General features: G+C 42.1%; 1 protein-coding gene across 1 annotated transcript; it reads left to right on the top strand.

Moving 5' to 3' along the window:
- Positions 1-24,279: 24,279 nt before the first annotated feature.
- LOC117557035 lies at positions 24,280-63,228 on the top strand. The gene is made up of 5 exons (XM_034232711.1): positions 24,280-24,607; positions 30,977-31,076; positions 33,639-33,934; positions 61,478-61,947; positions 63,217-63,228. Exons 1-5 carry the CDS (start codon positions 24,379-24,381, stop codon positions 63,226-63,228), a joined length of 1,107 nt encoding a protein of 368 aa, XP_034088602.1. The 5' UTR covers positions 24,280-24,378.
- The last annotated feature ends 8,861 nt before the right edge of the window (positions 63,229-72,089 follow it).

Genomic DNA, 72,089 nt, shown 5'->3' with positions numbered 1-72,089 from the left:
TAAGCGTCACACCACTATGAAGTTTCTTATTGGATGTAACCCACTTGGTGCCAATTGTTTTCTGTCTGATGCCTGGGGTGGGAGGGTGAGCGATGGAAATAGTACATCAAAGCGGATTCTTGACTAAATGTGACCATCACCCGGGTGACCAAGTTCTACCTGGTGTCTTTGTATAAGAGTTTCATGGATTTCACAAAGAATACATGTTGCCAACAATATCGTTTCAATTGTAATTTAATCTTGGTCTATGAAGGACTACAATGATCCACTATATGAGATCACATACGAGCAGAATTACAAGAAAAGCCTTTATTAATCATTAAAATTAATTCATTAATAATCCTTCTCGGATATAAACATTTATTTCGGGCAACTCCAAACATGGCAGAATTGGACATACTACACATACTACATGTTAGTATACATTAATGGCAAGATTACCCCCTTTGCATACAATTGTTCACAACAATAACTGAGCCTATTGAAAACCCCATGTGCCTGCCTATACATAAATCAACATACAAATACAATGAACTACAAGTCCACACTGAGAGGGAAACGTTCACTGTCTCCTTTGTCGCTTTCTCTTGGTGTTGCTGGACTTGCAATTGTCGCAGTACCACGTTTTGGACCTAGGCTCCTTGGTAATGCCAACGCAAGCCCAGTGGAACCATTGGTGTGTGCATTTGTCATCATCACACCCTAGCATGGGTACATTATCTGCGGAGCCACACAAACAATGACCCTGCTTGTTGCCATGTTCAGTTTGCTTAGTACCCAGTTCCAACTTTCTGAACAACAGCTCAGGGCGAATATGTCCCTCCCAAAATGCTGTTAAAACAGGCACAGAAGTTAGGGTGTACTCCTTGTCAGGGAAAACTGTGCATACATGACCCCCAGTGGGCAGCCACACAAGGAAGTAGCTTGCACCAGTCACATACATTAGATGTTGAGTTTGCATATAGTACTGGTGTGACTCCTTGAGCTCGAGATTCTGGTCTAGACAACTGTCTTTCTCCTTGCTCATTTCTTCTACACTCATCTCACTTTATCTCCAACACGCCCATCCCATGACACGAGCATGGCATCTGGAGAGGCAGCGAGAAAAGGCAGCTCCCTCAGTCCACAGTTGTTGACTTTGAGATCACTGTGCACTGAAGAGATGGCCCCCTCAGCATACTGCTGCCTGGCAACTTGTTCATGTTTGTTCCCCCACATAATTGCAGTCGTCTTCAAGTTTGATGGCCTGTCACAACATATGGATTTGATGAGGTACTGTGACGGCTTTGTAGTGCTGGTGCGAAGAACAGAGTGGGAAACGGATGAGGTGATTCGACCAGCCCTCTGCTCGTACCACACCAAAGACTTGGACTGCAGCTTGGTGACATTACCAATATGCTCCACATCTTTGTGGTCAAGTTTCATAGTTTGTGTGGCGGCACTGTACACCTCATCAAGAGAATTGAAACCCTCCACACCTCTGTAAAGGGACCGCAGCCCTGGAGGGACTTTCTGTGAGGGTACAACAGCTTTCTTTGGGGCGAAGTTTGAAGAGGCTGAGCCCAACTGGCATGACTGGGTTGGAGGCAGCAAGAAGGGACACAAGGAAGTCTTCAAATCCATCAGAGGAGACGGGTTGGGGGTCTGCTCGACGAGCTGGCGCGTTGTTGGCAACCACCTTCTCTTTGGGCTTATCACCATAGAAGTTGATGTCGGCCACTCGAGCTGGTTGCACACCTTTCATGCTCGCCTCGTTCCATGTGCAGAGTACATCAGTGCAGGCAGGATCTCTTGCTCCGCCGACTCTGACGATCATCTCCACCTTGTAGAGCAGACCTCCAATATGGAAGCATGACTCACCAAGCCTATAAACACACACATAAATCAACGTAAAATTTCAACAAACTACAAGTCAATATTCTGGCATTGTTTTCTGTGAGAACGACATCCACCAAAGGTCAAATGTTTTCATATTTCCAATGATGCCTATGTAATTGAATTGTTTTCAAAGAACAATATACAACAAGAATATGTTCATAGTAAAAATGTAGTTTCTACATACTGGAATCTACATACCCAGCTTTGCAGTCACAGTGAGCAGCAACCACATCGCCACGCTGGGTAACGGCTGCCCATGGATGATGAGGCGGTTCATTCACACGGAATGACGGTGTCACGTCAGCTCTCAGGACACTAAGGGTTGTGTCATCCGGAATCATATGCCTCACTGTCTGCACCCAACCAGATTCCAGCAGCTTGTAGGAGTCTAGTGCTTTATAGTTCTTCATAGCTTCTCTAGTGTGGACACCTTGTTGAAACACAAAGGTAAAACATACACTGTCACCTTATAATTAAACACCAAACATAGTAGGATATACTACCTTTTGATTTCACAGCTGGTAAGCATCAATGTAAGGCTTAACACAGTGACAATAGCTACAATACTGGTAGTACCAAATTATATCAATGGCCAATGATGAGGTTATGTTTACAGTCAGAATCAGAATCAGAATACCTTTATTAGTCCCACAGAGGGGACATTTGCATCGTCTGTAAGGGCAATCCGACAACCCACACAGCTCTAGTTTATGCTGGTAACGACCTAGAGCACCTAGCTTCAGCTAGCTCCGGAACTTCCAGCTCGGTGGCAGCAGGTCCCGCCTCGGCTCCGCCTCTTTGCCCTTATTTGGAGCAGGCGGGAGCTGAACTCTGACGTCACTGTCGAGCCGTTAGTGGCCGACTCCGCCTACTAAGGGCTTCTCGTCCATTTATATATACAGTCTATGGGTTCAACGCGTCATAGAGCGATCAAGTAATTTCATTGGACGAGAGGCATACTATGAGAGCTGGTCACAGGGATGCGTTCATATTTAGTCAGTAATTTCTGGAACTGTCAAAATGACGAACGCAGATAAAGTTGAGCTCGAAAATCCTCCAGCGTCATTGAAGTCTCCGGTTTAGGAACATTTTGGTTTCGAGTTACGTACAAGGATGACGGACAAAAAAAAGGCAGGTGGACCAAACCAAATCTGATTGTCGGCATTGTTCAACTAACATTGGATATGCGGCTGGCAATACATCGAACTTTCACTAATTTGAAAAGGCATCACCCGAACGTGAATATCACCCGTACCAAAAGAAAAAAGACTGAAGTGCAAACCCAACTCCCACTAGCATTTAAGCCTCCACCACTGGCAACAAGTTCAGACCGAACCAAAGCTATTACAAACGCCAAATATCCTTATGTTGCCATGTTAGCAAAGCGCTACCTGGCTGTATCTGCTACCTCTGTCCCTAGAGAGGGTGTTCTCCACAGCAGGAGACATTGTTAGTGCCAGCAGATCTGCCCTTTCAGCAAGCAATGTGGACAAGTTCATATTTCTTTAGAACAACATGAAAATACAATGACAAGCAAGTCCTAATGTCAAGCTGGCTGCTTAGGTACAGTACAGTTCAAATACAGATTATTTCAGTTCATCGAAATGCTGCACCTTAATGTTTATTTTATTATACTTTGTATTTATTTGAGTGAATATTCACAGTTTAATAATAATTAAAAAACCCCAACAAATGTTTTGTGATAATTTTTTCTGCTGTACCGAAAACGTACCGCATTCTGAAGTGACACCAGCAAAGCCTACCCCCCCCCCCACCCTCACACCTCCTCCTCCATGCTTCACGGTGGGAACCACTCATGCAGAAACCACCCGCTCACCTTCTCTGCGTCTCACAAAGTCACGGAGGTTGGAACCTCTGGTACTTCTACTTTTACTCAAGTACAAGATCTGAGTACTTCTTCCACCTCTGTCTGATTTCAAACTCTTCCACCCTGAGGAAGTTTGCAGCTGTGTGTTTCACTCCACTTTGTTGTAAATTAAACTGCAGCAGCTTGACCACAGAGCGTGAACGTTGTAACGCTGATGTTGCGCAGTTCTCCAGTGTGTGCGCGGGGCACAGAGGGTGCTCAGGGGAGTCTCCCACTGCAGCCAGTTGGCGGAGTTTTGGCACAATTCTGTTGTTCATACCGACGTTAACCCTGTCTGTGCACACGGCACCAACTCTGTCGTCCGGTGATCTAAGCCTCTTCCTTCTGTAAGCTTCACAGGTCCGTCGGTTATGTCCTGCGCGGCTCGGCCAGCTCCAGTTCAGTCAGTCACAGAAAGTCCGAAGAGTTTTTGCAGGGAGCGAAACGGCAACGTAGCTGCTTAATGTCTTTGGGTTTTTTGACATGTCTCGTAGTTTACTCCATTGAGTGTTGACAAGAAACACGTGTAGACGAAATATGTGTTTTTGTTTAGTTGTTTTGAGGTACGCAAAGGCGCGGAGTGACACAAGTGACGTTACGCAATTCAGATTTTTGCCGCGCATGCGTACCTGCGTACCAGTTATGTGCACCCCTATACATATTTGCACTGGTCTAATGTCCAGTCCTTGTGTTTCTGGGCCCAAACTATTCTCTTCTTGTTGTCCATCCTCAGTAGTGGATCTTTGCAGCGATTGGACCATGAAGGCCTGATTCACGCGGTCTCCTCTGAACAGTGCATGTTGAGATTGTCTGCTCCTTGAGCTCTGTGATCATTTATCTGAGGTGCTTTAACTTGCGGTTGCTGAGGCTGGTAACTCTGATGTATTGATCCTCTGAGCAGAGGTAACTCTTGCTCTTCCTTTCCCGGGGGGGGTCCTCATGAGAGCCAGTCTCATCATAGCGTTCGATGGTTTTTGCGACTGCACTTGAGGATACATTCAAAGTTCTTGACATTTTCCGGATCGACTTGCCTTCATTTCTTAAAGTGATGATGGACGGTCGTTTCTCTTCACTGGGTTGAGTGGTTCTTGTCATAATATGGATTACAACAGTGGTCAAATAGGGCTTTCCACTGTGCACTAACCCTACCTCTGCACAACATAACTGATGGTCTCAAACACATTAAGAAGGCAAGTCATTCCACACATTGACTCTTGACGAGGCTCACGTGTTAATTGAAAACCATTCCAGGTGAAGACCTCATGAAGCTGACGGAGAGAAGCCCGGAGTGAGCAAAGCTGTCATCAAGGCAACAGGGGCTACTTTGAAGAATCTAAAATAAAAGTCATATTCTGGATTTTCTTTTACTTTTTTGTTAAAGGTGGGGTAGGTCATTTGGAGAAACCCGCTCGAGTGCGCAGGAATTTGAAAATACACAACCGGAACAAATCTGCCTCTTCCTTACAGAGCCCCTCCTCCAACACACACGAACGCGCACATGACCAATGAGGGCACGAGATAAGTTTGTGCACAGATGGAAGGCTGACAGGCAGGTAGGCCAACCTAAAATGATTGGTCGTGCTTTTTACAGTACTACGGCTTCCACAGATTACGTTTTTTTATGGATTTTTTTGTCAAAGCACTGAAGATATTCATTGCTATCGGGATGTTAAGAGCATTCCATGGAATATAACAAGTGTATTTCGAGCCGGTTTCTCAAACGTACCTACCCCACCTTTAACTAGATAATTCCATATGTGTTCTTTCATAGTTTTGATGTCTTCAGTATTAATCTACAAAGTAGAAACAAATTAAAATAAACAAAAAACATTGCATGAAAAGGTGTCCAAACCTTTGACTGGTACTGTATATAAAAAACACACATTTTAATATTTAGCAGGTTTCCTCATCTATAATCATTTATACAAGCGCAACTTTGAACATGTCCAGCAGTAAAATGCAACATACGAAATAATCAAGAAACCTCAAATCGAACACTGACAGGGAACATTTTACTGCACCGTTATTACTTTTACATAAGAAGGTGCTGTACAATGTTCTGATGATACTTGCATACTTTTACTTAAATGAAGTTTGAATGCAGGATTTTAATTTGTAACAGAGTATTGTAATTCTATACTGTAGGCGTAGTGTATCTGTGAACGATCCCAAATACAATTCCTTGTTTACATTGCGGCTAGTGCTACGCCAGAAGAAAAAACCCTTTTTCATTTTTAACTGGAAGTGGAAAGGGGCTGGGCTACATGAGGTGACTTGAGCCAACAAAAATACACAATAGTTGGGACTAAGAAAGATAATGTGAACATATAAAAACAAAGGCATTAATTAGGGCTGCAAAATGTCTCCCATTGTAATGGTAATGAGATTTTTAAATGCTAGCAGTTTGTTCTGACTGTGTGTTTCCTGTTTCCTGCAGACGTCCAGCAGCTGGTGGTTAAAGAAGAGCTTCTCCCTGACCAGCAGGAGTGGAGCTCCAGTCTGGACCAGGAGGACCCAGAGCCCCCCCCACAAATTAAGCAGGAACAGGAGGAACTCAGGATCAGTCCGGAGGGAGAGCAGCTTCAAGGGCTGGAGGAGGCTGATATCATTGAGTTCATCTTCACTCCTGACCCTGTGAAGAGTGAAGATGATGAAGAGAAACCTCAGTCCTCTCAGCCTCATCAAAGACAAACTGAACACCTGGAAACAGAAGCTGATGGAGATGACTGTGGAGGACCAGAACCAGCCAGGAGCTCAGATCCAGAGAGCAGTTTACAACCTGAGACTGATGACCACACTGGAGACTCTTCTGAAACTGACACTGAAGACTCTTCTGAACCTGACACTGAAGACAGTGCCGATTGGAAGGAGACCAGAGAACCTGCCTCAGGCTCAAACTCATTGAAAAATAGACATGAATCTGTCAGTGATCCACAACGTAGTGCTGAAAATAAACCATTCAGCTGCTCAGTTTGTGAGAAAGCTTTTTCACAGAGTGGACATTTAAAGAAACACATGAGAGTCCACACAGGAGAGAAACTATTCAGCTGCTCAGTCTGTAAGAAAGCTTTTTCACAGAATGGACATTTAAAGGAACACATGAGAGTCCACACAGGAGAGAAACCATTCAGCTGCTCCGTCTGTAAGAAATCTTTTTCACATAGTGGAAGTTTAAAGGAACACATGAGAGTCCACACAGGAGAGAAACCATTCAGCTGCTCAGTCTGTAAGAAAGGTTTTGCACGGAGTGGAAGTTTAAAGCAACACATGAGAGTCCACACAGTAGAGAAACCATTCAGCTGTACAGTCTGTAAGAAAGCTTTTGCACGGAGTGGAAATTTAAAGAAACACATGAGAGTCCACACAGGAGAGAAACCATTCAGCTGCTCAGTCTGTAGGAAAGCTTTTTCACATAGTAGCCATTTAAAGGAACACATGATAATCCACACAGGAGAGAAACCACACAGCTGCTCAGTCTGTAAGAAAGCTTTTTCACAGAGTGGAAGTTTAAAGTCACACATGAGAGTCCACACAGGAGAGAAACCATTCAGCTGCTCAGTCTGTACGAAAGCTTTTTCACGGAGTCGAAGTTTAAAGTCACACATGAGAGTCCACACAGGAGAGGAAAAATAGAGCTGCAATGTTTGTGACAAAAGATTAAAATGGCATAATCGTTTCAAAAGACACAAGTGTGTTGGTCTTCAGCTGCTTCTGTAACTGTAAGGGAATACATTTGTCTATTTTGTGTCCTGATGACCTAATGCCGTTACATGTAATACGTTACTCCCTAAGCCTGATTTCACCCACCTGCAACCGATTCACTAATAATCACAAATGTTCATTTCTTTGACCCCTTGATTAGGCTATTTCTCGTTTAATAATCGTTACATCTCCTCAGGACCAAGTTCCCGTGTCCTGCCTTTCACCTGCTGATCACCCACTGCTCATTTAAGGTGGACTCACCTTAGCAAGGGACCAGCTAGTCTTAGTGTCTTAATGCAAACGTTTTGTAAAGTGATGCTGGACCAACAATGTGCTGTTGGGTTTGTGCTCTCTGCAGGACGGTGTCTGTACTCAAAGATTGTTTATGAAATGAGGGCTTCACTCTGTCTTTGTTGTCTAAACAATGCCAACAGAGCGATACGTCTTCTTTCCAGCAGATGGCATACAGTGGGGCAAAAAAAGTATTTAGTCAGCCACCAATTGTGCAAGTTCTCCCACTTATAAAGATGAGAGAGGCCTGTAATTTTCATCCTAGGTACACTTCAACTATGAGAGACATAATGAGAAAAAACAAATCCAGAAAATCACATTGTCTGATTTTTAAAGAATTTATTTGCAAATTATGGTGGTAAATAAGTATTTGGTCAATAACAAAAGTTCATATCAATACTTTGTTATATACCCTTTGTTGGCAATGACAGAGGTCAAAGGTTTTCTGTAAGTCTTCACAAGGTGTTCACACACTGTTGCTGGTATTTGGCCCATTCCTCCATGCAGATCTCCTCTAGAGCAGTGATGTTTTGGGGCTGTCGCCGGGCAACACGGACTTTCAACTCCCTCCAAAGATTTTCTATGGGGTTGAGATCTGGAGACTGGCTAGGCCACTTCAGGACCTTGAAATGCTTCTTACGAAGCCACTCCTTCGTTGCCCGGGCGGTGTGTTTGGGATCATTTTCATGCTGAAAGACCCAGCCACATTTCATCTTCAATGCCTTTGCTGATGGAAGGAGGTTGTCACTCAAAATCTCACGATACATGGCCCCATTCATTCTTTCCTTTACACGGATCAGTGGTCCTGGTCCCTTTGCAGAAACACAGCCCCAAAGCATGATGTTTCCACCCCCATGTTTCACAGTAGGTGTTCTTTGGATGCAACTCAGCATTCTTTCTCCTCCAAACACGTCTCGTTGAGTTTTTACCAAAAAGTTCTATTTTGGTTTCATCTGACCATATGACATTCTCCCAATCCTCTTCTGAATCATCTAAATGCTCTCTAGCAAACTTCAGACGGGCCTGGACATGTACTGGCTTAAGCAGGGGGACACGTCTGGCACTGCAGGATTTGAGTCCCTGGCAGCGTAGTGTGTTACATATGGTAGCAGGCTTGGAATTTCGTCATTTTAGGGGCAAGGCCATTTGGCCTTCCCGTTCACATTTTTTTTAAGGGCACAAAGGCCACATGACAGGGCACAAAGGCCGTTTGGTTAAATTACGCTGGTCAATCAACATGACTGAAAAGTGTAGCACTAACGTCAACACCAGTCGTTTTACAAATGGCTGAATAGCAATAGTGTTTATTTAACGTATACGTTAAGTTCAGCCATAAACCACATAAGTCAGTCATGTATTATATCAAAACCGCTTAGCAAGAAAAATACTAGATTCAAAGGTGACAGCTATCTGCTAGCTTGTAGAAGCAACACTAGATGTAGACCCCTTGAAGGGAAGACGTTAGCGCTATCCAAACTAGCTAGCTATCGCTAGTTTTCATGACAAAATGTAACGAGTCAACTTTAAATAGGCTAATACAATGGTAATTACCTATCAATAGTACTTTCTATAAACACGTAAATGTTAAGTCCTTTCAAATACTACCACATACTTCAGTTAAATCATATCAAAACAGCTTGGTCCGCTTGCTTACCTGTGCTTGTCTTGCTCCCACGGCTGAGGAGGAGGCTGTCGGGCCCCTACAGGCATTTCTGACGGAACAATCACAGCAGAGCAATCGCTCTGATCCACAGGGCACAGGCATCGCCCGGGACTATCCTACTGCGCGCACTAATATGACTTTACTAGCGTTGTTTACACTGGAACTTTTGACAGGGGCACCAAGGCCACTTTGGCCGTGAATTGCATTTTTTTTCACAGGGCATCACGGCCAAAGTGCGGGGCAACGACGGCCATGGCCGTTGTGGCCGTCGTGAAATTCCCACCCTGTATGGTAGCCTTTGTTACTTTGTTCCCAGCTCTCTGCAGGTCATTGACTAGGTCCCCCCGTGTGGTTCTGGGATTTTTGCTCACCGTTCTTGTGATCATTTTGACCCCACGGGGTGAGATCTTGTGTGGAGCCCCAGATCGAGGGAGATTATCAGTGGTCTTGTATGTCTTCCATTTTCTAATAATTGCTCCCACAGTTGATTTCTTCACACCAAGCTGCTTACCTATTGCAGATTCAGTCTTCCCAGCCTGGTGCAGGTCTACCATTTTGTTTCTGGTGTCCTTTGACAGCTCTTTGGTCTTGGCCATAGTGGAGTTTGGAGTGTGACTGTTTGAGGTTGTGGACAGGTGTCTTTTATACTGATAAGTTAACAGGTGCCATTAATACAGTTAACAAGTGGAGGACAGAGGAGGCTCTTAAAGAAGAAGTTACAGGTCTGTGAGAGCCAGAAATCTTGTTTGTTTGTAGGTGACCAAATACTTATTTTCCCGAGGAATGTACCAATTCATTCATTAAAAATCCTACAATGTGATTTCCTGGATTATTTCCCCCCATTCTGTCTCTCATAGTTGAAGTGTACCTAGGATGAAGATTACAGGCCTCTCTCATCTTTTTCTAATCGCACAGCAATGGGTTTTTCAACAAGTCAAAAGTGGGAGGACATCTGGATTGAAATCCAAGCATTCTGTCAGTCAGTTGGCGTATGCATTGAAGAGAACGACGAGAGACCGCGCAAGAGGCCTGTCAAACAACCGTCTGCTCTCGACTGTGCATTTGTCACCAGCACCCTTGGCCAAAGAGAGTACCAAACAAGCACAGACAAAAACAGCTTGAAAAAGAAATGGGCAATTCAGCTCTACTATCCTGTGCTGGATACACTTCTAGGTGAGTGTTCAACACGGTTTTCACCGCAGTCAATGGCCATTGCAGAAAGTGTGGATGCAGTGTTTAAATGTGACTTCAGAGGAGCAGAGCCTTCTCAGCCAATACGCAAGCCTCCTCTCCATCAACCCACAACTTGCACTGACTGAGATGACAATGGTGACGACAAAACTCCCAAGCGTATCGGTTGAAAATATAAAAAAGGAACTTGCCACTGGACATTATCCTAACTTCAAAAAGCTGTTTTGCCTGGCTCTCTCGTTACCCGTTGGCACAGCAACACGTGAGAGATCGTTCTCAGCAAACTGGCTCAGAACAACGATGCATCAGGAGAGGTTGACAACACTGAGCCTGCTTCACATTGAGAGCAACCTCACAGAGAACATCAAAGCAGAGGACATTATTGACGCCTATGATGCCACGGCGAAGCGTCGCATATTTCTGCAATAAGGTAGGACAATGTTATAAGCTGCCAAGTATTGATATTGACACTGTTTATTGTTTAAAAAAGTTGTTGGACAGATACAAGGAATAAAGCAGCAACCTCTACTGATAAACAATCAAATAATAAATGATGTTCAGGTGTATATCAGTATGTAGTGTCTCTACTTTAAAGAGTCCTCTCCTGCTGATGTTCAGGTGTATATCAGTATGTAGTGTCTCTACTTTAAAGAGTCCTCTCCTGCTGATGTTCAGGTGTATATCAGTATGTAGTGTCTCTACTTTAAAGAGTCCTCTCCTGCTGATGTTCAGGTGTATATCAGTATGTAGTGTCTCTACTTTAAAGAGTCCTCTCCTGCTGATGTTCAGGTGTATATCAGTATGTAGTGTCTACTTTAAAGAGTCCTCTCCCGCTGATGTTCAGGTGTATATCAGTATGTAATGTCTCTACTTTAAAGAGTCCTCTCCTGCTGATGTTCAGGTGTATATCAGTATGTATTGTCTCTACTTTAAAGAGTCCTCTCCTGCTGATGTTCAGGTGTATATCAGTATGTAATGTCTCTACTTTAAAGAGTCCTCTCCCGCTGATGTTCAGGTGTATATCAGTATGTATTGTCTCTACTTTAAAGAGTCCTCTCCTGCTGATGTTCAGGTGTATATCAGTATGTAGTGTCTCTACTTTAAAGAGTCCTCTCCTGCTGATGTTCAGGTGTATATCAGTATGTAGTGTCTCTACTTTAAAGAGTCCTCTCCTGCTGATGTTCAGGTGTATATCAGTATGTAGTGTCTCTACTTTAAAGAGACCCTCTCCTGCTGATGTTCAGGTGTATATCAGTATGTAGTGTCTCTACTTTAAAGAGTCCTCTCCTGCTGATGTTCAGGTGTATATCAGTATGTAGTGTCTCTACTTTAAAGAGCCCTCTCCTGCTGATGGTCAGGTGTATATCAGTATGTAGTGTCTCTACTTTAAAGAGTCCTCTCCTGCTGATGTTCAGGTGTATATCAGTATGTAGTGTCTCTACTTTAAAGAGTCCTCTCCTGCTGATGTTCAGGTGTATATCAGTATGTAGTGTCTCTACTTTAAAGAGTCCTCTCCTGCTGAGGTTCAGGTGTATATCAGTATGTAGTGTCTCTACTTTAAAGAGTCCTCTCCTGCTGATGTTCAGGTGTATATCAGTATGTAGTGTCTACTTTAAAGAGTCCTCTCCCGCTGATGTTCAGGTGTATATCAGTATGTAGTGTCTCTACTTTAAAGAGTCCTCTCCTGCTGATGTTCAGGTGTATATCAGTATGTAGTGTCTCTACTTTAAAGAGCCCTCTCCTGCTGATGGTCAGGTGTATATCAGTATGTAGTGTCTCTACTTTAAAGAGTCCTCTCCTGCTGATGTTCAGGTGTATATCAGTATGTAGTGTCTCTACTTTAAAGAGTCCTCTCCTGCTGATGTTCAGGTGTATATCAGTATGTAGTGTCTCTACTTTAAAGAGTCCTCTCCTGCTGATGTTCAGGTGTATATCAGTATGTAGTGTCTCTACTTTAAAGAGTCCTCTCCTGCTGATGTTCAGGTGTATATCAGTATGTAGTGTTTCTACTTTAAAGAGTCATCTGCTGCTGATGTTCAGGTGTATATCAGTATGTAGTGTCTCTACTTTAAAGAGTCCTCTGCTGCTGATGTTCAGGTGTATATCAGTATGTAGTGTCTCTACTTTAAAGAGTCCTCTGCTGCTGATGTTCAGGTGTATATCAGTATGTAGTGGCTCTACTTTAAAGAGTCCTCTGCTGCTGATGTTCAGGTGTATATCAGTATGTAGTGTCTCTACTTTAAAGAGTCCTCTCCTGCTGATGTTCAGGTGTATATCAGTATGTAGTGTCTCTACTTTAAAGAGTCCTCTGCTGCTGATGTTCAGGTGTATATCAGTATGTAGTGTATCTACTTTAAAGAGTCCTCTCCTGCTGATGTTCAGGTGTATATCAGTATGTAGTGTCTCTACTTTAAAGAGTCCTCTCCTGCTGATGTTCAGGTGTATATCAGTATGTAGTGTCTCTACTTTAAAGAGTCCTCTGCTGCTGATGTTCAGGTGTATATCAGTATGTAGTGTCTCTACTTTAAAGAGTCCTCTCCTGCTGATGTTCAGGTGTATATCAGTATGTAGTGTCTCTACTTTAAAGAGTCCTCTGCTGCTGATGTTCAGGTGTATATCAGTATGTAGTTTCTCTACTTTAAAGAGTCCTCTGCTGCTGATGTTCAGGTGTATATCAGTATGTAGGGTCTCTATTTGCGTTAGAAAGCTTTCTCCCCGTTGAATCACTGGTTCTTTGATACCAAGGGAAGCTGAAGAATACATCTCTCTCTCTGTAAATATCTCTCAGTGACACCTCACCATCTGCAGAGCCAGTTATATCTGTGAGGAAAGAGAGATCCAGGAAACAAGGAGAAACACAGCCGCACGGAGCCGGTGGAAGTTTGTACTTTAAGTGTTGAGGTGGGAGTTTTCTCTGAAAGCACAGCTGTGTCCGCCTCCAGCTGCTCGGTCTTTGTTTCTCTGACAAATTCAAACACAACATTTCATAAAGCATCACAGTCTCAGGCAACACCATAAAAGCAATCTGAATTATTCTTAAATATTATGAGAAGTTACTGAGACATTTTAAGGCTCATACTTTCATTTTGGCTTCGCACTGTTTTCATGCTATCGTGTGCAAAACCCACTATTTTTCTCAGCGCGTTTAGTTATTTATTCAATCTTATTTCTAATCTATCTGTTTTTACATTTGTTTAATTGATGTCCGGTTACCTATGCTAATTTAGATGGGATTATGGGTAATAGAACAGCTGAAGAAGTCACCATTTTGACATTATTTTTTGTAGTTCTGAGAATAAATTCCTCACTATTTTCTCAGAAATGTGACTTTCAGTACTCTGACTTTTGTCTGACTTATTTCCAGAATTCCGACTTTTTTCATTTTGATATTTACAATATCTTTATTTATAGAGCACTTTAAACCTCCAGACCTGATGCAGTCAGATAAACAAAACATACAACAAATAACAAAGCACAGCTCACAGACCATAAAACAAGTAAAAACAATAGACAAAAATAGATTCAGGATTTTTTTTTGTAGATTTTTTTTACATAATTTCCTACAATTTGCAAAAAACACAATTTGTTTCTAACATTCCACTTTTTCAGAATGTTGTTACTTTTTTAGATTTCAACTTTTTTTCATTTTTTAAAATCAGAATCTAAACTCACTCTCTCTCACTCTCCCTCCCCATAATGAGTCATTATGGGTAAAAGAACACCCAGTCAGAGAGCATTGATTGATTGATTGAAAAGTTTATTATTGTATATTGGGTACAGTACAGTACAGCTCAAAACATACAATTGTTAAGGGAAAAGACTTTCGTCTTGTTTACAGCAGGTAGGAAACAAAGAGAAATCACAAGCTCTTATACGCTGCAGCTACATTACTTTATATAACACACATATTTACAGACTAGAGGTTTGATCACCATGTTTGAACAAATCTGAAGCAACGTATTCAACTTATGCTCCATTGCCATTTAATGTCTCAGTAATTCTGGTTCGTCTCCCTTATCAACCGATACTTGCCAAGAGTTTTAAAACTTTTAAATGAACTGTTAGTACGTTTTTGTAGGTGAGAAATTGACCATTTTGATGACCAATAAGTGATTACTTTATTCAAAAATTGTTAGACTAACCATAGGGGGTTAAATAATAATTCATATTTACATTACAAGAGCCACCTATTTAGCATAAGCTAGTTTGATAACTAACATTCTCTAGATAACTTGTTAAATGGGTAGCTATGATAAACTAGCTAACTAGGTAGATAGATAGCTAACGTTCACTGGATAACTTGTTAAATGGGTAGCTATGATAAGCTAGCTAACTAGGTAGGTAGATAGCTAACGTTCATTAGATAACTTGTTAAATGGGTAGCTATGATAAGCTAGCTAACTAGGTAGATAGCTAACGTTCATTAGATAACTTGTTAAATGGGTAGCTATGATAAGCTAGCTAACTAGAAAAGTTTGGGAGCCCCTGTCCTAGAGCACCATTAGCCGCTTTCACACCAAGTACTTTGCCGTACTCAGTTCCCAGCACTTACTTCCCCCATGGAAATAAAGAGCAGATTGTGTTCACACCAGAATAAGTCCCTGGGAGAAGATTAGGCAAATGAAGCCGCTGACTGACTTCTTCTTCTTCTTCTGCTTTGGGTTTACTGGCAGGCCGCAAACCACTTCACGGCGTATACTGCCACCCGAAGTCTCCCGGCCGGAAGTCCCGGAGTTGGGGAAGGCTTCAGTAGAAGCTGCTGGGACTCCCAGCAGCTTCTACTGAAGCCTTCCCCAACTCTAATTTTGCGGATCAATAACTCATGAACATAACGTTGTAAAAATACAAACAACATGACTTTACAATCATAGAATCAGCACTTTGGAAACAGGGCTGAAACAGAGGGGATTATGGGTAATGCTGCAATGATCTGTTTGGTGTTTCAGCCAATCAGAGACAGGCTCTGGATATATCAGTATAATAGGGGACCTTTAACACAAGTGGTTTGCATGCAGGTTAACCTCTATACACGTCATGATATTTCCTGCCGTTATCTTATTCAAAACACTAAATAAAGCTTGTTTTTCATCTCAAACGGGTTGTTCTGCGTGTTGTGAACATAAACCCAGATTGTTTCCTGCAGACGGGTTCACAGGAGCATGTTCAGAGCGTGCACTTTTCTCAATACATCCTACCTTTTTGATGCTTTCAACAACACACAGACTGCACCTTGTTATTCTGCCGGTACTACAAACATATCTCCTGAACAACAGAAATTGGGCCCGTTGATGTGAGGGCACGAAGAATGAGTGTTGGTGCCTCGTGCATTATTCAGCTCCATGCACCGCTCTCTGGTATCCTTTGAACAAGCAGCGTTTTGTTTACATTAGACTCCAGAAAAGAGTCTCATAGCATCAAATAGGGGTCAATGAAGAGACTGGAGGCCGGTCCAGAGACTAGGGGCCGGTCCAGAGACTAGAGGCCGGTCCAGAGACTAGGGGTCGGTCCAGAGACTAGGGGTCAATGAAGAGACTGGAGGCCGGTCCAGAGACTAGGGGTCAATGCAGAGACTAGAGGCAGGTCCAGAGACTAGGGGTCAACGCAGAGACTAGAGGCCGGTCCAGAGACTAGGGGCCGGTCCAGAGACTAGAGGCCGGTCCAGTATGAGTTTCCCCGACTCAGACTGCAAGGAATCTGGGTGTGACCCTAGATAACAACCTGTCCTTCACTTCAAACATCGCTGCTACAACCTGCTGCTGCAGATACACGCTTTACAACATCAGGAGGATGCGTACCCAGCTGACCCAGAAAGCGACGCAGGTTCTGGTCCAGGCTCTCGTAATCTCACGCCTGGACTACTGCAACTCCCTCCTGGCTGGTCTACCTGCATGTGCCATCCGACCTCTGCAGCTCATCCAGAATGCAGCGGCTCGCCTGGTCTTCAACCTTCCTAAATTCTCCCACCCCACTCCGCTCCTCCGCTCCCTCCACTGGCTTCCGGTAACTGCTAGAATCCACTTCAAGACACTGGTACTTGCTTACCATGCTGCGAATGGATCTGGCCCTTCCTACATCCAGGACATGGTATATCAGTATGTAGTGTCTCCGGGCCCGGCGCCACGAGGGGGCAAAAGGGGGCATTTCCCCCTCAGTTGTATTCTTTGCCCCCTCACTTTGAGAATCATTCATCCATCAAAAAGTACAATAAATGTCACAATTATTAAATAACTTTAAATAATGATTTCCCCCAACACACGTTACTATGTTTGGATCAGATATGTGGGCCGGCAGTCAAGCAACGTGTAAAAAAGCCTCAACCCCAAGTGAGCTTGTAGTCTTAATGTTAGCGCGTGTGCTTAGCTGTAAACACAGTGGGATGGGTGACCAAAACGTCCCCGTTTTCCAGGCAGAGTCCCCGTTTTCGGTGGCCTGTACCCGGTTGATACTCCCGAAAATGTTCCTGTTTTTGAACGTGCGTTAAAAAAAATAAAGCAAGGTGAAATCAAATGTTATATGTCAGTAAAAACAGAGTAATAGTGTTGTGCCTGTTTGTAGAGTTAGCGTATTTCTTCTTCTACTACTTCTTCTTCTTTTTTCTTTAATGGCGAATCGCTTCCACTTGGAGCATATATCGCCACCTACTGTTGATTTATTAAATGTTCATATTAAATCCTTGTCCTCAGACCAGTGTTTTTGAGGAACTTGAAGATCAGCTTGTTGACTTCATTTCTTGATTTACTTTCCTATATTGACTTGAAATCCATGTCCTTGATGTTATGTTGTTCCAGTGCAGTTTTCAGAATGAGTCTTTGTTATAATCCGGGCAGCTAAAAAAGACATGATCAATCAATCAATCAATGTTTATTTATATAGCCCAATATCACAAATGTTACATTTGTCTCAGTGGACTTTACAGTTTGTACAAAATATCAGTATGACAATACGACACCCTCTGTCCTTAGACCCTCACATCGTACAAGGAAAAACTTCCGAAGAAAACCCAGAGTTTAAAGGGAAAAATGGGAGAAACCTCAGGGAGAGCAACAGAGGAGGGATCCCTATCCCAGGACGGACAGACGTGCAATAGATGCCGTGTGTAAATTGAAAAGATAATACATTTGCAACATAGGTAGTCCAAATGTTTGGAAATGCATGTGTGTATAATAGGAAGATGAATCCACGAGGATATCCATCCAGGACCTATGATCCAGGACCACAGCCACGACTCAAGATCCAGGGCTCGCGATCCAGGACAGAGGAGCGCAGGATCATCCATGACTCCGGATCCCGGCGTATATAGACACCAAAAAGAAAGACATTTGGGGAAGCTGGGTTAATCGGAACATGAGAGTACACAGGTATAGACAGAGAGAAGGAAGAAGTAAGATGTCCCCCGACAAACTAAGCCTATATCAGCAAAACTAGGGGCTGAATCTAATCAGCCCTAACTATAAGCTTTATCAAAAAGGAAGGTCTTAAGCGCACTCTTAAAAACGGATAGGGTGTCTGCCGCCCGAACACAAACTGGAAGCTGATTCCACAAATGTGGAGCTTGATAAGAAAAGGCTCTGGCTCCCATTGTACTTTTAGAGACTCTAGGAACAACCAACAACTCTGCATTCTTGGAACGCAATGCCCTAGTACAGGGGTGGCCAACCCGCGGCTCTCGAGCCGCATGCGGCTCTTTGCCTAGTTTCATGCGGCTCTTCAGTTCATATCGAATTGTATATGTGTGAATTTGGGGGAGAGACACTGACTCCTGACTAGTGTTGCACGGTGTACCGATACTTGAAAGGTACCGCGATACCCTGCCGTTAAAAACGTTACGATTCCTCCGTTTCATTAGTATCGGTACTTTAAGAATGACGGGGGAAAGTACTCCGGTGAGAAAGCGCCGTTTTAATAAGAGCCGTGTGTGTTCAGCGCTCTGCTTCCACTCCCTGCACTGCAGCCGTGCCTGCAGTCCCTCCCTCTCAAGCACGCTCTAAGTCCCTCCCCTCTCAAGCACGCTCTAAGTCCCGCCCCTCTCAAGCACGCTCTAAGTCCCTCCCCTCTCTCGTGCACGCGCTAGCTGCCAGAGCATGTGAGAAAACGAGAAGCATGGCTGCAAGTGGGAGTGCAACTGCCGCTGCGCCTCGGCTTGTTGACAAAAAAGACGCCAGAAGCGAAATTTGGAAGTATTTGAGCTATATCTCTGACAGTGAGGGCAAGCCTACGGACACCACGAGGCCTGTCTGTAAGACATTTATTAATTTGATTTAATACGAATTCTTGTCATTTATTTTATTTATTGTTCTCATTGTTTAAAAGGTTGTGTTATGGTTATGGTTCTGGTGTGAAATAAAGCACAATAATTACATTTAAGACTGTTTCCCTTTTTTTAAGAAAAGTATCGAAAAAGAATCCGAATCGCAATTCTTGACTTGGTATCGAAACCAAAATGTTGGTATCGTGAAAACACTACTCCTGACAGTTAAACCTGATATTTAGTAGGTCTGTTAAGTATTGAATGCTGATAATTCTGACGTAATTTGGCCGGTCAAAGTTGTTTAGGCTCGGATAAAATCGCTCCGTTACTTTCGTCACGTGTTATGTATGTTGTGTATGTGTGGTGTCAGTATGAGAGGATGACAGCGCGTATCATTTTGATGTGGCCCAAGAGCCAATCACAATAATACCTGCGATGCAGTGAACCAATCACCTTTGAGGGGGGGGAAACCTATCGTTGATTAAACATTATCCAGTGTTTCCCCTACCATTGTCTTGGAGGGGCGCTGCGCCCCGCCAATGGAGCCCCGCCTCCCCCCCTGATATTCAAGGTGTTTTAAAAAAAAATATATATATAATTTTATTTTTAAATATATATATAGCACCAAATTGCAAATAATCTATAACTACTGTCACTTTTCACATTGAACATGTGCTCTTTTATTAAATAAACTAAACGCTTTCATTTTAAGTTGTGAGTTTAGTGTTTTTGACCCTAAGAAACACTGATGCATTAATCAATAACAATAATCCACAGCTCCTCTCTCTGCTCCAGAGGATTTAAAAAATATATATCCCAATGCCACAAAAACGCATCAGTAACGTGGTTGAAATCTTGTCTCCAGAAAACAAAAAACGGAAACAAGCGGTATCAGTGACTGTGTGTTTGATGTGGCTCTTTGCAGTAACATAGAAAAAAATGTGGCTCTTAACCTCTGACTGGTTGGCCACCCCTGCCCTAGTAGGACAGTAGGGTATAATGAGTTCTTTAAGGTAAGATGGCACCTGCCCATTAAGGGCTTTGTAGGCGAGAAGAAGAATTTTAAATTCTATCCTGTGTTCTATAGGGAGCCAGTGTAAGGCAGCCAGAACAGGAGTAATGTGGTCCCTTTTACTAACTCTGGTTAGTACACGAGCTGCAGCATTTTGAATCAGCTGAAGCGACTTGACTGACGTCTTGGTACACCCTGATAATAAAGAGTTACAATAATCCAGCCTTGAAGTAACAAATGCATGGACTAGTTTCTCTGCATCGTTTTGAGGCAAGATATGCCTGATTTTTGCAATGTTACATAGATGGAAGTAGGCGGTCCTTGAAATTGATTTTATGTGGGCGTTAAAGGATAAATCCTGATCAAATATAACACCAAGATTCCTTACAGTCTCACTGGAGGCCAAATTAATGCCATCCATAGTTAGTATATCCTTAGATAATTTGTTTCGTAGATTCTTCGGGCCAAGTACGATAACTTCAGTTTTGGTCGTGTTTAACATCAAAAAGTTTAAGGTCATCCACGTTTTTAAGTCCTTAAGGCAGTCTTGAATTTTATTTAGATGATTAATTTCATCAGGCTTGATTGATAAATATAGTTGAGTATCATCCGCATAACAATGAAAATGTACCGAATGATTCCTTATAATATTACCTAACGGAAGCATATATAATGTGAACAAAATAGTTCAAGAATACAATACATGATGTATTGTTTCTGGTTGTTGGCAACCATCACAATTGCCATTTGGATGTTTTCCAATCAGATGCAGTGTTGAGTTTAATCCAGAGTGACCCAATGTTATCCTGCTGTTAATGCTCTCTTCTCTTCTACTACTCCCCCAAGTGCTTCCCGTTCCTACCTCCCTTTGTATCTGGTATAAATGTCTTCCTTTAGTGTTACTGTCCCATAGTTTTTGCCATTGTTGCTTGATAACAACTTTTGTAACAGATTTGACTTCTGCTCTACTGATGGTACCATAATATCAATCTGCTTTGCTTTCAAACCACATTTTGCCAGTTGATCCACTACCTCATTCCTTCTAATACCCACATGTGCTGGAACCCACACAAATTGAACAACAATTCCCAAATGAACTAACCTAAACATGATGTGTAAAATGTCATGTAAAATATCCTGACGGCATTCTGAAGAGAAGTTGTTTATACTCTCCAGAGCTGCGCTGGAGTCAGAGCAAATGCCCACTCGCATTGGCTGTGTTTCCTCTACCCACTGAAGTGCTAGAGAGATAGCCATCATCTCTACTGTATATACTGCGATGTGATCACTCGTTCGCTTTCCCACTTTGACCTTTAACTCAGGAACATAAAATGCACAACTAGTTTGACCATTTTCTGGATTTTTGGATCCATCAGTAAATATGTGTATAAAGTGCCCATATTGTTCATGTAGAACAGTGTTCACGTAAGCCTGCACATTGATTTGACTTTTCATTGAATGTAACCGTTTCAATAAGGATAAATCTACTACAGGTTGAGGTAGCAACCATGGTGGAACAGCTGATAACAACACCGTCAGACTAATATTCCATTCTTTAACTTTGAATTCCTTACATAATTCCCGAAACACAAACACTTTCTTTTTTAATTGTGTTACTTTCCCAACTTGTTTTTCCAGTTTGTTTAGTAGGGTGAGTATCTTTATGGCCCTGTAGATTTGCCCAGTAATTAACAATTAACGGTATTTCTCCAACCTCTACCTGAAGTGCCGACACTGGTGTAGATCTGACTGCCCCACAGCATATCCTTAGTGCTTGTGCCTGGACTCTGTCTCTTTGTGAAGAGAAGAGTATGCAGCTGAACCATATTAGTCCGTATTCTATGACTGATCTAATTAAGGCTGTGTATACATTCCTCAAAGCAGCTTTATCAGCCCCCCACTTAGTGCCTGCCAAGCACCTCATAACATTTAAAACCTTTTTACATTCATCTACTACTTTATCAATGTGAGTACTCCATGTGACTCTCGTCCAACCATATTCCCAGAAATGTAAATGTCTTCACTTTCTTTAGTTCTTGTAACTTCTTCTTCTACCTCTACTTCTTCTTCTTCTACTTCTAATTCAATGTACCTGCCCGCGAAATATTGGAGTAAAGAAACTCGGCTAGTAGTGTCAACTAAATCCATAGTATTACAACAAAAGTGCTTTAAACAAGGTAAGTTACGAATTTATGTTCTCAATCGCTAAGTGTGGGATTGAATATAAAATTAGTTTAGATTAGATGTATTTTCCCCAGGGGGAAATTCATTTTACAGCACTGTGAAAACAATATGACATCAACAAAAAATAAGACAGACAACTACAGATAGCACCACACGTGATGGTTACTTGTTATTATTTAGGGCTGCCTGTATGGCTCAGGTTTTTGCCAAAGCGAGCCCTTTTACTAGAATAATATGTTATGTATTATATCAACCGTATTGGTACAATGAGCGACATCTAGTGACGGATTTTGGAACATTAAATTCGTTTTTCTCATGGCAGTTAGACTCTAGAGACAAACTAGGGGACTTTATTTTAATATTTGATCTGTGTCTGTCCATTTGGTGTAGTGTTTGATATTACATTTGGTTTATATATTAGTCACTTTCTTATGAAATGCCAGGTTTTAGGCCTTGATTTGAACATTCAATCCTGAAAATAAAAAATCAACCAGATTAATGTTTCTTTAATCCTGACTAGATGTAAGTAAATCTGTATAGGAAGACGAGTTAAGGGATAGAGGAGAACAGGTTATGCTATAATTACAGAGCCTGTCTATTTATAAATTGAGGAAATCAATGTTAGTCTGTTAACCAAAGTGCAGCCATCTAATAATGTACTATCTATTATTAAAGATCAGAGGAAAATAACAGAATGAGAGAGGTCAATCCGGAATCAAAATAAAGAAGCAAAGAGATTGTAGAGCAGTGAGAAGGAAAAAAGCTTGGTGTGTCAATTCATTACATTGCCAATATTTTTCGTTGTTGTGAAAAAGAAATAGCCCCCTCGGATTTTTTAACAGCCCCCTCAGTCATTTCATCCTGGAGCCGGGCCTGCATCACATGTACCTTAGCTTGATTTAAATGTATTAAACATAATTAAGTGATATCAAAATATAAATAACTAATGTCAAGCAAACATATTAATAGTTGCTTGATTCCAGTGTTGAATTTAGCACAATTGCATACAAACGTTAAGGGATTTTAAGATTCTGAAGTATTATGCTAAAAACTCAATAACTCAGATTATTATTTATAGGTTTGCTGAATAGTTTCATGTCCGCTGACCTTAGAAACGTAAAATGCGACGGCAGTGTGCAGATTCTTTCACACACACATACGGGTATTGGGCCGAGGGCGACACCGTAGTCCATGTGTCAGTATACACCACAGAGTTGTTGGCATTGGTGTTGTCATTGAAATGGATAGAGGAGAAAGAAATAGATAATAGTGTAATTGCATCTGACAGCTTTTCAGCATTATCGAGTATACGATCAGGCAGATCTTCATCTAGAATGGACATAATAAAAGAAATATTTCTAATTTGATATAAAATGCAAATCAAAGGCATAGCAACTCGTTTCATCTGGGTTCCTGCTCATGTTGGTGTGGAGGTAATGAACAGGTGGATATTCTGGCCAAACAAACACTCAGAAGTATGAACATAGACATAGAAGTTCCACTCAGCAAAGCGGAGGTTCAAACATTCATTCAGAAATATGCAGAAACAACATGGCAAGATCATTGGGACCTTAGTGATACAGGAAGACATCTTTATAACATTCAAAGGTATGTGGGGGATGGAAGGAAGGTGGGGTTTAAAAGAAGGGAGGAAAATGTCATTTCTCGGATGCGAATAGGTCATACAGGTCTCAATCATACATTAAGTATAATACAGGTCTCAATCATACTTTAAGTATAAAACAGGTCTCAATCATACTTTAAGTATAATACAGGTCTCAATCATACATTAAGTATAATACAGGTCTCAATCATACATTAAGTATAATACAGGTCTCAATCATACATTAAGTATAATACAGGTCTCAATCATACATTTAAGTATAATAACAGGTCTCAATCATACTTTAAGTATAAATACAGGTCTCAATCATACATTAAGTATAATACAGGTCTCAATCATACATTAAGTATAACAGGTCTCAATCATACTTTAAGTATAATACAGGTCTCAATCATACATTAAGTATAATACAGGTCTCAATCATACATTAAGTATAATACAGGATTATTACGTTTCTAAGAGAAATTGATACATTTAAAATAATCTAGAGTTTTGGTTCTTTGTTTTGTTTATTTTGTTTATTGTTTTCTGCATAGTCTCTTGTTCACACTCCAGTCCAGTTGGTGGCGGTAATGCACCTAAAAGTTGGTTTGCCAATAAACACTAAAGAAGAAGAAGAAGAGGACACCGTACTTTCGGTATCCGCCATTTTACGTGAGGTGCAAGAAGGCAGAGGGTTTATCCGTGTTACTTACTTGTTAGATACAATACTTTGAAGATGGTGAAGTGGTGTAGTGCTGGGACTTGTAGAAATCATCATTCGATGATAGATAGTGATGGAAAATCCAAGTTTTCTTTCTTCAAGTTCCCCAGTCACGAAAAACAGCCAGGACGGAGGGCCCAGTGGGCGAGAGCTTGCGCTCGCGTCGATGCCATCACTCACAAGCCGTGGAAACCCAAGGACACCGTGCAATATGTGTACATCTGCTCGGAACACTTCATTTCTGGTGAGTTGAAGTTGTATTTCAGAACAACTACTATGTTTATGATTAATCTGATGTCCGCCCCTAGCCCGGACTGGACCAAACTACTGTTTACCTTCCTCTACAGCAGAATCATAGCATGGTAGCATAGCATCATGGTTGGTCTAGTCAGCCCCAAAATGGTAGTTCCTATCTACCAATGACAATGTACATACTCCCTGCTACTTGTCCATCTTTCACAGAGTAAACTGAGCCACACATCAGCTATGACAAGTCATTAATGTGTGAATGTGGAGCTAAAGCGATGTCCAGACATTAACCAGTTCAAGAGGAAATACAGAGCCATTATTTTCTCGAGGTACAGGGATAGGGAAGGTGTTTGACTATGTGTTTATGTGTGAGTATGTAGGCGTGCATATGTATGTGGACATATATATATATATATATGTCAGTGTATGTGTATATGTATATCAATCAACAGGTAAAGCAGATCAATAATGATAATGACAAGAATAATGAATAATAATTATAATTATTGCAGATAATAGATTATAAATAAATCATCAGGGATAGGGAAGGTGTTTGATTGATTGATTGAAAAGTGTATTAACAGCTTGTATATTGGGTACAGTTCAGTACAGCTCAAAACATACAATTGTTAAGGGGATGCAGACCAGAGAAAGACTTTCGTCTTGTTTACATCAGGGTCCCCCATTTCCAATTCATCATGTCATATAAGACATATAAGACATACAGATGGCTTATTTACAATTTACATACAGGTGGTTTTTTACATACAGATTGCTTATTTACAATTTTCATTTTAGATTTCGTTCTAATACATCCTAACCGGACATTTAAGACATACCAAGTCTACAGATATACAGTTAGTAACAGAGTCTAAAATGCGAGTATATACATAGATTGGGGGGGGAAGCTGTCCATTGAACGACAGGTTGAGATTTGTACCATTACCGGGGCCAGTTTTGCAATGCTCTCCCTTTTTGACTATGTGTTTATGTGTGAGTATGTAGGTGTGCATATGTATGTGTACATATATAGGCCTATATATATATATATATATATATATATAGGCCTATATATTAGGGCTGTCAAACGATTAAACATTTTTAATCAGATTAATCACAGCTTAAAAATGAATTAATCAGATTAATCACCATTCGAACTATGTCCAAAATATGCCATTTATTTATGTATATTGTTGTGGGAATGGAAAGATAAATGAAAGAAGGCGGATATATCCATTTAACATACAGTATCTATGTTTATTATAACATTTGTCTGCGTGTCAAAATGAAAGACAGCCCACACACCTATCAATCATCAAACCGTGGGGTCTTAATTCATTACGTGTTGATTTCTATCAACGGGGGAGTACTTCAGGAAAGTCGACAGAGGGCGGCAGCTAGTGGAGTACTTCGTGACCACTGAGTGTGAACGTTGTGATCCTCCACTTGTTAACTGTATTAATGGCACCTGTTTGAACTCGTTATCAGTATAAAAGACACCTGTCCACTAGGGCTGTCCCGAATACCATTTTTCGGGCTCTGGATATTCGGTAGTAATCAGCAGCGAATATTCGAATATTCGGTGCGGAGAGTTTTTTTTTTTTTTTTAATAATAATTTTGTTTCCAACATTTTTCATAACACGCTCCGAATCCGAGACACCTGACAACACGTTGTTAAGCAGAAGCGCAGAAAGAGCATACTATTACGATTTATATTTATTTATTGTCTCAGTACTCGCATACATTAAAACTAAATGTGTCCTCTGCATTTAACCCAGCCGCAGTGCAGCGCCCGGGGACCAAATCTGGTTCCAAATTCCGTATACGTTTTACAACCTGAAGATACAAAACACATATTTCTGTTATAACAACACTACTTTTAATAACATAGCCGTAACAGTAGGCCTAACAGTGTAACTCTTGTTACCGATACAGTAAACAGTATTTAAATGAAGAACGAAAAATAAATGAACGAACTGTATGCCAATAATTGCCTTAGCCCCAGATGTTCCCACATTGCTCCTATTATTTTCACTATTCGGATCAAATTGAAAAACTAATATAAAAAAACAATTCGGTTGCTTGCAACGATTTTCCAAGCAAAGTAAGTGCACGATTTGATCATGTAACGTTACTGTTTAAACGGCGGATAAAGCAGCTTCATCATGGCAACTTGACAACAGCTAAGCTAAGCTAGGCTAGTACTTACAGCATCCAGTGACTTTTCAGAGTTGTTGTGCCAGCGTGGTAGGCCAGGTTATTGTCGCATATTTGGCACACTGCCTTCTTCTTACCGTCGTCCAATTTAAAATGGTCCCACACAGCTGAAGTCTTCGGCATTTTGTGTTCAGGTGTGTGAAACGAGGTGAAGCGAGGTGAAGCGTGCCGTTTGCGTTTGGACTGTGAACGCGATGTCAGGAGCACAGGCTGAGATTGTATATATTTCCGCATTTTAACAGTGCAATTCAAAAGTATAAATATAGTATAAGAATATGGCAATTCGCCTTTATGATAGCATAGATTTAGAAGAAAAAAAAAAAAAATTTGAAAAAAAATAAAAAAACGAATATCCGAATAATGAAATTGAAACCCGAATAGTTGGCCAACGAACGAATATTCGAATAGTCGAATATTCGGGTACAGCCCTACTGTCCACAACCTCAAACAGTCACACTCCAAACTCCACTATGGCCAAGACCAAAGAGCTGTCAAAGGACACCAGAAACAAAATTGTAGACCTGCACCAGGCTGGGAAGACTGAATCTGCAATAGGTAAGCAGCTTGGTGTGAAGAAATCAACTGTGGGAGCAATTATTAGAAAATGGAAGACATACAAGACCACTGATAATCTCCCTCGATCTGGGGCTCCACGCAAGATCTCACCCTGTGGGGTCAAAATGATCACAAGAACGGTGAGCAAAAATCCCAGGACCACACGGGGGGACCGAGTCAATGACCTGCAGAGAGCTGGGACCAAAGTAACAAAGGCTACCATCAGTAACACACTACGCTGCCAGGGACTCAAATCCTGCAGTGCCAGACGTGTCCCCCTGCTTAAGCCAGTACATGTCCAGGCCCGTCTGAAGTTTTATAGAGAGCATTTAGATGATCCAGAAGAGGATTGGGAGAATGTCTTATGGTCAGATGAAACCAAAATAGAACTTTTTGGTAAAAACTCAACTAGACGTGTTTGGAGGAGAAAGAATGCTGAGTTGCATCCAAAGAACACCTACTGTGAAACATGGGGGTGGAAACATCATGCTTTGGGGCTGTTTTTCTGCAAAGGGACCAGGACGACTGATCCGTGTAAAGGAAAGAATGAATGGGGCCATGTATCGTGAGATTTTGAGTGACAACCTCCTCCCATCAGCAAGGGCATTGAAGATGAAACGTGGCTGGGTGTTTCAGCATGACAATGATCCCAAACACACCGCCCGGGCAACAAAGGAATGGCTTCGTAAGAAGCATTTCAAGGTCCTGGAGTGGCCTAGCCAGTCTCCAGATCTCAACCCCATAGAAAATCTTTGGAGGGAGTTGAAAGTCTGTGTTGCCCAGCGACAGCCCCAAAACATCACTGCTCTAGAGGAGATCTGCATGGAGGAATGGGCCAAAATACCAGCAACAGTGTGTGAACACCTTGTGAAGACTTACAGAAAACGTTTGACCTCTGTCATTGCCAACAAAGGGTATATAACAAAGTATTGAGATGAACTTCTGTTATTGACCAAATACTTATTTTCCACCATCATTTGCAAATAAATTCTTTAAAAATCAGACAATGTGATTTTATGGATTTTTTTTTTCTCATTCTGTCTCTCATAGTTGAGGTAAATCTAGGATGAAAATTACAGGCCTCTCATCTTTTTAAGTGGGATAACTTGCACAATTGGTGGCTGACTAAATACTTTTTTGCCCCACTGTGTATATATATATATATATATATTAAGGATTTCCCGTTCTCATTTTTTAGCTTCCGATCCGATTCCGATATTTTCATATAGGTTCCGATCCGATCCCGATATTTCCCGATACCGATTTCCGATATCACTTTTTGTGTTGGCAAACAGCATTTAATTTCGTATACATTAAGAAATAGACCCAAATAATTTATTAGACGACAAAAACAACTGGAGTTTTCCACAAGTGAAATTGGCTGGTCGTCCCCTGCTATGCACTCCACAATCAGCTCAGTAATCTTGCGAAATCTCTCAGAGTCTCGAGGGAGTAAAGCCTTTCGTTTCAAGCTGTCCCGCAGTGTTTGTTGATGGAGTCCATCAGTCGCAGACTCTGTCGATTTACAGTAGGCGACGTGTTCGTCGGGGTGGTGCTTTTTAAGATGTTTTATTAGGTTTGTGGTGTTGTAGGAGACCCTGTTAGCACCACCTCGTGAGACTTCCACACCACAGACTTTGCATGTCGCAGTCGGCAACTCACTTGTAGTTATTTTAAAATGATGCCAAACTGCAGACATTTTAACTAGCTAACGATATGTGTCCGTTCCACTTTCCCAACTCGATAATGGCGGCTGATGCAATTGAACAACAACGACAAACAACGTAACAATGGAATCATGGGAAATATTAACTATGGATCGGCCATGACATTTAATTGGATCTGCCGATCCCGATCCACCTTAAAACCCAGTATCGGGGGCCGATCCGACATCTCTAATATATATATATATATATATATATATATATATATATATTAGGGCCGGGACTCGATTAAAACAATTAATCTAATTAATTAGAGGTTTTGTAATTAATTAATCGAAATTAATCGCATTTTTAATCACATATAAATATTTGACCTAAGAACAGTGAGAAGCAATTTTGTTCACATGGATTTTAGTATACCATTAGGCGCATTCACACCGCAGTACTTTTCCCACAAAGGTTCATGAGAACTTAGTTCATGAGAACTCTTTGAACCTGGGGGAGGATTAGGCAAATGAAGCCGCTGACGTCACTTCTTCTTCTTCTGCTTTGGGTTTACTGGCAGGCTGCAAACCACTTCACGGCGTATACTGCCGCCCAAAGTCCCCGGCCGGAAGTCCCCGGAGTTAGGGACTGGCTTCAGTAGAAGCTGCTGGGAGTCCCAGCAGCTTCTACTGAAGCCTTCCGAGTAAATCGCCAGAACGCCGACACCTCCTCATCTCCACCGCTCCCATGTTTTATTTTGTGTTGCCATAAGTTAGTCTCTCTGCGTTTCTGCGCTGGGCTAATGCTAATAATGCTAATGCTAGGATAATAAAATGGCGGCTTCACAAAACTTTTTGGGAGTTTTACGGGGCGTGGTTTGCAATCCGCCCAGTCAATCAGAAATATAGCTCTTTTCTCACAAGAGAGCCGCACGAAAGTCCCTGCTCTCTAGCAGCTCTCTGCTCTCTAGCAGGGACTTTCGTGGGGGTAAAAAGGTTCTCATGAACTAATTTTAGTACCAGGCTCTTTTTGGTGTGAACGCGATAAAAGAGGCTAACGTCCACGCTAGCTTCCACGCTAGCTGCTATATGTTTTGCATTGAGGTGATACTTGAGGCTTGATGTGCTGCGGTGATATGCGAATTCCTTTTTGCATAATTTGCACACAACCGTGCTCTTATCGACGCTTCCATCCGTCCGTTTTTTAAAACAACATTTCCCACTGTTGTTCACTGCGGTTTGTTGTTGTCTGAAGTCATGAACGTTAGTTGGTGCTCCAGTATAATCGGTACGCCTGAAACTCATCCAGTGAGAAACGTTCCGCGGTGCAAAAATAAGTGCGATTAAAATGCGTTAATTTTTTTAACGCGTTAATTTTTGTGTAATTAATTAATCTTAATTAACGCGTTAAAGTCCCGGCTCTAATATATATATATATATATATATATATATGTCAGTGTATATCAATCAACAGGTAAAGCAGATAAATAATGATAATGACAAGAATAATGAATAATAATGATAATTATTGCAGATCATAGATTATAAATAAATCATTTAGGGACAAGGGGGTGAGATTAAATAAGTTATACTTCTTCTCACTCCTTTTCGAACACTAGACATGGCACTGTTTATGTTGCAAATGCTGTTGTTGTAAATGTAATTTTTTGTTTTGTTTTAATTTCTCTTGCATGACTATGCACTACAACATTTGTTCTGTTTTGTAAATTATTTATTTTACTTGTTCGAAATAAATGTATCAATCAATCAATTATAATACTTGAGTTAGCTGTCGGGATACTAGGATCAGGGAATGTGTACCACCTCATTGATGACATCAGGGAGGTGATATATCTGTATATATCACCTCCCTGATGACACTTATCTTACTTTAGACTAGAGGATGATATGCATGACTCCAAGTTCTCTTATCTGTTTTTCAGGGCAGCCTTCCAAGGAGCCCGGCCATCCAGATTACATCCCGACCAAATTTGCTACGCTTGGGAAACTTCCAACAGCTGACAAGTGCCAGAAACTGAGAAGGTTTGCGAAAATTCATGTATATACTGATGATATGCCTGGCCTAAATCGAACACTGTAATACTGTTGTGATAGATGTGAAGTACAATTTTACAATAACATACCAGCTGTGGGTAGGTGTTAGTTATCACCCCTGGTAGGGCTGTGCAATTAATCGTATTTTAATATAAATGATATATATAAACTAGGGCTGTCAAACGATTACAATTTTTAATCAGATTAATCACAGTTTAAAAATGAATTAATCAGATTAATCACCATTCGAACTATGTCCAAAATATGCCATTTCTTTATGTATATTGTTGTGGGAATGGAAAGATAAATGAAAGAAGGCGGATATATCCATTTCACATATAGTATGTATGTTTATTATAACATTTTTCTGTGTGTCAAAATGAAAGACAGCCCACACACCTATCAATCATCAAACCGTGGGGTCTTATTTCATTACGTGTTGATTTCTATCAACGGGGGAGTACTTCAGGAAAGTCGACGGGGGGGGCTAGTGGAGTACTTCGTGACCACAGAGTGTGAACGTTGTGATCAGCTGTTTTAGCGCAGTTCTCCAGTGAAGGGGGGGAGTCTCCCTCCGCAGCCGGTTGGCGTAGTTTTGGCACAATTCCGTTGTACAGACCGACGTTAACAGCAGCCCTGTCTGTGCACACGGAGACCGACTCTGTCGTCCGGTGATCTAACCGCCTTCTGGAAAAGCTTCACAAGTACGTCGGTACGCAAATGCGCTTTGTGACACAAGTGACGGTAAGCATTTCAGATTGTTGCCACGCATGCGTACCTGCGTACCAGTTATGTGCACCTACTACAGCAAAAGTATTCTCCGTCGGGACTTCCTGCAACAACACCACGCCGTTATCTTGATTCTGATTGGCCAGAAGACATTATCAAAGATGTTCTATTGAGAAAAGTTTTCAAAACCGTTTCTGGTCTTCGGTATTTCCAGACAAGTGGCTGAAATCAATCTGACTAACTGCTGTCTGTGCAATTTACTCCGCGAGTTGTCGGACTTTATTTTGCTTACTTTAACATCATTTTTCATGGTGGGGCTAAGCCATTTCTTGGTATGGCTGTAGCCTACCCCAGCCATACCCCTGGCGCTGCCACTGATGGGATGTATGGGGCGGGCCATTCTGCACATGCGTTAAATGCGTTAAATATTTTAACGCAATTAATTAAAAAGATTAATTACCGCCGTTAACGCGATAATTTTGACAGCATTAATAAATATAAATGTATCATTTATTTAATTTATGTTTGTATTGGTTTTTCAGTTGAATTATACGTTCAGGGTAAACAACAGTTAAAAAGATACTGTTCAAATTATTATTTGTTTTTGTTTTAAAGTTCAATAAATGGATTTTTTCAAAGTCAATGTATAATCGTATTTAATAATCGTGATATCAATTATTGACCCAAATAATCGTGATTATGATTTTTGCCATAATCGCACAGCCCGAACTATGGATGTAACGATACCAAAAACTCACGGTTCGATAATATCGCGATATTGAATATCAAAAACAAAGTGACAGTAACAGACTGGAACAAGAAAACCAGTGTTTTTGTACCTTTTATAGTACTACCAAACAAAGTAGGCATTTTCTTTGTGCCACTGCATCTCACAAATAAACAAGGACATTTAATAATCAGACCCTGCAATAAAATAAATCAAGTTTCACTTTAGTTTTTCAAGTAACTCAACTCAAACTCACTAGTCACTCACTCAGCATCATCAGACAGGTTTTTAGGAATATGAGAATGTCCACATTTCCAGGTATTTATAAGCTGGGATTTTTGGGCATTTACAATATCCCCTGCTCTGGAAACAACTCTCTCGCTTGGTACTGATGTTGCTGGGACAGCAGTGGTCGCGTTAACCGAATATTTTATTTAACAATGACGGAAAAATCTGAAAGCAGTCTGTCATTTTGACAGATTAGAACAAACTAGCGCCAACGTTTCCCCGCAGCGAGGCTCTGGTGTTATGCCGTGTTATGCATGCCCTCCAAAAGGAAATGATATAGTTTCCAAACCGTACTTTGCCGTACAGATCAATACATGTCTGGGAGGTTTTGCTTTAGGCTGTGCATGCTCCCGCGAGGTGCATGCACACACGGCATGACAGCAGTGGGTCAAACTGTGCATTGTCTCTCCACCACTTCAAAAACAATACAGTTGTTGCCAAGAAGGTGAGGCTTATTGACAGAGATATAAATATACTGTTGGTACTTGTCAATGTCTCTTGGTATGAACATGTAGCACTGTAAATACGATGTCCTTTTGTGTTCTGTTGTTTTATGTTCATGTTGTAACCTACTTGCTGCCATGTTGGACAGGTCTCTCTTGAAAAAGAGATCGATGATCTCAATGGGACCACCTGGTTAAATAAAGGTTTAAAACAAAAACAAGTGTTTTAAAAAAATAAAAATAAAAAACCGTTGATTTTGTCAGTCTCACGACGGTATTGGGACGTTTATTTACCGCGATATTCGGTATATCGTTACATCCCTAGCCCTAACCCCTGGTATATGTAATGTTTGTGTGTATTAGGTTCTCCAATGCTATGTCTCGTCATGGCAAGAAGATGCTTGGCAAAGAAAATGGGCCCTCAACAAAGAAGTGCAGAGTGGCCTTCGAACCTCCACAGCATCAACCTACTCCTGATTCGCCTCAACCGTCGACCAGTTCAGTGTCTCCACCTTCCGTGTCTCAACAGATGCTCTTTGATGAGATCTCTGCACTCAGGGCGGAAAGAGATGCTGCTCTTGCTGAGAGGGACCATGCTAGGGCCACCCTCAACTCTATCCGGCTGTCTTCGAACACTGTTACTGACAACAATGAGAAGTGTGAGTATTACACGGGACTAACTTGGCCCATTTTTCTATCCACTTTTAAATTCTTGCTAGTTTCGATGACATGCAAAGGTACCCCATCCATCCCCTACATTGATCAGTTTTTTAATATGATAGTTAAGTTGAAACATGGCATGAAGTTTGAGTATTTGGCAGACCAGGTAGGCATCCCTTAGAGCACGCTCATAGATCATTTTTGGAAGTGGATGGATGTAGCCTTTGTGAAACTGAAGCATGTTGTTAGTTGGCCAGAGAGGGAGCGCATATTTTCTAATATGCCACCTGCATTCAAGGCGCTGTACTAGGGCTGAACGATATACCGTGTCATGGCGATAACCGCGGTATGCACATGCGCGGTATTCACACCGCTGGGACGTGCGGTTTTATTCATTTTTTTTTTTTAAATGCTAACGCACTTTAGCACAGAATTCAAAATAAAGATACCCTTATTACTTATTGAAACTGCACATACAATATATCCGATTAAAGCTGAGACTCCACCGATTATTTAAGTATAGTATCTAAGCGATCCGATCTCGCAACAGGGGAAGCAAACAGACATCACAACACGTACCTTTTACGGAGCTTTTAAGGGAGATCGTCTCACCGTAGCTGTCAATCTGATCAAAAGACGTGTTCAATGGCATTAAAACGAGAAAGAAAAAACGCGGCTGAATCGGTTGATGCATAGGTTGATAATGTATCTGTGGCTTTGAAGCAATTGTTTATAATCCATAATTCCATTTTTATGTAATAATCGGAGCACAAAAGTTAGCTAATGAAGATTTACTTCCAAGAAGAAAAGCAACATCTGCCATCTGGAACTATTTTGGATACAAAAAGCTTGATGACAAAGGTACTTTGTAGACAGTGCCATGCAATTGTTTCGGCAAGCCGAGGCAACACGTCGAATTTACTCCACCATTTGAATAGACACCACAAATCTCTGCATGACGAGTGCAGAGTCAGATCTGGTTGCCATCCACAGCCAAAGCAAAACACTATTTCAGATGCCTTTGCCGGTGTTACACCATATGAGAAAGGTTCAAAACGGCATAAAGACATCACAGATGCCATAACATTTCACCTGGCAAAAGACATGGTACCAATTTACACTGTTACCAAAGAGGGTTTTAAGAAAATGATCCACTCACTTGATAAGCGGTACGTAATACCGTCACGCACCTATTTTTCTCAAGTCGCCATCCCCGACCTGTACGAGAAATGCAGGGCAAACGTTGAAACAGAGCTGTCTAAAGTGGAATACTATGCTGTTACAACGGACTTGTGGTCCAGCCGGACAACGGAGCCGTACATAAGCCTGACGGTGCACTTTATTGATGAGGACTTCACACTGAAAAGTCGCTGTTTGCAAAGGGCATTTTTCCCAGAAAATCACACAAGTGAGAACATCGCAGCGGGGCTGAGAGAAGCGGTGGCTGCTTGGGGCCTGGATGAGACACGTCAAGTCTGTATAACAACAGACAATGCTGCAAATATGGTGAAGGCTGCCTCCCTGAACGAGTGGACCAGGCTGCAGTGCTTTGGCCACAGACTTCATCTTGCAGTTGGTAAGTTACCCCGCCCACGCTTTATTTACTAAGCTGTGTCTGTGTCGAGTGTGTGTGTTTTTTTTAATAACCTTTATTCAGGGAAGTGTAACAGAGAGAGTAATGCTATATTTTCCAGGAGTGCTTAACAACCTGTCCTGAAATGCAACAGTTTTCTTAATTTTAATGAGTTTCATAAATGTTACGTTTTACAAGCAATATATATATATATATATATATATAATATTTATAATTCATTGTTGAAGGCAGCTAATTTCAAACTGGAGGACACACACACACACACACACACACACACACACACACACACACACACACACACACACACACACACACACACACACACACACACACACACACACACACACACACACACACACACACACACACACACACACACACACACACACACACACACACACACACACACACACACACACACACACACACACACACACACACTCACACACTCACACACACACACACACTTGTAAATGTATAGTTAATATATATGTGTATAATATTTAATCTTTACTTTTTATTTATTTATTCCCCCTTAGAAAATGCAGTGAAAAAGGATGGCTGCATCAACCGTACTGCGGGTGTGTGCAAGAAGCTGGTGGGTCACTTCTCTCACAGCTGGAAGGCCAGAAGTGCTCTTGAAAAAGCCCAAGAAGGAACTCAATCTGCCATCACATTCCCTCATAACAGAATGCCAAACAAGATGGGGTTCCAGGCAGATGATGATCAGCAGGATACTGGAGCAGCAGAAAGCTTTAAGTCAGGTCCTGTCTGTGGACAAGAAGCTGCAGCATCTAATTCCAAACTGGCAAGATATAGATGTCCTGGAATCTGTCAGCAAGTCCCTGGCCCATTGCTGGAGTTCACCGACGCACTTTCAGGGGAAGACTACGTTAGTGTCTCCTATGTGAAGCCAGTTCTTCATCTCTTCAACTCGTCAATGCTGCTAATGCGAGAAGAAGACACAGACCTGAGCAAGAAGTTGAAGAAAGAGATGAGGGATTACCTGAATGAGAAATATGAAGATGAAGATACTCAGAAGCTGCTAGATATGGCATCTTGTTTGGCCCCCCGGTTCAAGATGGACTTCATCACTGCAGACAGCAAGCCCCAAGTCAAGGCCAGAGTGACATCGGAGATGATGACGACAATCATGACATGCCAGGAGACTGCAGCTGCAAGCTGCAGCACTGAAGTGGCTGGCACGTCCCAGGCAAAGAAAGGCAAGAGGACTTTAGGAAGTTTCTTTAAACAGAGCGAACCGGCAGCAAAGACTGATTCGTCTCAGTCCCTAAAGCAGGGGTGGGGAACCTCCGGCCCCCGGGCCGTATACGGCCCGCGAGGTAATTTATAAACACACGCAAAAAAGAAAAAAAATTAAGAAATCTAGACCGCAAAAGAATTAAACAAGCGAGTGCCTGTTTTTCCTGGCCAAGGTCAGGGTCCTTGAACACAACACGAGCCTAACGTGTCATCACGTGGTATATGTCTCGTCTGACAGGGGTGTAGTTCTGACGGAGAGCACCAGAATGCGGCTCCAGTACTTCAAAAATTGCAGAACCCATAAGGAGCCGTACACATGCTGCAGTTTTTGCGTAGTTGAAATCCCAGTGGCGATCTGCTCATCTGTCATACTGATCATACAGTCAATAACTTTGTTGTTATTAGCATCTGGTTAGCTAGCTATGCTAACGAATATAAGAAGCTTTTTCTCCAACCAGTGAGGTAAAGGCACATCTTTATATGATCATTATAGTTATAAAAAAATAAGAGAATAAAGTAAACTACTATATAAAATGCTATATGACAGTAAAATAAAAAATAAAAATAATACAGTTTAAAAGGGGAGTGATTTATAAAATATCCATAAAGAAAAAGAAATCTGCTTGCAGTTCTGTTTCATCTGGCCTGTTGAGAGATGTATCCATAGATCTCTTAATGTTGCTCTAAAAGTGCACCAGATTGATGCTTTTAACTTCAACATTTAAAAAAAAAAACCTTCCGGAACCCCCTAGAGGAGGTTAGGTCCACCACCACTTAAATCATTTCCACATGGATATGAAACTAAATACATTTGCACACATCTTGTGTCCATATCTTTCTGTTTTGGTGGTCATTCCACAACCATGCACGTGCATGCGTGAGTCATGGTAAGATATCTGGATTAAGAGGTTGCTTTTTCTTTGCACAGCATGAAAGAAAGGCGAAATGAATGGGCTGTGATTTTAGTTTTTTAAGCAGAGGTCAATAATTTGTGCGGCCCTCGGAGGATGTTGGAAAAATTGAAATGGCCCTTGAGAGGAAAAAGGTTCCCCACCCCTGACCTAAAGGATGCTGTTGAAGCAGAGTTAAACAGCTACCTGCTAACACCTTCAATAGACAAAGAGGAAGATCCACTTGCATGGTGGAAAACGCACAAAGTAATCTTTCCACAACTCGCCAAGCTTGCCCGCAAGTACCTATGCATACCTGCTACAAGTGCCCCCTCAGAGAGGCTTTTCAGTGCAAGTGGCAACATCGTCACTTGCCAACGTTCTTGTCTCAAGCCTGCATTAGTGGATAGACTAGTATTCTTGGCCAAAAACCTCTAAGCCTGATTGAGCAATGCATACAGATGCTTTATTGGTATTACATTATAGTGTGTATTATGACTAGTCATAATCAGAATACCTTTATTAGTCCCACAGAGGGGACATTTGCATCGTGATAGCAGGAAAGAGCCACAGACAGCTGAATGTTACCTATGATAAGATAAAAGTACTAAGTTATGATATAATAAAATTAGGGCCGGGACTCGATTAAAAAAATTAATCTAATTAATTAGAGGCTTTGTAATTAATTAATCGAAATTAATCGCATTTTTAATCGCATATAAATATTTGACCTAAGAACAGTGAGAAGCAATTTTTTTCACATGGATTTTAGTATACCATTAGGCGCATTCACACTGCAGTACTTTTCCCACAAAGGTTCATGTGAACTTAGTTCATGTGAACTCTTTAGTTCGCATGAACTAAATACAGATCGCGTTCACACTGGAATAAATCCCTGAGGGAGGATTAGGCAAATGAAGCTGCTGACGTCACTTGTTCTTCTTCTGCTTTGGGTTTACTGGCAGGCCGCAAACCACTTCACGGCGTATACTGCCACTCGGAGTCCCCGGCCGGAAGTCCCCGGAGTTGGGGACTGGCTTCAGTAGAAGCTGCTGGGAGTCCCAGCAGCTTCTACTGAAGCCTTCCGAGTAAATCGCCAGAACGCCGACACCTCCTCATCTCCACCGCTCCCATGTTTTATTTTGTGTTGCCATAAATTAGTCTCTCTGCGTTTCTGCGCTGGGCTAATGCTAATAATGCTAATGCGAGGATAATAAAATGGCGGCTTCACAAAACTTTTTGGGAGTTTTACGGGAAGTGGTTTGCAATCCGCCCAGCCAATCAGAAATATAGCTCTTTTCTCACAAGAGAGCCGTACGAAAGTCCCTGCTCTCTAGCAGCTCTCTGCTCTCTAGCAGGGACTTTCGTGGGGGTAAAAAGGTTCTCATGAACTAATTTTAGTACCGGCTCTTTTTGGTGTGAACGCGATAAAAGAGGCTAACGTCCACGCTAGCTGCTATATGTTTTGCATTGAGGTGATACTTGAGGCTTGATGTGCTGCGGTGATATGCGAATTCCTTTTTGCATAATTTGCACACAACCGTGCTCTTATCGACGCTTCCATCCGTCCGTTTTTTAAAACAACATTTCCCACTGTTGTTCACTGTGGTTTGTTGTTGTCTGAAGTCATGAACGTTAGTTGGTGCTCCAGTATAATCGGTACGCCTGAAACTCATCCAGTGAGAAACGTTCCGCGGTGCAAAAATAAGTGCGATTAAAATGCGTTAATTTTTTTAACGCGTTAATTTTTGTGTAATTAATTAATCTTAATTAACGCGTTAAAGTCCCGGCCCTAAATAAAATATAATAAAAAACGTGAGAAGTAAGAAAAAAAAATACTTTCCAAAATAAAAATCCTGTAACAGTCTAGGTGTTGCTAAGCTTCCTGTACTGAATATCATAGTCTATTGCCTTAATCAATATCTAGTCAACTCTAAAATACCACATATATGCAATGGCATGATAATATCATTGTGACAAGTGGGGTATTCACCTGGTGTTTCCAGAAGATAGACGTAGATGCTACCAAAATCGACCGAAGGCCACTTTCGAGGGTCGTTTTTCCATACATCTGCAGGCAGTCTGTAAGGGCAATCCGACAACCCACACAGCTCTAGTTTACGCTGGTAACGCCCCTCAAGTCCAGAGATGTAATCCGAAGACATGCAGCGATTTCTTCAGTCGTTAATTCCGAAAAAAAAACTAGTGCGCTCTGCCTGGATACGTTAGCTAGCTGTTTATATTTGCACCTCCAGGATATTTGCACCTCCAGGAAAATGTCGTATTTCGTGCGTTGCATTGTGGGTAGCTCGTGACGTCACTGTGTGAAAGAATGGGGAGCATGTTAGCTTAGCTTGGTAGCTTCAGCTAGCTCTGGATCTTCCAGCTCGGTGGCAGGAGGTCCCGCCTCGGCTCCGCCTCTTTGCCCTTATTTTGAGCAGGCGGGAGCTGAACTCTGACGTCACTGTCGAGCCGTTAGTGGCCGACTCCGCCTACTAAGGGCTTCTCGTCCATTTATATATACAGTCTATGGGTTCAACGCGTCATAGTCAAGTAATCAAGTAATTTCATTGGACGAGAGGCATACTATGAGAGCTGGTCACAGGGATGCGTTCATATTTAGTCAGTAATTTGAGGAACTGTCGAAATGGCGAACGCAGATAAAGTTGAGCTCGAAAATCCTCCAGCGTCATTGAAGTCTCCGGTTTAGGAACATTTTGGTTTCGAGTTACGTACAAGGATGACGGACAAAAAAAAGACAGGTGGACCGAACCAAATCTGATTGTCGGCATTGTTCAACTAACATTGGTTATGCGGCTGGAAATACATCGAACTTTCACTCATTTGAAAAGGCATCACCCGAACGTGAATATCACCGGTACCAAAAGAAAAAAGACTGAAGTGCAAACCCAACTCCCGCTAGCATTTAAGCCTCCACCACTCGCAACAAGTTCAGACCAAACCAAAGCTATTACAAATGCCAAATATCCTTATGTTGCCATGTTAGCAAAGCGCTACTAGATTTCCAAACCCCCCTTGCTACAGTGTAGCCCTCACCCTGCCCTCCTATGATGAGAGGAGCAGGGTGGTGGGTCCTCCCTCCCCTTCAAAGCCTGATAGGGATGTGTGTGTACAAAACGCTGGCATGTCCTTTACCCCCACTCCTCAATGCCCACCAAAATCACCGCAGAGACGCGCACCATCTCCCCCGTCTTCATCACCGCGCCTACGTCAACCACCTCCCCCCCCTAACTGATATGTGCTGGGTCCAGGCTCAAGGGCGTATGGCACTCTCAACTCTTTCCAGGACATGTCAGGGCCATGCCTGCCAGTAGCTTTGCCGATATCTGTGTTGATAGGTAATAGATTAAGAGCGGTGAATCATAGAAACAGGAAGTGCTCAAACGTTTGTGTGAGTTTATCTAATTTAGCATTGATTCCATGTCAGCCACAGCTTGTTACAAAAAACATGACTGATAGTGTGTTTAACAAACTTAAACTAGCTTTATTAAATGTCAGGTCTTTGGCAGGAAAAACATTTTTAATCAATGATTTTATCACTGAGCACAATCTCGATTTTATGTTTTTAACCGAAACTTGGATTGAACAAAATAACAGTGCAGCTGTTCTTATCGAATCAACCCCTCCCAACTTTAGTTATATGAGTCAGCAAAGAATGCATAAGAAAGGGGGTGGAGTTGCTATTCTGTTCAATGATTCCCTTCAATGCAGGAAGACATCGTATGGAAACTTTGATTATTTTGAATATGTGGCCCTTCAGCTGAAATGCTCCTCTCGAGCTCTGTTCCTAAATATCTATAGACCACCCAAATACTGTGCAAGCTTTTTTGATGACTTTACTGAACTGCTGCCTATATTGTGTATTTACTTTGACCGTCTAGTCATTGTTGGAGATTTTAACATCCATGTTGACAACCCCCAGGACAGAGGGGCTAAAGAACTGTTTTGTGTTCTTGATAGCTATGGACTGACTCAGCATGTGACGGAGCCCACGCACAATAAGGGGCACACTCTGGACTTAATTATCTCAAAGGGTCTGAATATCTCTAAGGTTGTGGTGACTGATGTTGCACTCTCTGACCATTCCTGTGTTTTCTTTGAGAGCTCTATTTCTGTTCACAAAAATGTTCAAAAAGAGGTAACCACAAAGCGATATTTAACTGAAAACACTACGGAAATGTTTACTCAGAATTTTTCTTCCACACTTGCCCCTGCTAACATCTCAGTAAATGAGCTAGTAGATCATTTTAATTCAAAAATTTAAAATGTTATAGATGCCATTGCTCCAACTAAGGTAAAGGAAGTGTCTGGCAAGAAAATATCTCCATGGAGAAAGGCCATGACCGTGAAAACAGAAAAAAGAGAATGTCGAAAAGCTGAACGCAGGTGGCGAAAAACAAAACTCCAGGTTCACTTTGACATTTATAAAGAGAGACTTGGCCTTTATAATTTGGAATTGAAAAACGCACGACAATCGTTCTTCTCTGACATCATTACCAAAAACAAAAACAACGCACGTGCCTTGTTTGCTACCGTCGACAGACTAACTAACCCCCCAGTGTCAGTAGCCTCTGAATTTCTATCCACCAAGGCGTGCAATGATTTAGCCTTCTTCACTGACAACATTCAGAAAATCAGACAAGCAGTCAGTGCCTCTGCATCAGGAAGAGCAAATGTGTTGTCTCTGTGTCCACCTAACATCAATTCAAACATCATGACACAATTCCATCAGATTAATGATAAAAACCTAGAGGACATTATACAACTTCTGAAATCCTCCTCCTGCTGCCTTGATATTATTCCAACAGGATTTTTCAAAGATGTTTTGCCTTGCATGGCCTCAGATCTACTTCATATAGTAAACAAATCTCTTCACTCAGGTATTTTTCCACAGGCCCTGAAAACTGCAGTCATTAAACCGCTCTTAAAAAAGAATAATCTAGATGCTTCAGTAATGAACAATTACAGGCCCATATCAAACCTCCCATTTCCAGGTAAAATCATTGAAAAAGTTATTTTTCAACAGTTGAGTAATTTCTTGCATTTAAATAACTGTTTGGATGTGTTCCAGTCAGGCTTTCGTCCAAACCACAGCACTGAGACTGCTCTTGTAAAGGTCTTTAATGACATCCACTTAAACACAGACAGTGGCAGAGCTTCAGTGTTAGTATTATTAGATCTCAGTGCTGCGTTTGACACTGTTGACCACAACATATTACTAGACCGACTGGAAAACTGGGTGGGACTTTCGGAAACAGTTCTGAATTGGTTTGAATCCTACTTAAAGGACAGAAACAACTTTGTTTATATAGGTAAATACACATCTGAGTTGACAAATATGACATGTGGGGTACCTCAAGGCTCCATCTTGGGGCCTCTTCTCTTTAACATCTACATGCTACCACTGGCTCAGATAATGAAGAACAACAAAATAAGTTACCATAGCTATGCAGATGACACACACATTTACGTAACAATTTCACCAGGAGACTATGCTCCAATTCAAACACTGAGTAAGTGCATTGAACAAATCAATGACTGGATGTGTCAGAACTTTCTCCAATTAAACAAAGATAAAACTGAGGTAATGGTTTTTGGAGCCAAGGCAGAACGTATAAAAGTTAGCGCTGAGCTTCAGTGTGCAATGTTCAAAACAACAGATAAAGCCAGAAATCTAGGTGTAGTCATGGACTCTGACCTGAGTTTCAACAGTCACATTAAAACAGTTACTAAATCAGCCTACTATCAACTAAATAACATATCTAGGATTAAAAGACTAATGTCACAGCAGGATTTGGAAAAACTTGTCCATGCTTTTATCTTCAGTAGACTCGACTACTGTAATGGTGTCTTCACAGGTCTCACTAAAAAATCTATTAGGAAGCTGCAGCTGATTCAGAACGCTGCTGCTCGAGTCCTCACTAACACTAAGAAAGTGGATCACATCACTACGGTTCTGAAGTCTTTACACTGGCTTCCTGTGTGTCAAAGAATAGATTTCAAAATACTGCTGCTGGTTTATAAAGCACTGAATGGTTTAGGCCCAAAATACATTTCTGACCTCCTGCTAAATGATGAACCATCCAGATCTCTCAGGTCTTCAGGGACTGGTCAGCTTTCTGTCCCCAGAGTCAGAACTAAACATGGTAAAGCAGCGTTCAGCTATTATGCTCCAAATATCTGGAACAAACTCCCAGAAACCTGCAGGTCCGCTGCAACTCTGACTACTTTTAAATCCAGGCTGAAGACTTTTCTTTTTGTTGCTGCTTTTAATTGAACTATTCATATCTTAGACTGCACTGTAACTTTTATCAATTTATTTTTTTCTTGTAATGTTTATTTTATTAGCTTTTCTTTTTAATGACTGATTTTTAATGCCATTTTCTTAATGTCTTTCATTTTTTGTAAAGCACTTTGAATTGCCTTGTGTTGAAAAGTGCTATATAAATAAACTTGCTGTGAAGATAAACTTCTGTTGTTGCAATGTTGAGGTAGAATGAAGGAGTCTGGAACGTCGTTAGCCAAAGCACTGAGAGTTTATTGAACACAGTACAGAATACAGCCGGAGAGGTCATCTTAGTTTCCCACTGTCCTGTGGTCCACCACAATCATCTCTGAACCCAAAAGCCCCAAATCACGCAGCAACACGAGGAGAGGCGGGCCCACAGAAGCCCGCGTTTACCTAATCAATAGCAGATGGGAGACAATAATCTACTTGTCTCAAGGAAATGCAGACAGGCCTGAAACCCTTCCCCCACAGGATATGGGAGAAGCGTTTGACCTGTGACCTCAACTTACAGAGGAGTTTTTACTGAACACCACAAGCAGATGTTTGCAGTATCACAGATTCTAAGAAACCATAAGAAACTCTATAAACAGATCAGATGAAAATATTCTCTTACAGATTCACTCTTTTTATCAATCTATTGATAACCAATTAACATTAGTCTAAGAATATTTTAGTCAATACGTAAAATCAATAAGCGTCTTCAGAGTTGGGTGGGCTCAGATACATTCATTACATCAAAAATAGAACAAGATTGAAAACACTTCAATCACCATGATTGAACACAGTCAATCATAATAAAAATCATCTCTCTTCAGTGCTTGGCATCTTTTGTCAAAAGGCACAATAATAAACACAAGGAATACAAAATATTACAGCAAAATATATGTTTCAAAAATAAGATCTTTTATCATTTATCACTCAGTTAATCTCATTCATCAAACACAAATTCTAAATCAGCTTACATCTCAAAGATTTACTTTAAGGCAATTACTTATTAAAAACACAATTTAGAATTTAGGATTATAAGAAATCAATTGAGGTATAATTTAGGATTATGAGAAATCCAATTGAGGTTCCCAGTTAAGGTATACATTCACAGTGATGAATCGATCAATCTGTAAAGTTACAGTGTCCTCAATCTTTAACATTACTTTACGTTTACTTCATTACGCTTTATTCAAGAGTAAGGCACTTAGTAATACATATATTTCATTCAAATACATTTGTTCAAAATCTGAAAAGGAAAATCAGACATTTTATTTGTATAACAACCTGAAAAGGAAAAATCAGACATTTGTCCTTTAATCCAGTGTATCAACTGTAATCAATTATCAAAACTTCTGTTCTTTATTCAGAATATCAACTTTAAACAACATCTCAATCGCTGAACGGGGGTACCCACGGGTCAGAGATCACGATGGAGACCCAGGGGTCCGGAAGCTCGGCATTGTACATTAATATTGTGTCCTTTACAGTCGAATGCCCCACTAGCCTCCAGGCCCCACTGTGGGGCCTGGAGGGCGGTCTTGGCAACCCTTCGTATGGCTAATTTAACTACAGTGATCAAACAGATCACTAGGATTAGCACAACCAAGATAAACACTGAAACAGTAACAACAAATTTAACCAGCCCCGCTCCCCAAGATCCAAAAGTTCCACTTAATTCCCCAAATGTAAACCCATGAGTTTCATGCAATTATTTTATTCCCCTGGCAGTATCATGAGCCATGTCCATAACTTCAGGTGTGGCATCAGAAATAAAAGAACAGCACTCACTTCCTATCACCTTGCATGTTCCTCCTTGGGCAGCTAAGAGGAGGTCAAGCGCCATACGATTCTGTAGTGCTACTGTCCTAACTTCCTGCAATTCTTTGTGTTCAGCTAACATCGCTGTGTTGGATACATTTAAATGATGTTCTACCACTTTTGAAAGTGCCACAATTTCCTGCTGAGTAACATAAATACCGTACCAAGGCAAGAATAGGCTAGCTATCTGTTGTCCTTGTGTAATTGACCTGCTGTTCCTGTGTAGAGAGGGAAGTATTGCTGCAATCTCATTAGCCTCTACTTTACGGATTAAAGGGATTAGGTAGGCTAGATAACAGGTACCATAAAAAACGTCAAATGGCACACAGCCATAGGCCCAGTCCCCACAAACTAAGTAAACTATCTGTGGGAGGGGAATTCTGGCTAAATGTACTCTCACTATGGTGTTACAGTCGCTGTGTCCCACATCTGGAGAGGTGTGAGATCCTACTTCATTCTGGAAGCAGATGGACACATTCTTCCATTCATGTACTACAATTGGGGGAACATATACTGAGCAGTCACGTGTAGGGGGCTTGCCTAAGGGTATTGGCTGCGTACAGTCATGTATTTTAACCTCAACGGAGTCCACTGTTCTAGAGCCAAACCAGGGCACAACTGTTACCAAAGCTTCAACTAACAAAGCGGGTGTGTGTGGTTGCATTATGCATGGACTTGTGATGTTAGCCGAACAATTAGTCTGAGCGAGAGCTAACTGGAATCTATATTCAAAAGCTAGGTTAACGTATTTCTTCATATATATTAGTTTTAAAAACATCAAACGTTTGAAACCGTCAGGCAGATAGTCTTTATTTACTGTATCAACAATGAGAGAGACTAAGCCCTTGTACTGTAAAGGTTGTTCAGAGTCTATGGGGTAGGAAGGAGTGTAACAATCCTCCGCCTCGTCGCTAATTCTGGATGCTATGTCATTCCAGTTTACTAAATCGTAATCAGCTTTTGTGAAAGGAATTGGGCTAAACATAGGAGAATGCATTGATTCTGGCATATTTTGGCACAACCAACAGTTGCTAACATTACGTTCATGTGCGTAGTCTAACATTAAACTTACTGCAGAATTAGTTTTAGTTTGTTTAAAAGGAGTAATTAAGGCCTTTTTTGAAGAATCTACCTCACCTCCTGATTGTTTAAGTGGAGTAGATGGAACATTTGTTTTGCTATTTGGTCCAGTAAATGTGCATGCAATATCACCTGGATTGGGAACCCGGTAATCTGGCTTCCTCATTGTGCATTTTACCTCATTCCTTATCAGTGTCTCGAACTGTTCTACAGTGCTACACCACAGTTCTGGGGGCATTTATTCGATGGTGTTAAGAGCCATCCTTACCCCCTCTGGTGCGACTCTGAACCAAGAGTACTGGCTTTTTGGATATATCTCCCATGTTGGGTAAACTGAGGACACAGGAAACACAATAATACAGTTAGATGAGTCACATATTGAAATTGGGCAGTTAAAGGCAATAGTCTCTGACTTATGATCAGGGAGGGAGACAATCCTCCTTATTCTCCCTCCTTTTCTCTCTCTTTGTGTCTCTTGCACCATACTGAATGTCTGTGTGGTGTTTGGATACAACCTGTCCTTGTCGCTAGGCACTGCTTTGCCCGTTGGTGTTGTTTTGCCCTCAGGGTCTGGACCCTGAGTGGTCCAGTCGTCTGCGCTCTTAGATACGAGCACCTTATTTTCTCCCTCAGACGGGCGAGGTCCCTCGCCACCTGTCGTTGGGATTTTCACAGCTTCATCTAGCAGGGCGTTCTTGGCCAGGTACAGTAACCCTAGAACGACGATGATGATGACTGCCTTCACACGCCAGCATCCGGTAGAGGAGAGAGACGACATCTTGAAGCGTGAATCCACTCCGCTCTACCTTGTACTCTCAGGGCTGTTCTGGTTACTATTAACACCTGGAAAGGACCTTTATACCTGGGAGACAAAGAATCTTTTTCAAGCGATTTGATTAGTACATTATCACCAATCTGAAAAGGGTGGGTGGGCTCCTCACCAGGCTGAGGGAGCCTGTCAGCCACCTGCCTGTGAAACTTTCTCAACATGTCAGTTAGATATTTGACATAGTTAGTCATGTAATCCTCTGTCCACAAAAGAGTGAGTCTGTGGGGCATTACTGGAGGACTAGATCCTGTGAACATTGGCCTTCCCATCAATACTTCGTGTGGGCTGAGCCCTGTCGTTGCATTTGGTGAGTTTCTGATTGAGCACAGAACTAGCGGCAGCGCGTCTACCCATTTTAGTCCTGTGGTCAACATTGTTTTAGTGAGTTTTTTCCTTTATAGTCAAGTTCATTCTCTCAACCTGGCCTGAGCTCTGTGGATGATAGGGAACATGCAATTGCCATTTGAACCCTAACACTGTAGCTAGACTCTGGGTTATCTTAGAAATGAATGCTGGACCTCTGTCACTGTTAATCCCTGCTGGAACACCAAATCTAGGGACAACATCTTTGAGAAGACACTTTACAACTGTTCTGGCGTCTTCTTTTCTGGTAGGGTAGGCCTCTACCCATTTGGAGAACTGGCACACTATTACCAAAAGATATTTGAATCCTTGGCATGGTGGCATGTGCGAAAAGTCAATTTGCATTTTTACAAAGGGCCCCGAGGGGGGCGGTAAATGTTCATGCTGAACTGGACCTTTTCTTCTTCTTGTCTGCTGGCATATCATGCATCTATCTACGAGTGTCTGTGTAGCTAGTGTAATGCCTGGAGCAAACCATTGTGACTTTATAATCCCATTCATCCCTCCTTTTCCTACATGTGTAGAGCCATGTGCAACATGTGCCAAAACATGGAGGAACGAACGGGGACAGACCATCCGGCCGTCTGGGTGGAGCCACAAGCTGGACTCAGCGTCAAGTGTACAACCTCGTCTTAGCCATAAATCTTTCTCCCTAACATCAGCGCGGGCTTGCATGTCCGCGACATCATTAAAGGAAGGCAAACAAATAGTTTCTGCGGGTTGTGTCGAGGGGCATTGGAGTACCATAGAAGAGGAGGAAACTGCTGCTTGTTTAGCCGCGGTGTCGGCTAACGCATTTCCATGCGAAATAGGATCATTAGAATTTGTGTGAGCAGCACATTTAACTACTGCTAGCTGTGCAGGGAGCAGGATAGCGTCTAATAGCTCAGCTACTAACGCATGATGTTGAATAGGCTTACCAGCCGATGTTAAGAAACCGCGCATTTTCCACAAGACACCAAAATCATGGCACACACCAAATGCATACCTGGAGTCTGTGAAAATGGTTGCAACTCTACCGTCAGCCAAAATACACGCCCTGAGCAGAGCGTACAACTCTGCAGCCTGAGCTGACGTGCCATTTGGCAAGGCCCGGCTTTCTAAAACTTCCCAGTCATTCACAACAGCGTAGCCTGCTAAGTGAACTGTGTCAGACGGCCTGCTCGCAGACCCGTCTGTGTATAGAATCATATCTGAATTAGGGATAGGAGTTTGCAACATATCAGCTCTGGGGGAGGAAGACATGTCAATCGTTGTGACGCAGTCATGTGTTATTTCAAAATCTGGAATTGGCACCAGCGTAGCTGGGTTTAGGGGGGGGGGGAACGTTTAAGAGTGATGTGTGGACTTGAAAGAATTACCGCTTCATAACCAGATCGCCTTGCTGCCGTCATATGCTGAGTAGCAGAGGTGTTCAGAATATGCAAAACTGCATGTGGGACATGTACTACACAGTCACTGGCCAGTACAATGGGAGAGGATTGTTTTACAACTATCGCAACTGCGGCCACAGCACGCAGGCATGAAGGCATACCAAACACCACAGGGGAGAGTCGAGATGAGTAGTATGCAACAGGCTGGAAATGAGAGCCATGCTTCTGCACCAAGATGCCCGTTGCAAAGCCCCCCTTCTCATGGACGTGCAGGTGAAACGGCTGATGGTAATCAGGTAGACCCAGGGCGGGAGCCGATGTGAGGGCTCGCTTTAAGTCCTGAAAGGCAGTGTGCATGTCCTCAGACCATTGAACAATGTTAGGGGCAGCCTGCAGAGTGGCAGCACGCAGGACAGAATCCATCGCAGCATACTCAAAAATCCAGTGTCTGCAATAATTTGCCATGCCCAAGAAGGAAAGCATGTCCTTCTTTGTGCGAGGTGGTGGGACTTTGTTCAACAGACAAATCCTTGCTGGCGAGAGGAGACGGTGTCCATCCCTCAGAATGTGACCCAAATACGTGACCTCAGTCTGGCAGTATTGCAACTTGGCCAGGGATGCTCTGTGTCCGCATTCAGAAAGTCTTTTCATGAGCAGAATGGAGTCGATGCGACAGGCGTCTTTATTGGGAGAAGCTAACAACAGGTCATCTGCGTACCGAAGCAAGGTACTACCTCCTGTCAGGACCAAAGTGTCCAGATCTCTCCTCACACTGTCGGAGATTCAACAAACCCCTGTGGGAGGCGTGTGTATGTGATTTGTTTACCTTTAAAGGTAAATGCAAACAGATACTGGCTGTCTGGATGCAGAGGAACAGAGAAAAATGCTGAACATAAATCAATCACTGTGTAGTACTTAGAGTCCGGGGGCAGAGAAGCTAAAATCGAATTGGTGTCCGGCACAATTGGAGCTGTCGGAATGACAATAGCATTAATAGCTTGCAAATCTTGGACAAAGCGCCACTCATCAGGGCGATTGTGTTTAGGTATGGGTAGAATTGGAGTATTACAGGGACTAGTTGTGTAAATTAACACGCCCTGATCAAGCAAAGATTGGATGACTTCTTCAATCCCCAAAATGGCTCTATGGGGCAAATTGTACTGTCTGATAGCTGGCAATCTGGCGTTGGCTTTAAGTGTTACTCGATGTGGAGGCGCTGAGGCAACAAAACCAACATGGTTCTTGTGTTTGGCCCATAATGTAGCCGGGACTTCTGAAAAATCTGAGGGGGGGCCATACTCTGTGGGGGGTTTGGTTGTAAATGAAGGAATGTGCTTTGGGGAAGAGCAATTGGCTCCGCGAGACGCAGCAGGAAATGCTCCCCTCCAAAGTTAATTACGTTAGGTGCGTGTGTGTGTGAGAGAGGGGAAAGTGTGGCTTCCAGCTGGGCCTGGCAGCGGGCTGCCATGGCCCCCATCTCCTTTGGGTTACTGCCTGGCGTAACAGCCACTATGATGTAGGGGAGGGTTTCTTCAACATGGAGAACCTGCTGGGGTGTTGTGAGTCTGATGGGTAAAGCACAGCCGTGATTTACCCATTTCCCAGAAATAGGAACTGCTCACATTTTAACAAATCTGAACTCTTGCAAAAACCTCTTACTGATCGCGCATAGTCATCTGACGGGTTAAAAGCAGCTGTGCAGTGACAATTCAACACAGGTCGCATAAGAGACATTAAAGACGCACAAACCGGAGAAATGCTAGCAATCTTCTGAATCCCTGTTGTGGAGAAAACAGAAATCATGTTGAAATCTGGAAATGACCAACAATAAAGGTTGTCTCGCGATGATTGAATGAATTGGACAGCCTGATAGACCTTACTGTCAGGAATTGTCAAAAACAATCCGTCTGAAGTGCAATGTATTGTTGCCTGTAACTTACATAGTAAGTCCCTGCCCATTAAATTAATAGGACTTCCATCTAAAATAATGAAAGAGTGTTCCACGTTTGATCCATTAATTGAAACATTAGTGCTCTCTGAAATGGGTTCGGACATAGAAATTCCAGCAACACCGATAGTTGTGACAAACGTATTGGTTGCTTCACACACTTTCTCCTTAGTACGCACGGCAGACAAAGTGGCTCCGCTGTCAATCAAAATATCTACAGCCGTACCACTAAAATCAACGGGCATAATCGGATCTTCACGCGGGTTATTGGAAAGGCGAATTGTTGCTGCTTGAATGGGGAAATGCTGTGAATCTGATCCTATTTCTTCCTGGCACCACTATCTTCTATTAAATCCACTTTGTTGACCGTTTTGCTCCTGGATCTGTCTGTCATACCGTGGAGGCTGTGTTAATGCCAGATGTCCGGACTGCTGGGGAAGGGGGGGGGGGAAGGGCGGGCTGGGAAAAGGGGGGCTGTGTAAGGGGGGGCTGTGTGTGCTGCTCGACCCCCCACCGCTTATCACACTGTCCTGCCCAGTGATCCGTTGCTCCGCAAACATGACATGGCATCAACTTTTTGGGATTTTTGTTCTGCTGCTGTCTGCTCTTATTATGATAATCCTGTGATCTTCCCTGATTTTGATACTGCTGGGTGTGGTTCTGTCCTTGAGTTTGATAAGCCTGGGTGTTTTGAGGAAATTGTTGAAGCAGTTGTGAAATTCTGGGGGTATGGAATATTTGGCTCCTATGCGATGCACGCATTGTGGCGATAGTCATTTTCCAAGATTTAATTTGCCAGTCGGGATTCGACATCATGTACGCCTGAGCTGTCTCTGGGATTAAATTATGCAACACGGTCTGTATTGCTAACAAATCATTACCCTCTCTTTTAATGCCCGCATTATTATCCCACACTGTCATGAAACGCTGGATAAATTCTGGGACATTTTCTGCTGGGTCTTGTACACAAGCCGTCACTTGGGAGAAATCTGTGAGTTTTAGCGCATGCTCTGATAGCCAATGCAGCGACGTTTTGTATCCACATGTCTCGCGTCTGTGTCAGAGGCCAATCTCCTGCAGGCGTACACTCAGGAAATGTAAACTCGTCTCTGCACGTGGGCCAATCTGCTTTGTATGTTAAGATTATCAGCTGTTTAACATCATGAACCAAACAGTTATAAACTGAGCAGACATTAGTCAACCATGACAGATACTCATCTGGACTTTTAGTGGGACTGGGAGCGTGGTTAGTGACATCAATGACCTCAGCGGGTGTCCAGGGCTTAAAAACTGGAACATCTCCTATCAGAATTTTCGGGGCGGTCACACTTTCAGCAGAATTATTATTCTGAGATGTTTGCATTGTCGTGAACATTTTACGCTGGACATGTTTTGGAAAACTGCTGCCGTACGGCGAACCTGGGTAATCTTGTAAGAGGAGTGGCGGAGTGCGAGGAGTGGGGGTCTGTAACGGACTGCCGTGTGAACGATTCCCTTCCCCCGCTGCTGCACTCTGCTCGGTGGGTGCCGATTCTAATTCTCTATATTGTCCTGTCTGATATCTCAACCCATTTTCATTCATGATAGCGGCAGTTGTCATTAACAGATCATCATCGGAGTTTCTCGCAACAGGATTTGAGAGTTCTGTCGCGGGAATTATTTCCGTACAGAGAGATACAGCCTGCTTTCCGTCCAACAGCCCCGCGTCTGTCAAAATACAAATGAGCTGAGATGGGGTTGGAGATTTACCTCGTCTTTTAATCCAATCATAAATTACTGATTTTGCAATGTCTGGAACATTTTCACCGTGTCTTTCCCTGAATCTGGACATGTTTTCTGATCTTACATCAAAAGCAGCCTCTAGGCTAAGCAAATGACAACTTTTTGCACATTGAGAAACTTTATCAATCAGCGCCTTGAGCTCAATGGAGCCTCGCTCGCTGCCAACAGATTTTGCATTCTTCCGCTCCTCATAACCTCTTTTCTCTGCAATAGCCATCCAAGCTTTCACACATTCTGTCATGTATCCTTGATCCCATGAACAATTTGAATTATCTTCCACCAGTTTAAATGCCTGCCACAACACGGCCATATCAAAACTACCTGTAAGAGGCCAGTCAAATTGAATCAATCCTTTCTGATTAATCTGTTGTGAGTGTTCGCAAAGTAACGATGTAAACGGCATAACTTTAGACCAATCCAAAGTTCTTCCGACAATTCCAGACGGCATATTTGGAGAAAACAAATGCGTGTACTGGGTTTCTGCAATTGGATTTTTTGTAAGTGTCTTTGTGTGTGAAATCGCTTTCCTCTTACCAACTGAATCGTTTGTGGATGCAGTATTACCCATGTTTAACGGTTAGTACAATAAAACAAACACTGCAATTAGACAAACAAACATGTACTCGCAACAAAATCAGCGCCCTGGCCAAAAATCATCCAGTTTAATTTAATCCGAAATTACGGAAACCTCAACGGGAGCACTGAAATATCTGTTTAATATGGGCTCTTCTCAGCCATATTTACTAGTAATCTGTTGATGAGCAATAAACTACCTTATTCTCAATCAAAACCACTATGCAAATTTAGTGGTAAAACTGCTCTACTGACCGAGAGCAGAGACTTTTAATTAATTCAGTACTTTTTTTTGTTTCTTTTTTTTTAAAACAACAGCCAATTCAATAATCCGTTAGTTTATTAAACACAGTGTGAATGTAATATTCTGGTATCACCCTTCCCATTTAATAGCTACATTTAGTTCTAAAGCGTGTGATTAACAAAAGTACAAGTCTGTGTTCTACATTCCTCGTGTGCCGTTCACCACAGGGGGGAGGGGAATTCGCCCTTCCTCCTGCAGACTGAGCAGACACCCGAAAACGGATTGGTCTGATTTAACCCGTTGAAATCTCCAGAATTCGGAAATTTGTTTCAATTACAAATCCTCACATTGCTTTTTGAAACAGAGGTTCCACCTTGCTGATGCTTTCCTTAAAGTCTCTCCGAATATTTGCAGTGTGTGATTGTCCAGTAATTTAATTCTAGGAACCACACACAGCGGAAATCGTTAAAAGTCGATATTCCGAGGTTATTTATTAGCCCCAAATATTCTTATTGTTTTATACATGAGCTGTGCTTGCTTTTGTGGGCACTTGCCCCAGCAGCAATCACAGGAAAAACCGGCCAGGATGGAATCCCCTTAGACACCGATTTCTCAGGTTATAATTAAGCCTTCAAATGTACAGAGTGGAGAGACCAAAACAAATTGCACTCGCGCAGTTTCACAGGTAATTTTGATACCGTCAATCACAGAGTCTGGTAAGGCAGTTGTTCAAATAGATTTGAAATAGCACTTACCAGTCTCTGAAGAAATCTTGGTACTGTTCAGTGACGCAAATTGTGAAGATAAACTTCTGTTGTTGCAATGTTGAGGTAGAATGAAGGAGTCTGGAACGTCGTTAGCCAAAGCACTGAGAGTTTATTGAACACAGTACAGAATACAGCCGGAGAGGTCATCTTAGTTTCCCACTGTCCTGTGGTCCACCACAATCATCTCTGAACCCAAAAGCCCCAAAGCACGCAGCAACACGAGGAGAGGCGGGCCCACAGAAGCCCGCGTTTACCTAATCAATAGCAGATGGGAGACAATAATCTACTTGTCTCAAGGAAATGCAGACAGGCCTGAAACCCTTCCCCCACAGGATATGGGAGAAGCGTTTGACCTGTGACCTCAACTTACAGAGGAGTTTTTACTAAACACCACAAGCAGATGTTTGCAGTATCACAGATTCTAAGAAACCATAAGAAACTCTATAAACAGATCAGATTAAAATATTCTCTTACACTTGCCTTGCCTTACCTGGCTGTATCTGCTACCTCTGTCCCTAGAGAGGGTGTTCTCCACAGCAGGAGACATTGTTAGTGCCAGCAGATCTGCCCTTTCGGCAAGCAATGTGGACGAGTTCATCTTTCTTTAAACGACATGAAAATACAATGACAAGCAAGTCCTAATGTCAAGCTGGCTGCTTAGGTACAGTACAGTTCAAATACAGATTATTTCAGTTCATCAAGTGCTGCACCTTAATGTTTATTTTATTATACTTTGTATTTATTTGAGTGAATACATTATTCACAATTTAATAATAATTAAAAACCCCCAACAAATATTTTATGTTTTGTGATAATTGTTTCTACTGTACCGAAAACGTACCAAATTCTGAAGTGACACCAGCAAAGCCCCCCCCCCCACACCCTCACATCTACTCCTCCATGCTTCACGGTGGGAACCACTCATGCAGAAACCACCCGCTCACCTTCTCTGCGTCTCACAAAGTCACGGAGGTTGGAACCAGAAATCTCTCATTTGGACCCATCAGACCAAAGTCCAGATTCAGGGGTGCACATAACTTACTCAGATGAGTACCAGGAGACAGCGTTTGGTACTCACCCCACACGAAGCGTGGTCCTCCTCAGTGTCTCCTTAACTGTCCTCTATTTACACTTATTGCATGCTAGATGATGAAGATGAAGAAGATAAACCTCCCCGTCTCTTTTTAAGCCTCTGATTTGCTTTCTCCAAAACTTGTTGCCAAAACTGTGAAGTCCTTGCATTTCCTGAGGCCAAGTTGAAGGATCAAATACTAAGAAATGATCACATGACTTGAAGTCATATCTGATTTCAGATGTGGGAAGTTACGAAGTACACTTCTTCAAGTACTCTACTTATATGATATTTGTACTTTACTTGACTTTGATCTAATTTGTAAAACTAGGTGCACCTTTACCAGCTTTGAGAACACTTTCATGATCAATCATTATAAAACACATCATATATATTATTCTGAAATGGACCAATCTGCACAATGACTACTTTTACTGTCGCTACTTTCACTATATTTTGATGAGTCTACTTTTACTTGAGGAACATTTTTAATGCAGGACTTATACTGGAACAGAGTATTCCTACACTCTGGTACTTCTACTTTTACTCAAGAACAAGATCCGAGTACTTCTAATTTGACTCAAGTACAAGCTCCGAGTACTTCTACTTTTACTCAAGTACAAGATCTGAGTACTTCTTCCACCTCTGTCTGATTTCAAACTCTTCCACCCTGAGGAAGTTTGCAGCTGTGTGTTTCACTCCACTTTGTTGTAAATCAAACTGCAGCAGCTTGACCACAGAGCGTGAACGTTGTGATCAGCTGATGTTGCGCAGTGCTCCAGTGTGTGCGCGGGGCACAGAGGGTGCTCAGGGGAGTCTCCCACTGCAGCCAGTTGGCGGAGTTTTGGCACAATTCTGTTGTTCATACCGACGTTAACCCTGTCTGTGCACACGGCACCAACTCTGTCGTCCGGTGATCTAAGCCTCTGCCTTCTGTAAGCTTCACAGGTCCGTCGGTTATGTCCTGCGCGGCTCGGCCAGCTCCAGTTCAGTCAGTCACAGAAAGTCCGAAGAGTTTTTGCAGGGAGCGAAACGGCAACGTAGCTGCTTAATGTCTTTGGTTTTTTTGACATGTCTCGTAGTTTACTCCATTGACTGTTGACAAGAAACACGTGTAGACTAAATATGTGTTTTGTTTAGATGTTTTGAGGTACGCAAAGGCGCGTAGTGACACAAGTGACGTTACGCAATTCAGATTTTTGCCGCGCATGCGTACCTGCGTACCAGTTATCAATCAATCAATCAATGTTTATTTATATAGCCCAATATCACAAATGTTACATTTGTCTCAGTGGACTTTACAGTTTGTACAAAATATCAGTATGACAATACGACACCCTCTGTCCTTAGACCCTCTGTCCTTAGACCCTCACATCGTACAAGGAAAAACTTCCGGAGAAAACCCACAGTTTAAAGGGAAAAATGGGAGAAACCTCAGGGAGAGCAACAGAGGAGGGATCCCTCTCCCAGGACGGACAGACGTGCAATAGATGCCGTGTGTAAATTGAAAAGATAATACATTTGCAACATAGGTAGTCCAAATGTTTGGAAATGCATGTGTGTATAATAGGAAGATGAATCCACGAGGATATCCATCCAGGACCTATGATCCAGGACCACAGCCACGACTCAAGATCCAGGGCTCGCGATCCAGGACAGAGGAGCGCAGGATCATCCATGACTCCGGATCCCGGCGTATATAGACACCAAAAAGAAAGACATTTGGGGAAGCTGGGTTAATCGGAACATGAGAGTACACAGGTATAGACAGAGAGAAGGAAGAAGTAAGATGTCCCCCGACAAACTAAGCCTATATCAGCAAAACTAGGGGCTGAATCTAATCAGCCCTAACTATAAGCTTTATCAAAAAGGAAGGTCTTAAGCGCACTCTTAAAAACGGATAGGGTGTCTGCCGCCCGAACACAAACTGGAAGCTGATTCCACAAATGTGGAGCTTGATAAGAAAAGGCTCTGGCTCCCATTGTACTTTTAGAGACTCTAGGAACAACCAACAACCCTGCATTCTTGGAACGCAATGCCCTAGTAGGACAGTAGGGTATAATGAGTTCTTTAAGGTAAGATGGCGCCTGCCCATTAAGGGCTTTGTAGGCGAGAAGAAGAATTTTAAATTCTATCCTGTGTTCTATAGGGAGCCAGTGTAAGGCAGCCAGAACAGGAGTAATGTGGTCCCTTTTCCTAACTCTGGTTAGTACACGAGCTGCAGCATTTTGAATCAGCTGAAGCGACTTGACTGACTTCTTGGTACACCCTGATAATAAAGAGTTACAATAATCCAGCCTTGAAGTAACAAATGCATGGACTAGTTTCTCTGCATCGTTTTGAGGCAAGATATGCCTGATTTTTGCAATGTTACGTAGATGGAAGTAGGCGGTCCTTGAAATTGATTTTATGTGGGCGTTAAAGGATAAATCCTGATCAAATATAACACCAAGATTCCTTACAGTCTCACTGGAGGCCAAATTAATGCCATCCATAGTTAGTATATCCTTAGATAATTTGTTTCGTAGATTCTTCGGGCCAAGTACAATAACTTCAGTTTTGGTCGTGTTTAACATCAAAAAGTTTAAGGTCATCCACGTTTTTAAGTCCTTAAGGCAGTCTTGAATTTTATTTAGATGATTAATTTCATCAGGCTTGATTGATAAATATAGTTGAGTATCATCCGCATAACAATGAAAGTTTACAGAATGATTCCTTATAATATTGCCTAACGGAAGCATATATAATGTGAACAAAATAGGTCCGAGCACTGAGCCCTGTGGCACTCCATGGCTAACTTTGGTTTGCGTGGAAGATTCATCATTGACACGTACAAACTGAGAGCGTTCAGATAGATAGGACCTAAACCAGCCTAAAGCAGTTCCCTGTATGCCAACTAAGTGCTCTAGTCTTTGCAATAAGATATCATGGTCGATAGTATCAAATGCAGCACTGAGATCGAGCAAAACAAGAATAGAGACACGTCCCTTGTCAGAGCCTTGTTAGAATGTCATTTGTGACTTTAACCAGAGCTGTCTCTGTGCTATGATGTGTTCTAAAGCCAGACTGAAAAGCTTCAAATAAATCATTGTTTTTTAAGTAATCACACAACTGTTTTGCGACCGCTTTCTCAAGAATTTTTGAGAGGAACGGAAGATTAGAAATAGGTCTATAGTTGGCTAAAACCTCTGGATCGAGGTTGTGCTTTTTAAGAAGCGGTTTTATCACTGCTACTTTGAATGATTGTGGAACATAGCCTGATAATAAAGACATATTCATAATATTTAATAAATAAGTGCTAATTAATGGAAAAACTTCCTTCAACAGCTTAGTTGGAATTGGGTCTAACATGCACGTTGATGGTTTAGAAGAGAGAATCATTGAATTTAATTGTTCAAGGTTTATGGCTGAAAAGTTATGTGCACCCCTATACATATTTGCACTGGTCTAATGTCCAGTCCTTGTGTTTCTGGGCCCAAACTATTCTCTTCTCCTTGTTGTCCATCCTCAGTAGTGGATCTTTGCAGCGATTGGACCATGAAGGCCTGATTCACGCGGTCTCCTCTGAACAGTGCATGTTGAGATTGTCTGCTCCTTGAGCTCTGTGATCATTTATCTGAGGTGCTTTAACTTGCGGTTGCTGAGGCTGGTAACTCTGATGTATTGATCCTCTGAGCAGAGGTAACTCTTGCTCTTCCTTTCCCGGGGGGGTCCTCATGAGAGCCAGTCTCATCATAGCGTTCGATGGTTTTTGCGACTGCACTTGAGGATACATTCAAAGTTCTTGACATTTTCCGGATCGATTGGCCTTCATTTCTTAAAGTGATGATAGGCGGTCGTTTCTCTTCACTGGGTTGAGTGGTTCTTGCCATAATATGGATTACAGCAGTGGTCAACTAGGGCTTTCCACTGTGCACTAACCCTACCTCTGCACAACACAACTGATGGTCTCAAACACATTAAGAAGGCAAGTCATTCCACACATTGACTCTTGACGAGGCTCACGTGTTAATTGAAACCATTCCAGGTGAAGACCTCATGAAGCTGACGGAGAGAAGCCCAGAGTGAGCAAAGCTGTCATCAAGGCAACTGGGGCTACTTTGAAGAATCTAAAATAAGTCATATTCTGGATTTTTTTAAACTTTTTTGTTAAAGGTGGGGTAGGTCATTTAATAATAATAATAATTCCTTACATTTATTATAGCGCTTTTTCAATGACTCAAAGCGCTTTACATATACACACATTACACATATATCATACATGCAATGGTCAGATACTGTGGACAATACCCACAGGAGCAAGTTCAGGTGAAGTGTCTTGCCCAAGGACCCACCGGCTTTACAGACGCAGCAGCGGCGGGTTTCACCCCTTGATCTGATGATCATTGCACAGCGCACTGCGCCACACCGTCCATCTTCACGCCTCGAGGTCATCGAGCCGCTTTTACAAGTACACATTGATACCATACATGTACTGTGGACAATACCCACAGGGTACGGCCTGACGCAGTGGCGGCAGGAGCGGGTTTCGAACTGGAGTTCCCCAGCACTCCCCCTTGATCTGATGATCGGATGCACAGACCACTGCGCCACCCTTTTCCCAATTTGGAGAAACCCGCTCGAGTGCGCAGGAATTTAAAAATACACAACCGGAACAAATCTGCCACTTCCTTACAGAGCCCCTCCTCCAACACACACGAACGCGCACATGACCAATGAGGGCACGAGATAAGTTTGTGCACAGATGGAAGGCTGACAGGCAGGTAGGCCAACCTAAAATGATTGGTCGTGCTTTTTACAGTACTACGGCTTCCACAGATTACGTTTTTTTATGGATTTTTTTTGTCAAAGCACTGAAGATATTCATTGCTATCGGGATGTTAAGAGCATTCCATGGAATATAACAAGTGTATTTCGAGCCGGTTTCTCAAACGTACCTACCCCACCTTTAACTAGATAATTCCATATGTGTTATTTCATAGTTTTGATGTCTTCAGTATTAATCTACAAAGTAGAAACAAATTAAAATAAACAAAAAACATTGAATGAGAAGGTGTCTCAACCTTTGACTGGTGCTGTATATAAAAAACACACATTTTAATATTTAGCAGGTTCCCTCATCTATAATCATTTATACAAGCGCAACTTTGAACATGTACAGCAGTAAAATGCAACATACGAAATAATCAAGAAACCTCAAATCGAACACTGACAGGGAACATTTTACTGCACCGTCATTACTTTTACATAAGAAGGTGCCGTACAATGATCTGATGATACTTGCATACTTTTACTTAAATGAGGTTTGAATGCAGGATTTTAATTTGTAACAGAGTATTGTAATTCTATACTGTAGGCGTAATGTATCTGTGAACGATCCCAAATACAATTCCTTGTTTACATTGCGGCTAGTGCTACGCCAGAAGAAAAAACCCTTTTTCATTTTTAACTGGAAGTGGAAAGGGGCTGGGCTACATGAGGTGACTTGAGCCAACACAAATACACAATAAGTGGGACTAAGAAAGATAATGTGAACATATAAAAACAAAGGCATTAATTAGGGCTGCAAAATGTCTCCCATTGTAATGGTGATGAGGTTTTTAAATGCTAGCAGTTTGTTCTGACTGTGTGTTTCCTGTTTCCTGCAGACGTCCAGCAGCTGGTGGTGGTTAAAGAAGAGCTTCTCCCTGTCCAGCAGGAGTGGAGCTCCAGTCTGGACCAGGAGGACCCAGAGCCCCCCCCACACATTAAGCAGGAACAGGAGGAACTCAGGATCAGTCCGGAGGGAGAGCAGCTTCAAGGGCTGGAGGAGGCTGATATCATTGAGTTCATCTTCACTCCTGTCCCTGTGAAGAGTGAAGATGATGAAGAGAAACCTCAGTCCTCTCAGCCTCATCAAAGACAAACTGAACACCTGGAAACAGAAGCTGATGGAGAGGACTGTGGAGGACCAGAACCAGCCAGGAGCTCAGATCCAGAGAGCAGTTTACAACCTGAGACTGAGGACCACACTGGAGACTCTTCTGAACCTGACGCTGGAGACTCTTCTGAACCTGACACTGGAGACTCTTCTGAACCTGACGCTGGAGACTCTTCTGAACCTGACACTGAAGACAGTGCCGATTTGAAGGAGACCAGAGAACCTGCATCAGGCTCAAACTCATTGAAAAATAGACATGAATCTGTCAGTGATCCACAACGTAGTGCTGAAAATAAACCATTCAGCTGCTCAGTCTGTAAGAAAGCTTTTTCACAGAGTGGAAGTTTAAAGTCACACATGAGAGTCCACACAGGAGATAAACCATTCAGCTGTACAGTCTGTAAGAAAGCTTTTTCACAGAGTGGAAGTTTAAAGTCACACATGAGAGTCCACACAGGAGATAAACCATTCAGCTGTACAGTCTGTAAGAAAGCTTTTTCACAGAGTGGAAGTTTAAAGTCACACATGAGAGTCCACACAGGAGATAAACCATTCAGCTGTACAGTCTGTAAGAAAACTTTTTCAGAGAGTGAAAGTTTAAAGAAACACATGAGTGTCCACACAGGAGAGAAACCATTCAGCTGTACAGTCTGTAAGAAAGCTTTTGCACATAGTGAAAGTTTAAAGAAACACATGAGTGTCCACACAGGAGAAAAACGATTCAGCTGTACAGTCTGTAAGAAAGCTTTTTCAGAGAGTGGACGTTTAAAGACACACATGAGTGTCCACACAGGAGAGAAACCATTCAGCTGTACAGTCTGTAAGAAAGCTTTTTCACAGAAGGGACGTTTAAAGATACACATGAGAGTCCACACAGGAGAGAAACCATTCAGCTGTACAGTCTGTAAGAAAGCTTTTGCACATAGTGAAAGTTTAAAGACACACATGAGTGGCCACACAGGAGAGAAACCATTCAGCTGTACAGTCTGTAATAAAGCTTTTTCAGAGAGTGGAAGTTTAAAGAAACACATGAGAGTCCACACAGGAGAGAAACCATTCAGCTGTACAGTCTGTAAGAAAGCTTTTGCACATAGTGAAAATTTAAAGAAACACATGAGTGTCCACACAGGAGAGAAACCATTCAGCTGTACAGTCTGTAAGAAAGCTTTTTCAGAGAGTGGACGTTTAAAGACACACATGAGAGTCCACACAGGAGAGAAACCATTCAGCTGTACAGTCTGTAAGAAAGCTTTTTCACAGAAGGGACGTTTAAAGACACACATGAGAGTCCACACAGGAGAGAAACCATTCAGCTGTACAGTCTGTAAGAAAGCTTTTTCAGAGAGTGGAAGTTTAAAGTCACACATGAGAGTCCACACAGGAGAGGAAAAATAGAGCTGCAATGTTTGTGACAAAAGATTAAAATGGCATAATCGTTTCAAAAAACACAAGTGTGTTGGTCTTCAGCTGCTTCTGTAACTGTAAGGGAATACATTTGTCTATTTTGTATCCTGATGACCTAATGCCGTTACATGTAATACGTTACTCCCTAAGCCTGATTTCACCCACCTGCAAGCGATTCACTCATAGTCACAAATGTTCATTTCTTTGACCCCTTGATTAGGCTATTTCTCGTTTAATAATCGTTACATCTCCTCAGGACCAAGTTCCCGTGTCCTGCCTTTCACCTGCTGATCACCCACTGCTCATTTAAGGTGGACTCACCTTTGCAAGGGACCAGCTAGTCTTAGTGTCTTAATGCAAACGTTTTGTAAAGTGATGCTGGACCAACAACGTGCTGTTGGGTTGTGTGCTCTCTGCAGGACGGTGTCTCTACTCAAAGATTGTTTATGAAATGAGGGCTTCACTCTGTCTTTGTTGTCTAAACAACGCCAACAGAGCGATACCTCTTCTTTCCAGCAGATGGCATACAGTGGGGCAAAAAAGTATTTAGTCAGCCACCAATTGTGCAAGTTCTCCCACTTAAAAAGATGAGAGAGGCCTGTAATTTTCATCCTAGGTACACATCAACTATGAGAGACAAAATGAGAAAAACACTCCAGAAAATCACATTGTCTGATTTTTAAAGAATTTATTTGCAAATTATGGTGGAAAATAAGTATTTGGTCAATAACAGAAGTTCATCTCAATACTTTGTTATATAATAATAATAATAATATATTAATTTTATATAGCGCTTTTCTGGACCCAAAGACGCTTTACATTTGGGAGGGGGGGTATACAAACAAAACAAAACAAAAAAATTAAAATAAAAAACACAACAGAAAAGCAGTCAGGAGGAAGTTGATTAAGAGGGGGCGGGGCTTTATAGATAAAGAGTTGAAAAGGTGGGTTTTGAGGCGGGACTGGAACAGGGTGAGGGACTCAGACTCACGGAGGTCTTGGGGGAGTGAGTTCCAGAGCTTCGGGGCTGCCACAGAGAAGGCTCTGTCCCCGAAGCTCCGGAGTTTGGCCTTGGGGATTGAAAGCAAACCGGCTGAGGTGGATCTGAGGGACCGGGGTGGTTGGTAGAGGGTGAGGAGGTCAGTGAGGTAGGGGGGGGCCAGATGGTGGAGGGCTTTATAAGTGAGGACCAGGAGTTTGTAATTGATGAGGTGTGTAACGGGGAGCCAGTGGAGTTCTTTGAGGACAGGGGTGATATGATGCCATGATTTGGTGTGGGTGAGGAGTCTGGTGACTGCGTTCTGGACACGCTGGAGTCTACTGAGGGAGGTGGAACTGATGCCGTAGAGGAGGGAGTTGCAATAGTCAAGGCGGGAGGAGATGAAGGCGTGAATGAGTCGCTCAGCTGCAGGGCGGGTGAGAGAGGGACGGAGTTTGGCAATATTGCGGAGGTGGAAAAATGAGATTTTGACAACATGACGGATGTGGGGCTCGAGGGAGAGGGTGGGGTCAAATATCACGCCAAGGTTGCGTGCCTGGGTGGAGGGGGAAACAGGGGTGCCATCAATGGTGATTGTCAGGTTGGGGGTTTTGCTGAGGGTGGATTTTGATCCGATGAGGAGGAGTTCAGTTTTATTGCTGTTGAGTTTGAGGAAGTTGTGTTGCATCCAGGATTTTAGTGCAGTCAGACAGGATTCGATGTGGGTGAGGGGGGGGGTTGTTGGGGGATTTGGTGCTGAGGTAAATCTGGGTGTCGTCGGCATAGCAGTGAAAGTCCAGGTTGTATTTGCGGAGAATCTGACCAAGGGGGAGGATGTAGATGATGAAGAGGAGGGGGCCGAGTACTGAACCTTGGGGAACACCTTGGGTGACTGAAGCTGTGGAAGAGGAGTGGTTGTTGAGGGAGATGAAGTGGGATCTGTCGGAGAGGTAGGACTGGAGCCACCTGAGTGCAGTACCATCGATACCGATGTCCTGGAGTCGGGTGAGCAGGATGGTGTGGCTCACGGTATCGAAGGCTGCACTCAGGTTGAGGAGGATGAGGATGTTGAGGGAACCGGTGTCAGCAGAGGTGAGGAGGTCATTGAGGACTTTGATGAGGGCCGTTTCTGTGCTGTGGTGGGGACGAAAACCAGACTGAAGGGGTTCAAAAAGCTGGTTGGTTTGGAGATATACCCTTTGTTGGCAATGACAGAGGTCAAACGTTTTCTGTAAGTCTTCACAAGGTTTTCACACACTGTTGCTGGTATTTTGGCCCATTCCTCCATGCAGAGCTCCTCTAGAGCAGTGATGTTTTGGGGCTGTCGCTGGGCAACACGGACTTTCAACTCCCTCCAAAGATTTTCTATGGGGTTGAGATCTGGAGACTGGCTAGGCCACTCCAGGACCTTGAAATGCTTCTTACGAAGCCACTCTTTCGTTGCCCGGGCGGTGTGTTTGGGATCATTTTCATGCTGAAAGACCCAGCCACGTTTCATCTTCAATGCCCTTGCTGATGGAAGGAGGTTGTCACTCAAAATCTCACGATACATGGCCCCATTCATTCTTTCCTTTACACGGATCAGTGGTCCTGGTCCCTTTGCAGAAAAACAGCCCCAAAGCATGATGTTTCCACCCCCATGTTTCACAGTAGGTATGGTGTTCTTTGGATGCAACTCAGCATTCTTTCTCCTCCAAACACGTCTCGTTGAGTTTTTACCAAAAAGTTCTATTTTGGTTTCATCTGACCATATGACATTCTCCCAATCCTCTTCTGGATCATCTAAATGCTCTCTAGCAAACTTCAGACGGGCCTGGCCATGTACTGGCTTAAGCAGGGGGACACGTCTGGCACTGCAGGATTTGAGTCCCTGGCGGCGTAGTGTGTTACTGATGGTAGCCTTTGTTACTTTGTTCCCAGCTCTCTGCAGGTCATTGACTAGGTCCCCCCATGTGGTTCTGGGATTTTTGCTCACCGTTCTTGTGATTATTTTGACCCCACGGGGTGAGATCTTGCGTGGAGCCCCAGATCGAGGGAGATTATCAGTGGTCTTGTATGTCTTCCATTTTCTAATAATTGCTCCCACAGTTGATTTCTTCACACCAAGCTGCTTACCTATTGCAGATTCAGTCTTCCCAGCCTGGTGCAGGTCTACCATTGTGTTTCTGGTGTCCTTTGACAGCTCTTTGGTCTTGGCCATAGTGGAGTTTGGAGTGTGACTGTTTGAGGTTGTGGACAGGTGTCTTTTATACTGATAACGAGTTCAAACAGGTGCCATTAATACAGTTAACAAGTGGAGGACAGAGGAGGCTCTTAAAGAAGAAGTTACAGGTCTGTGAGAGCCAGAAATCTTGTTTGTTTGTAGGTGACCAAATACTTATTTTACCGAGGAATTTACCAATTAATTCATTAAAAATCCTACAATGTGATTTCCTGGATTCTTTCCCCCCATTCTGTCTCTCATAGTTGAAGTGTACCTAGGATGAAGATTACAGGCCTCTCTCATCTTTTTCTAATCGCACAGCAATGGGTTTTTCAACAAGTCAAAAGTGGGAGGACATCTGGATTGAAATCCAAGCATTCTGTCAGTCAGTTGGCGTATGCATTGAAGAGAACGACGAGAGACCGTGCAAGAGGCCTGTCAAACAACCGTCTGCTCTCGACTGTGCATTTGTCACCAGCACCCTTGGCCAAAGAGAGTACCAAACAAGCACAGACAAAAACAGCTTGAAAAATAAATGGGCAATTCAGCTCTACTATCCTGTGCTGGATACACTTCTTGGTGAGTGTTCAACACGGTTTTCACCGCAGTCAATGGCCATTGCAGAAAGTGTGGATGCAGTGTTTAAATGTGACTTCAGAGGAGCAGAGCCTTCTCAGCCAATACGCAAGCCTCCTCTCCATCAACCCACAACTTGCACTGACTGAGATGACAATGGTGACGACAAAACTCCCAAGCGTATCGGTTGAAAATATAAAAAAGGAACTTGCCACTGGACATTATCCTAACTTCAAAAAGCTGTTTTGCCTGGCTCTCTCGTTACCCGTTGGCACAGCAACATGTGAGAGATCGTTCTCAGCAAACTGGCTCAGAACAACGATGCATCAGGAGAGGTTGACAACACTGAGCCTGCTTCACATTGAAAGCAACCTCACAGAGAAAATCAAAGCAGAGGACATTATTGACGCCTATGATGCCACGGCGAAGCGTCGCATATTTCTGCATTAAGGTAGGACAATGTTATAAGCTGCCAAGTATTGATATTGACACTGTTTATTGTTTTAAAAAGTTGTTGGACAGATACAAGGAATAAAGCAGCAACCTCTACTGATAAACAATACAAATAAAAAGCTTATACGGCACCGGGCAGGGGTAGACATTAAGGGTCAAATCTATTGTCATTATCAACATTGTAACGTTGTAACAACGACAACCGCCTCACAATACGCTATGTTGTAGCGTTAATAAACGAAACCATTTAATTTAGTAGTTTAGCCTTCCCAAACTTGAGCCTCACGCGCCGCCTATGACCAGAAGATAGTCCGTATAGTCTTCAGGTTCTGAAAATGATCAGGGATAGAGCTAGAAAAACTCCAAAACCCTGAATAGAGCTAGAAGATAGCCAGTACAAAGCCAAGAGAGACCCAGTAGCAAGACAGGAAGGAGCCAAAAGAGTTTGTATTTTTTAATATTCAAGCTCTTCTCTTTAGATATTAGAACTTCCTATCTCAACATGTATCCTTTTATGCCAATTAAAAAAAACTTACATTTTTGCTGCCAAATATTGAGATTGTTGTAGTGTCTCTACTTTAAAGAGTCCTCTCCTGCTGATGTTCAGGTGTATATCAGTATGTAGTGTCTCTACTTTAAAGAGTCCTCTCCTGCTGATGTTCAGGTGTATATCAGTATGTAGTGTCTCTACTTTAAAGAGTCCTCTGCTGCTGATGTTCAGGTGTATATCAGTATGTAGTGTCTCTACTTTAAAGAGTCCTCTGCTGCTGATGTTCAGGTGTATATCAGTATGTAGTGTCTCTACTTTAAAGAGTCCTCTCCTGCTGATGTTCAGGTGTATATCAGTATGTAGTGTCTCTAGTTTAAAGAGTCCTCTCCTGCCGATGTTCAGTTGTATATTAGTATGTAGTGTCTCTAGTTTAAAGAGTCCTCTGCTACTGATGTTCAGGTGTATATCAGTATGTAGTGTCTCTACTTTAAAGAGTCCTCTGCTGCTGATGTTCAGGTGTATATCAGTATGTAGTGTCTCTAGTTTAAAGAGTCCTCTGCTACTGATGTTCAGGTGTATATCAGTATATAGTGTCTCTACTTTAAAGAGTCCTCTGCTGCTGATGTTCAGGTGTATATCAGTATGTAGTGTCTCTACTTTAAAGAGTCCTCTCCTGCTGATGTTCAGGTGTATATCAGTATGTAGTGTCTCTACTTTAAAGAGTCTTCTCCTGCCGATGTTCAGGTGTATATTAGTATGTAGTGTCTCTACTTTAAAGAGTCCTCTCCTGCTGATGTTCAGGTGTATATCAGTATGTAGTGTCGCTAGTTTAAAGAGTCCTCTGCTACTGATGTTCAGGTGTATATCAGTATGTAGTGTCTCTACTTTAAAGAGTCCTCTCCTGCTGATGTTCAGGTGTATATCAGTATGTAGTGTATCTACTTTAAAGAGTCCTCTGCTGCTGATGTTCAGGTGTATATCAGTATGTAGTGTCTCTACTTTAAAGAGTCCTCTCCTGCTGATGTTCAGGTGTATATCAGTGTGTAGTGTCTCTACTTTAAAGAGTCCTCTCCTGCTGATGTTCAGGTGTATATCAGTATGTAGTGTCTCTAGTTTAAAGAGTCCTCTCCTGCTGATGTTCAGGTGTATATCAGTATGTAGTGTCTCTAGTTTAAAGAGTCCTCTGCTACTGATGTTCTGGTGTATATCAGTATGTAGTGTCTCTACTTTAAAGAGTCCTCTCCTGCCGATGTTCAGGTGTATATCAGTATGTAGTGTCTCTACTTTAAAGAGTCCTCTCCTGCTGATGTTCAGGTGTATATCAGTATGTAGTGTCTCTACTTTAAAGAGTCCTCTCCTGCTGATGTTCAGGTGTATATCAGTATGTAGTGTATCTACTTTAAAGAGTCCTCTGCTGCTGATGTTCAGGTGTATATCAGTATGTAGTGTCTCTACTTTAAAGAGTCCTCTCCTGCTGATGTTCAGGTGTATATCAGTATGTAGTGTCTCTACTTTAAAGAGTCCTCTGCTGCTGATGTTCAGGTGTATATCAGTATGTAGTGTCTCTACTTTAAAGAGTCCTCTCCTGCTGATGTTCAGGTGTATATCAGTATGTAGTGTCTCTACTTTAAAGAGTCCTCTCCTGCTGATGTTCAGGTGTATATCAGTATGTAGTGTCTCTACTTTAAAGAGTGCTCTGTTGCTGATGTTCAGGTGTATATCAGTATGTAGGGTCTCTATTTGCGTTAGAAAGCTTTCTCCCCGTTGAATCACTGGTTCTTTGATACCAAGGGAAGCTGAAGAATACATCTCTCTCTGTAAATATCTCTCAGTGACACCTCACCATCTGCAGAGCCAGTTATATCTGTGAGGAAAGAGAGATCCAGGAAACAAGGAGAAACACAGCCGCACGGAGCCGGTGGAAGTTTGTACTTTAAGTGTTGAGGTGGGAGTTTTCTCTGAAAGCACAGCTGTGTCCGCCTCCAGCTGCTCGGTCTTTGTTTCTCTGACAAATTCAAACACAACATTTCATAAAGCATCACAGTCTCAGGCAACACCATAAAAGCAATCTGAATTATTCTTAAATATTATGAGAAGTTACTGAGACATTTTAAGGCTCATACTTTCATTTTGGCTTTGCACTGTTTTCATGCTATAGTGTGCAAAACCCACTATTTTTCTCAGCGCGTTTAGTTATTTATTCAATCTTATTTCTAATCTATCTGTTTTTACATTTGTTTAATTGATGTCCGGTTACCTATGCTAATTTAGATGGGATTATGGGTAATAGAACAGCTGAAGAAGTCACCATTTTGACATTATTTTTTTTAGTTCTGAGAATAAATTCCTCACTATTTTCTCAGAAATGTGACTTTCAGTACTCTGACTTTTGTCTGACTTATTTCCAGAATTCCGACTTATTTCATTTTGATATTTACAATATCTTTATTTATAGAGCACTTTAAACCTCCAGACCTGATACAGTCAGATAAACAAAACATACAACAAATAACAAAGCACAGCTCACAGACCATAAAACAAGTAAAAACAATAGACAAAAATAGATTCAGGATTTTTTTTTGTATGAATTTTGACATTTTTTTGTATATTTTTTTTTTTACATAATTTCCTACAATTTGCAAAACACATTATTTGTTCTAATATTCCACTTTTTCAGAATGTTGTTACTTTTTTAGATTTCAACTTTTTTTCATTTTTTAAAATCAGAATCCAGACTCACTCTCTCTCACTCTCCCTCTCCCTCTCACGCCCCATAATGAGTCATTATGGGGAAAAGAACACCCAGTCATAGAGCATCAGGTAGGAAACAAAGATTTGTTTGACTAACCATAGGGGGTTAAATAATAATTAATATGTACATTACAAGAGCCACCTATTTAGCATAAGCTAGTTTGATAACTAACATTTTCTAGATAACTTGTTAAATGGGTAGCTAAGATAAGCAAGCTAACTAGGTAGATACTGTAGGTAGCGAATGTAAGCTAGGTGGATTTTACGGATAGATATAGAGAGAGCTCAGAGAGAGAGAGAGATAGCATAACATTTGCTAGCTAGCTTGTTAAATTGGTAGCTCAGATAAGCTAGCTAACTGGGTAGACAGATAGCTAACGTTCACTAGCTTATTGGCACACTCACAGGCTAATTTCTGTTCGGTTTATTATATTTCTAACTCAATGCAGAATTGTATTTCCACATTGTTCGAGTACTAGATCAATTTATATGAACTTTTTAAACCAAGAGCGTGTGCACAGGAATATCAAAATAACAAACATCAGGGACACCAGAGGAGCCACTCTGATTTCTAAGATACTGTATACGCTGATAGAGAGCGGCAGGGCTAACCCTAACCCTATCCCGAACGATTTTGATATCAGTAAATGGAGTGTGCTCCTACCTAAGTGTGAGTGGCAGGGTGCAGTCTTACCTTTTAAGCAGGAGAGGAGAGCACAGGGGTCTTTTAAGTTATCCCAGTCCAAAAGGTAGGATCAGTTTATTTGAAGAAAAATAGGTCCAAACTAATACAGGGTTTTTACCTTCTCTCTTTACAACATTATAATCATACAAAAAAAAAATGGTGCTGTGATCATGTTCAAATATGAAACTTTAATTCACAGTCTTACATTTATTACCAAAATGTTTAATTTCAACTGCCCAATTCAGTTGTGACATTTTAAAATTCTCCCGATAGAATTTAGAGGTATTTCCTCATAAAAAGACCGGTGACAATAAAAAACGCATTCAACTTTTCATTCACCAAATCAATTCACATCAGTTTCATACCTTTTTTTCCGACACAGACGGCGGGAATAACATTCAAAAACCCATTCCTATCCGCATTAATTCAGAGGAAGGTCCTCACAGGTGGCGGTTCTAATATTCACAAACACATCTCCCATCAAATCATTCCACTCAGCCAACAACCAAGAAATTTGAGAGATATTTACCAAGTGTGAGAGGACCTTACCGAGAGCTATTAACCCAGCTCTGAAGGACAAAGCCTACCGGGAGAGAGTATACCAGGGGACACCCCCCTCTCTCTCGCGCTCTCTCAAAAAACCAGTCTCTTTATGCTCAAAAAACCGGATCGAAAACCCAAAAAACAAACACCTCCTCTATTCCCAACCAACATCTTCTATTGGCTATGGCCTAAGACACACCTTCCCATGTTTGTGTAGAAAACAGGACATGAACATATTCTATGGCTATGACATAGC

This window comes from Gymnodraco acuticeps, unplaced genomic scaffold (genome assembly GCF_902827175.1).
Source record: "Gymnodraco acuticeps unplaced genomic scaffold, fGymAcu1.1, whole genome shotgun sequence".
NCBI lineage: Eukaryota > Metazoa > Chordata > Actinopteri > Perciformes > Bathydraconidae > Gymnodraco > Gymnodraco acuticeps.
Note: the sequence above shows the minus strand (reverse complement) of the source record. Positions and strands in the feature narration are given on the sequence as shown.

Excerpts from the sequence above, each read along its gene's own strand:
- LOC117557035 (XM_034232711.1), top strand. The coding sequence starts at position 24,379 with ATGGTGAAGTGGTGTAGTGCTGGGACTTGTAGAAATCATCATTCGATG. Across the intron at positions 31,077-33,638 it reads AAGTGCCAGAAACTGAGAAG|GTTCTCCAATGCTATGTCTC; the intron begins GTTTGCGAAAAT and ends TGTGTGTATTAG. Across the intron at positions 33,935-61,477 it reads TACTGACAACAATGAGAAGT|ACGTCCAGCAGCTGGTGGTG; the intron begins GTGAGTATTACA and ends TGTTTCCTGCAG.